Here is a 72,089-nt window from a genome sequence, read left to right on the forward strand (position 1 = left end):
CATAACCACGCCATACTGTTCCCTTCCGGTCTCACAAAACTTGAAAATTCTTGGAGTCACCATTGATCGAAACCTCACTCTCGACACCCACGTGAAAAACAGGACCAAAAAGATGTTCTTCACCATGTGGAAACTTAAAAGAGTAAAACCTTTCTTCCTGAGATACATCTTCCGTACCCTGGTACAGTCAATGGTAATAAGTCATCTGGACTACTGCAATGCACTGTACGCTGGGTGCAAAGAACAGACAATCAAAAAACTCCAAACTGCCCAGAATACAGCTGCCAGACTCATATTTGGAAAAACTAAATATGAAAGTGCAAAACCACTAAGAGAGAAACTTCACTGGCTTCCACTGAAGGAACGCATTGCGTTCAAGATCTGCACAATTGTACACAAAATCATTCATGCAGATGCCCCAATCTGCATGCTAAACGTCGTGGACCTACCGCCCAGAAATGCCACAAGATCATCTCGCAAATTTCTTAACCTGCACTACCCCAGCTGCAAAGGACTGAAGTACAAACTGATGCATGCCACTACCTTCTCGTACATGAGCACACAGTTATGGAATGCATTACCCACAGACTTGAAAGCAATCAACGAAACAACTATCTTTCGAAAATTGCTGAAAACATTCCTCTTCAACAAGGCCTACAATGAGCACCCACAACCTCATTAACTCGCCTCACCAACCCTCTCAACTATGAAAGCTTACCTTATACAGCTATCCGATTCACTCCCTCCCTTCTTCCCTCTTCCCTTTCTTGATTGCTACACACTACTAACTGTATCTGATATCTTGATATGACAATGTCAACAAATCTATGTAAGCCACATTGAGCCTGCAAATAGGTGGGGGAATGTGGGATACAAATGCAATAAATAAATATCCATTGAAGAAGAATCCTGATTCAAGACTGGAACCAGTTTCCCCTATTTTGAAGTACTTGAAACTGGCCCCTTGCCTAAACAGAGCCTGGTCTGGAAAAGGGGCTTCCACAACTGATATCACCCGATTTGTACCCACAACATGCATCATTTCCCTTTGAGAACTGTTGCAACACCCAGCACCCTCGGATAAAAGGAATGTGTAATCTTTAGCCCAATGCAGGAAGTTTGAAAATTGCTCCCAGAGTGAGCAAAATAAAGAAAATTCTGAAACCAACAGAACAGATTCAAAAAGCAGACTCAGAACCAGATCAAGTCCAAGATGAGATCAGAACTGTGGAAGGAACAGGAGCAGGCAGGAGCCAATAATAAAAGAGCATGGTACTGATTTTCTGCTTTGACATGCTAGGTGTAAATCTGGAACCTTTTAAGCTGCAGCAAGTTCTTTCTTTCCTCGTACTGCAGCCAAACTAAAGGTGGAGGCGGCCGTTCACCCTGACCTGGTGCCTTTATTTTTAAAAAATCACCACCAAAGGAGCCTGAACTAATAGGTACTGTCAGTAGCACACACAAAAAAACTATTTTAAACTGAGCTTGATATGGAACGAAGCTTTTCTTAGATCAAAAGGCTTTGCAGAAACCGCTGTTTACACTGGCGACAGCCCAGTTAGACTGTTGGAATGGGATCTTAATAGTTCTGCCAATCACCCTGTTAATGAAATTGCAACTAGTTCAGAATCCTGTTGCATGGATAGTTCTTGGATTGCTATATTGGAAAAGAGTCACACTGATGATAATAGATTTGTAATGGCTATCGGTTGCAGTAAGGGTTACATTTAAGTTGTTGGTATTGGCATTTAAAACCAGTCTACTTGACCACAAGGGGAAGTGAGTACCATCTTACATTATATTACATTGGACACATATCCAACATATACCTTGTAAAGTTCAGTGTGGCTAATAAATAAGAAAAGAGACTGGGCATACTCAGGATCTTACCGTTGTATATAGAAGAAAATTATTCTAACACAATTTTTTTACACAATACACATTTTTGAAATAAGAAAGCTTTTAGTATTTTGCAAAATGATTAGTAGAGCGTTCCTCTTATTGAGATCGCCAATAAGCGCCAATATTTTGCAGCCTGATGGGGAAACAATAATGTGAACACTGATCTGTCAATTATCCTCTTTGGATTAGGAAAATGCAAATTTAAATTACATCTATAGGTTTCTTCACAGTTTCTGTCTGGTAAGTTAATACGATTGGACATGTAACCAAAGGCTTGGCTATATTTATTTATTTATTTATTTGTGACATTTATATCCCACATTATCCCAAACAAGTTTGAGTTCAATGTGGCTTACAATAAACACTATAGGATGCATAACAAAGAATAATGCATAAGAAAGTAATTTGTTGTAAGATTCCAATTTTACAATACAATATCATAAACATACTGGGATAGCTATGGATGTTTAACATCTAGAAAATCTATTATGAATGAGAAATTGTACATGAAGCAAAAGTTAATGGTAAATAGAGTAATAACCAATTCAGGTAATAATTTATTGTTTGAGATATGGTCGTTCTTTGTGAGGGTTTGTTTGAATAGAAACAATTTGAAGATTTTGTGGAATCTAGTATATTCCTTTATATTTCTTATTTTGGGTGGTAAGGAGTTCCACCATTTGGTTCCTAGGTAAGTGAAGTCTGCAGAGTGGACAGTTAATATCCATAAAATATCAGGAATATCAAAGAACATAATTTAAAAATGGCTCGGCTCGGGCTTCCACTGGAAGCCAATGCAACTTGAAAAGCAGTGGTGTTACTCTGATCAGATTTTGAGGCTCTGAATAACATATGGGCCACTGTATTCTGTGAGGTTTGTAGTTCTTTTCTCATTTTTTTTGCAGCCCATGTAAATTATTCCTTGAAGAAAGCTTCACCTTGATGGCTGAAAGGTTGATTCCAGTTACTCGATGCGCGCAAGACGTGGACAATCGCAACAATTATGACACCAGATGTGAAAGCCTAAAAGAACATGGAGCATATTAGTTTGGGGAAATGTGCATCATGAATGTCTTTGCATTTTGTTCAGTACAAGAGGAAATGCATTTTCCCATTTTATGGAACCTGCCTAGTTTGATTTCTATGAATTCACAGTTCAATTGTTGCCTTTATTTTTCTATTTCTAATTTGTGATCTTTGTTCTGTATTCAGTAAGGGTCTGTCTGGTAAGGTATACACATATGAGTTTATCTTGGGCAGACTGGATGGACCGTGTAGGTCTTTTTCTGCCGTCATCTACTATGTTACTATGTATGTTACTATGTCTGTGTTTTCTGTGTGACTGCGGTGTGGTGTTCTGTTTGTATCTCTGCAGCAGTCCCACTTGTTGAGTTTTATTAAGTGTATTGGTGCTTTGGGGCCCCATATAATATTTGTAGCTCTGCCTATCCTTAGGTAGGGTTCATGTTATTTAAATTATAGGAATTGTTTGCTACATGTATGTTGAGTTAAGATTTTTTCAGGTTTTGTGTTATTTCACAATGTGCCTGCTAGTAGAGAGATTTATGATACTATTATTCAGATGACATGAATATCAGAATACATATACAGTAGTACTTGACTATCCAACTTTTGGTAATCCGGCCATCCGGCATATCTGACAGACCCCCCCCCCCCCCCCCCCCGGTGATGTCATCACATTTATTTCTCTTTGTTTTAGAACAATTTTTGAAAATCAGGGACTCTGTGCCTTTTTTTTCATGCATTGTTTGAGGGGCTTATGCAGTCTATATTATCTGACTTTCCAGTTGTTGGACAACAGGTTGGTCCCGTTTGGGTCAGATAATCAAGACTGTACTTTATATACACAGTATCTTTTTTGTATGGTAATTTCCATGGAGAAAATATGCTAAATATGATCTGCACCTGTTGGAGGGAGATAAGGCTTTTGTGGATGCAGTGCATGTTTACACAATACATAAGAACTGACATACTGTATCAAAAGTCTGTGAAGGTCATATATGCAGTGTGTCATGTATGTGAGCATCATCTGTCAACTGCATCCTGGCTGATAAAATGTTGAGAACCACTGACTTAGAGGGAAGGTTTCAACCCTACTCCCTGTAGTTTAAGCAGCTAACTATCAGGGTTAGAGAGACAGGCAGTACCTGGAGTCAAAAGTCTGATTAATCAGGAAGGCTGCAGCTGAGAAGCAGAGAAAAGTTAGCTCCAGCATACATGGTTGTTAGGTTGTTAAAAGGAACTGGGGAAGAAAGGTTTTAAACCTATTTCAAGCAATTACCTGGCTGGGCTGAAGGGACCTGAAGCTGCTGAGCCAGAGTCCTGATTGCAGCTGGGAGGCAGATAGGAGCTAACCCACTGCTTGTACAGAATGAAAGGGGTGGTATAAACTCATTCCCCAGATCATATGTTCTGATAATAAATGTGCCCTCAGGTTTAGAAAGAAGAAAAAGCTACTCTGTTGGGGATGTAAAACAGATTGATAAAAATTGATAAAGTGCTTTAAAAGAAAGATGTGGACTTGCTGTTTGTCTGGAAGACTGGTGTATGGGATATTTGTCAATGGTTCGCCTATCAGAAACAGCCTGTGGGAGGCACTATCTTTATGATTTGAGTGTAGGTGGGGTGCATAATTATGTAGGTAGATTATAGTATGTTGAGGGGCATATTCGATATAACATCCTAATCTGACTTTGGACATTTTGTGGAAATTGTTCAAAAATCCAGTAGCGAAAATGGCTATTTTCAAAACAGAAAAATGTCTGTCTTTTTGTTTTAAACATGGCCATTTGCTAGATATTGTTGTGGTCAGTGCATCTATCTTTTTGGATCACTTTAAAAAAAAAAAAAAAAGGCCAAATGAAAAATGCACAAAATCAACCAATTGGAATGTAGGAGGAGCCAGCATTCTTAATAGAGTGGCCACATAGGCATTCCAGAAGAACAATGGACTTCACATGAAAGGTCCCAGGTACATATCTTACCGTTACCCTCTTATATTGTATGAAAAACCCTTCAAAACCCACCAAAAACCTACTGTACCCAACTGTACACCACTACATCAGCCCTTATGGCTGCAAGTCTCACCTACATGTGGACACAGTGGTTTTTTGGTGGGTTTTGGAGGGCTTCCACTTTCCACCAAAAGTGCGACAGTAACAGTGGGATATGTTCCCGGGTCACCTTCTCTCAGGGCTGCCGAGAGACTGGGCCGGGCCTGGGGCAAGGCCGCCCCCCCCCCCCCCCCCCCACTGGCAGGGCCCCCTGCATTGAAATCACAGCTCCTCTCACCACCGTGTGAAAGCGCTGCAGGCAGCAGAGCAGCAGATCACCTCCCTTCAGCCCTCCTTCCCTCCTTGTGTCCCACCCTTGCGGAAGTTACATCAGACAGGGGCGAGACACAGGAAGGGAAGGAGGCCCGAAGGGAGGTGATCTGCTGCCTGTTGTAGTGCTTTCACACGGAGGTGAGAGGCGCTATGATTTCAATGCAGGGGGCCCGGCCCGGTGGAAGATGGTCGACGATGGAGGGTGGGTGGGAATGCAGTGACAGGCCCCCCTTGGAGGCCTGGGCCCAGGGAATTTTGTCCCCCCTGCCCTCCCTCTCAGAGGCTATGCCTTCTCTACAGTGCAGTGGACTGACCACTAGGCTACCCCTGGGACTTGCTTGCTACTCTAATAGGACTGGCCATTAACATCTGATGTTAATGGCCAGCTCCGAGCTGGCGTAAGGTTAAAGCACTATTCTGCTCCTATGATCAGAGCACTCTTCTCTGATCATAGGGGCAGAATAAAAGCAGAGCTCATTTAAATTTAATTTAAATGAGCTCTGCAGTATTCCATTGCTTGGGCGCTGTTTGCCTGATGATCATAGGGGCGCAGGTAAATGTGGGCGCTAGTCTGGTACTAGTGGCCTCTACAGAGTTGCCAAGGGGTCCCAATTTTTGAGAGGGAGATTTTTAGTACTTTCCCCCCAGCTCCGCCCACTCTACCTCATGGTTCCACCCCCAGTCCCATGGCCATTCTAGAAAATATTTTATTTACACCAGTGACAGCAGGGATGGGTAAGAGAGAGAGAGAGAGAGAGAGAGAGAGAGAGAGAGAGAGTTTCAGTTCACTCTATTACACCCTCTATCCAGTATCTATTCCCCCTAGGAACATAACGCGAGGGAGTCTTGGCCCTCTCACTTTTTTGAGCTTAAGGCCACTCCCAAATTATGGCACTGGTTTATTATTAACCAGATAGAGATAAGAGTTTTCAGTTTTGGTCATCACAAAAAAAATATATAAGAAAACCAATGGACTGCATTAGGGGCTTATAGCCCATTTAGTTATGTTTAAACATAAGTGATCCGCATGAAACTAAATATTTATTTTTATTTTGACTTATAAAACCACTTGTCCCTGAAACATGTTCAAAATAGAATAATCAATTTGTGAATCTAAAATGTAAACTTCTACAAAACAGATGCAGATGTGATTCCGTGTGCCCCAATGAAAGGAGGGTTTAATTTTACTTTCATTTAATTTCAGTATATTCCATCTTTATAACACCAGGCTTCCCAAGGCAGATTACAACAGTTAAAATGAACCCATCAAGAAACAGGATATCCTCACTGAAATTTGGCCATCTGTATTGTATAGAACAGTGTACTTATACAATACAAATGGCAAAATTTCAGTGAGGATATTCTGTTTCTTGATGGGCTCATAGATAAATGAGCACAAAATACAGTTTATAATTGCTGTTTCTCTACCAGCTGCAATAACTTTTTAAGCTGTTTTAGTAATATTTGTTTTTTCTCCCTTCTTCCTTCGAGACTACCTTTGTTTCAAAACTTGGCAGTGGCAGCATTTCACAGGTGCTGCCCTGCAGCCGATCAACATCTTCCCTCTCTGCAGCTCAGCCTGCCCCAGCAGAAACAGGAAGTTACCTCATAGAGGGCGGGCCACTGTAGTACAGGGGCGTAGCCAGACAACAGATTTTGGGTGGGCCTAGGCAAGAAGTGGGTGGGCACCAAGTGTTCTCCCCCCCCCCCCCCACCAAACATGCGTAGGTGCTGGTATCGTGGACAGTAACATTTTCGTTACCATCAGGAGGAAGTCTTCAGCTGGTGGAGCTTGGGATCCCCACCAGCTACTGCTGTAGTAGAGAGAGAATGTCAGGCTGGCGGCAGGGCAGTGCCTGTGAATCGCTGCCACTGCCTGGCAAGTTTTGAAACAAATTAAAAGTAGCACTCAGGGGAAGAGGGTTGAGGGAGGGAAGAAGGAAAAGAGGAGATGCTGGGGGGTGTGTGTGTGTTTGGGGTTGGGGGGGGGGGAGTTACAGCAGTGGCGGCGGGGTAAGGGAAAGATGCCGGAGAAGTGCAACAGACTCAGTGCCTCACAGGACCGCCCCTATCAGCGGGAGACTTTTCTGCTTTGGCGGCAAAGCAGGAGTTTCCCGCTCAATACGGGAGACTTGGCAGGTCTGCCTCTAGCACCCACATTTACCTTTGATCATCAGGCCATAGATGTTTTTTTAAAGCTTAGATTTTAATGTTAATTTTTCTATCTAGATTCAAAGTTATTCTCAAAGTGTCTTCCTTAAAGCTCAAGGAAAAGTCAGTGGAGGAGTTGGGACTATAGTCCAGTGTTTTATCCATCAAATGACAGTCCTCTATAAAAATCAAATTATAGCCCACCGAGGTTGGCAAACCTCCAGGTCTACCATAAATTTGATTCTACATATTGTAGTATCTAAAGTTACTTTTACTCACTCTTTTTATTATGATTGATGTGCAAGCAGTCTTTGCTACCTGAATATCTTTAGACTTGCTCATATTTTAAGTTTTAAAGTATTACAGACTTAGTCTTTACCATTTAAATACTCAAACCAGTTTGATTTATTGCTTGGAATCATTTAATGCTCTTTTTTCCATCCCCCATCTCTTTTAATCTTTCATTAAGATGCTGCCATTTCTGCTGTTATGGAGGCAGACCACAGCACTAGGAAACAGCCCAACAAATCAATTGCCAGTGATTAGTTTAACTGTTCAGTAGACAAAGTTATCAATCACTGAATGGATGGATTCAGCAATTTGCTCACTTGCAGCAGTGTGCTTCCAGTAATCATCCTGAAATGTATTTTTAGAAAAAAATGATGATCGTACCCAGGGCTGTAGCCAGACCGGCGGGAAGGGGGTCCAGAGCCCGAGGTGAGGGGGCACATTTTAGACCCCTCCCCCGCCCGCCCGCCATTCCTGACTTTGCCCCCCCCCCCATGCTGCCAACCCTCTCGACCCCCCCCCTCCCGCCGCCAACCCGCCATCGCCTACCTTTGCTAGCGGGGGACCCCAACCACCTCCAGCCAAGGTCCTCTTATTCTCGCAAAAGGCTTCCTTCTGTTTCTGACATCCTGCACGTGTCAGAAACAGAAGGAAGCCTTTTGCAAGAAGAAGAGGACCTCGGCTGGCGGGGGTTGTGGTCCCCCGCCAGCAAAGGCAAGCAATGGCGGGTTGGTGGCGGGAGGGGGGGACAGGCGGGTCGTCGGCAGGGGGTCCAGGGCCAAATCTACGGGGGCCAGGCCCCCTGGCCCCACATAGCTGCGCCACTGATTGTACCTGCAAGAATCAAATGAATGCACTGGTTACAAGTTCATTTAACTAGCCTACTGTTATTGTTAGGGCTACCAAGTTCTTTACAAAACATCTACACTCAATCCTATGTCATGCTACACCATCAAAATTAGTGGGAAGCTGTGTGCAGAATGAATGAAACATGTATTCAGCAGAGCTATAAAGTATAGTTTGAGTCAGGGGTGGCGGAACGTGGTAAGCAGAGTATGCATGGCAGGGGGGGCGCCAACATTTGAGGGGCGCCAAAAACTATTCTTGCCACTATTTCTTGCCCTCTGCCGCTCTTCCATCTCCACTTTGCTCTTCTGTGCCGTGGGCGGAGCTGCCATATTTTAAAAATGGATGCCGAGGCTTCCGGCGGTTGCCACAAGACTGCTACATGCACGGTACTCTTGCAGCGCGCACCAATGTGGCCACGCTGCCGGTTACCGCTGGGAATTCCCCATGCAGTAAAAAATAGAAAAATATTTTCTACCATGGGAAATAGTGTACACCAACGTTGACGTTACCGCCACCGCCAGGTGGGCATGGTACCTGGGTGGTAACGTTAATTTGGTGTGCGCTACACACCCGGTAACCCTAACGCTGCTTTGTAAAATAGCCCCTGAAGTAGTAGACAGTTTTTGCCTTTTAGGATCAATTGTCAACAACAAAGGCTCTAGCAGGCAAGAGGTATGCCGCAGGATAGCATTTGGTAGAGTTGCAGTGAAGGGACTGGAGAAGATTTTAAAGTCATGCAATGTTTCATTATCAGCAAAGATTTAAATTATATAGACAAAGGAGCCCTTTTACTAAGGCATGTAGGTGCCTATGTAAGTCATGCAATGTTTCATTATCAGCAAAGATTTAAATTATATAGACAAAGGAGCCCTTTTACTAAGGCATGTAGGTGCCTATGTAAGTCCAATATATGCCAAATTGGAACTACTGCCCAGCTACCACATACCCCGGGTGGTAATTCCATTTTTGAGGTGCGCCCAAAACACACGGTAGAAAATATTTTCTGTTTTCTACCTCATAGCACTTACCCAGCAGTAATCGGTAGTTTACGCACGCTGGCTGCTAACCACCCGGTTAGCATGTGAGACCAACAAAAACCTGGTGTAAATTCCCGTGCCTAAATTAGGTGTGGATCGGGCGTATTCCATAACAGTGTGCATAATTTTTAGGAATGTCCACAACCTGCCCATGCCCCCTTGGCCATGCCCCCTTTTGTGATCCGCTCATTAGAATTTGCATGCACCACTTTACAGAACATGCTTAGAAAGCTGCTTGCAAAAAATTCTAATTAATGCCAATTAGTGCCAATAATTGCTTGTTAGTGGCCAAAATATCAGCACTGATTAGCTTCTTAAGCAATTAAGTTATGTGCACAAATTGGCTACGTGCACTGATTTTCACTTGCAACTTTAGTTGCTGTTTATAGAATTCAGAGGCATATGTATATTGGAGGTAAGTGTCTATATTTTTCGTGCTTTCCCTTACCCCAATATTTTCTAGATAAATGTCACATCAGAATATGTTAGGGAGGTAAACTTCTAGATGAAATAAATGACTGCTTCAAGAAGGAACTGGTTCACGAACTGACACACATACCACACACATGTGCACATGGAGCAATCAGTTTCCTTTGTATGCTCCTTGGTGTTCCTCCTAGGTGTTCCTCTATGTTCGTCCTGCCTCTGTTTTTCCAACACATACTGTTGATGTCTATATGGTTTTCTTCCCTTGTCTACTCGATTCTTGTCTACTCAGGTTATAGGTCCCCTTTGTTTAAGCTCGTAAGCACCACTTCCAGCCAAATAGAACCTGACATCTTTTATCCCAGTGCCTCTGGTCTGTGGCTGGTGTAACATACGAGTGCTTAAATGTTAGACGCTCTGATACTGGCCATAGTAGTATTCTATAACAGCACTGGGGCACCCAGGTGTCATTATAGAATATGCTGCAATCACACCTTATCAGGACACATAACTGGAGGTGCCCTGTTATACAATTGCCCCCCAAGTGCAAAGGTACTTTGCTGATAGTGTTCTGCCTGCATTAATCATTAGCATGCGTTAACCGCTGCATTAACAGCTAATGTCACTATAGGCCCTACAAAATGAATTTTATAATAGGGTGCCTTAAGCAGAAAAGGCACAAAGACGTACTTATTGCATTTAAATGATAAAGGCAACATGTGGGAGTTCTATAACTGTGTACCTCCGATCACTGTTGCCTCTGAGCTGAGTGGCAGTCCTCCAGCTAAAGTCCTGCCAGTGGGAGGTGCTGTTTCACTATCACATTTTCAATAGTGAGAGACAGTCAAGCTCTGCAGGACTCCTGCCTGTCCCTAGCAATTGAAAACATAATATTGAAGCATCACTGGCAGCAATGCAGTGGAGGACTCCCGCTATACTTTCAGGGAACAGTGTCTAATTAGGCGTCCAGAAGACGCGCAGTAGGAGCCTCTTCTAGAATACTAGCAAAAATGGACATGAATGTACCTAACATTTCAGTGCTTACACTTATGCCAGCCATACAACCTCACACATGAGCTTATGTACATGTATAAAATTGCTGCTCCAAAATCAACTACACAAAGTTACATCTTCTGGTTAAATAGCGCTGAATATTAGGCAGATTGTTTACATTTCATTTTAAAACAACATACATAAGTGCTGTCCCTTCCTCCATTTCACTTATTGTCCACCCCCATGATTACCTATATGAAAATCACATAAATGTAACTGCTGTGTTATCTGAGCACATCTTATTGTGCAAGCATAACCCCCCCCCCCCCCCCAACTCACACAATTTAATAAGCACCTATCTGAGTCTGTAAAATGCTGTTCAACACACTCCAATCACTTATAAACATATCCCCATTTTTCAACTGGGTCTTGGAGTAAGCATAGCAATTCATTCCCTTTGACCAGCTAGTCAAGCTGTTCCCTCAAAGGATTTTGCAGGACAGCTGATATGAGTTATTTCCAAATTTTTTTATTAACAAAGTTCTGGAGACTTGAAGGTTATGTGAATGAGAAAGATATTCTTTGATGCCATACAAGAGCATTTCTATCAACAACTTAAAATATAAAGATATTTCACAACATCATATTAGTTCGTTTATATAATGTTTGTCAAGGAGAGATCTATATTCACCCAGCTCCCAAATTCCAATCTCTTTTTCTTAGCCTACCATTCTCCCCTTTTCTGCCCAGTTTTCATGCACCCTTCTTACTGTGTTGTAGAATATTGCTTCTTGAGCATCCTGTGAATAGGTCTGGAAGTACAGAAAACTGAGTCCTCCTCCCATTACATTGCTGTTTAAATTGTAGTGCTTTACATTACTTAAGGCATCAAAATGATGAAAATAATAGAATCTACTAAGCCTGAAGGTCTGGATTTGCACTTTGTTAGGGTTTTCTGTAAAGTTTGGATTTGACTTCCATTAATGTTTTGCCCAGTTCGGATGCCCTTGCATTTTTAACATGGCTGTCTCTCCATGTTTATTATTCATTACTAGTGAATGAATATATCTTGCAAGTATTCCATTTCATTGCATACTGTCACCCAGTCTCAAATTTAATCAGACTCTCCAAATAGCATTCCTTAGCAACTGCCCTAACCCAGCCTTCTGTGATTAGCTGGAGTTTCTGATATATACTTCTTTCAAAAATGCTGAATGATCTTTCCAGCTCTGGTATAATTATCTAGGCAGCTGGCCCATGAATGCTGTCAATCCTTAGGTTCATTAAAAGGCTTCCACTTTAAAACATCTGAAATGTGACCAAGTTCATCACCAGAAAGGGGACAGAGTGGCATCCAAGGTTACAGATGGAAAAATGGGTAGAACAGCAGCACATTTGATGCGAAGGCTTACATTATAGCACAGCTGAATATTGTTTTACTCATATAATATGAGCAGACCGTGATCACTTTGTTTACTACAAGAACATCAGTGTTAATGGTTTCTTTCACAATACCTTTACCTGTAATATAATGATTTCATATTTACTGTGGGGTAAATATTCAGCCTGCAGTGGTCAGCATTTTTTGTTTGCCGCTAGCATTATACTTGGATACTGGCATTGAATTATCTGGGTTTGTGCAGTCACCTATCCCTTGTATGATTTAAACTTCCATTGTGTGGTCAGTGGGAATTTGCCTGCAGAGGTTAAAGTTAAGGCATAAAAATTGAATCTAAAGGAGACAAAAATGATGAAAACAGGATCAAAAACAAACTTTAGAATAGATGGTGAAGACACCGAGGTGTCCTTTTACTAAGCCGTGGTAAAAAGTGGCCTGTGGTAGTGTGGGTGTGTGTTTTTGGCACGCGCTGGGCCATTTTTTAAACATGGCTGGGAATAAAGGCTTTTTTCACTGAGGGCAGAAAATAGCCATGCACTAGAATTAAAGGTATGGTGCGGCTAATTACTGCCTGAGCCCTTACCACCACCCATTGACCTAGCGGTAAGGGCTCACATGCTACACATGCGGTATTCATGCAGTACACACCAATGTGGCCATGCTGCTGATTACCGCTGGGAATGCCCCCTGCAGTAGAAAATAGACAAATATTTTCTACTGCAGGAAACAGTGTACACCAACTTTGACATTATCGCCACCGCTACCTGGGTGATAATGTCGATTTGGTGCAGGCTTCACGCCCGGTAGCCCTACCACTGCTTTGTAAAAGGGCCCCTGAAGTAGTAGACAGTTTTTGCTTTTTAGGATCAATTGTCAACAACAAAGGATCTGCCTGAGTGAAACCAGATAAAGACAGGATTGAGTTTTATGCGGTAAGATTTGTTCAGTTAACTTAGGCACGTAAGTGCTGACTCTGCCCTCAGACTGCCCACCAAATAACCAGCTACGGCTTTAGCGGTCAGTGTTGATATATTCAGGAACGCTAACCAGTTAAATGTCGGTGCGTATCAGCAGGCAGCCCCGTACAAGCAATTTAATCAGCCAGGAGGCTCTCCTAACCCGTTAAATCATTTTGAATATCGACTTCTATGTTACTATGTACTAAATGACAGCACAAAAAGGTTCCCATTTACTTAAGGAAAATAACATGGTGATCCACATTAATACATGCTAGCACACATTAATATGATTGAATCCATGTTAAAGAATGCAAGCCCAGTTATTCCCAAATGAGACCTATTTAATAAATAAAGGAGAAGGGATTTGATATACTGCCTTTCTGTGGTTACAATCAAAGTGGGGTACATTTTAAATATATAGGTATTTATTTTGTGCTTGTGGGTTAAGAGACTTGCCCAGTCAAAAGCAGCTATAGTATGAATTGAACCCAGTTCGCCTGCTTCTCAGGCCGATGCACTAACCATTAGGCTACACCTCCATTGGGATTCACTAAAGTGTGGTACTGTATTAACATATGCTAATGCAATTAATATGCATTATTGGTAAAGAGGTCACACCATTAACATGTATTATTAGTAAATTAGGGAAGCTAACAAATTTGCCAATACAGTAATAATGAGTAATTTCTATCATTCCAATACTGACAGGGTAAATGCCACATGAGGGCATGACACAGAGGTAAAGTTCCTAAATGACTTTGTACTACTCATCTTGTCCTGTCTTTCTATCTGACCTGCAATTGCCCCTCTTGGCTACCTATTAAAATGTTTTGGGGTTTTTTGTATTGTACAAACAGTGCTAGCATCATATCTATGCTAGTTGAATATTTCAATGGAAGAGTAGTCTTATGGTTAGTGCAATGCCCTAGGAACTAGGAGAACAGGATTCAATTTCCACTGCAGCTCATTGTGACTTTGGGTAAATCACCTAATCATCCATTTCTCCAAGTACACAAAAAAACAAAAAAACAACAACAAAACCCAAAACCTTAGGTTGTGAGCCTACTAGGGACAGAAAAAGTGCCTGTGTATAATATGTAAACCATTTTGATTGTAACCACAGAAAGCCCGTATATCAAATCCCTTTCCCTTTCTATTACCCGATTGATTGTATTTATACTTATACTAGTAAAAAAGGCCCGTTTCTGACACAAATGAAATGGATGCTAGCAAGGTTTTCCTCAGCTCCCCTGCAGCCACCCATGTCCAGCGACCCTCCTCTCTCCCATGCCCCACCTGCAGCCACCCATGTCCAGCGACCCTCCTCTCTCCCCTGCCCCCCCCCCTCCAGCCACCCATGTCTAGCGACCCTCCCCTGGACATGGATCAGCTGTGAGGCATGTTTTTTTTTTCCCTGGGTTCTGAAGTTGACATCATAATGGCTACGGTGATGTCAGCCTGATCTACGGAGCCTAGCAGACCAACTCGGAATGAGCCACGGTCCCAGGCAGCAAGTTAGAACGTTGGAGGTGAGAATTATTATATAGGATGTGGTCATTGTACAATTGTTATACTGTTAAAAATGGTAAGTTTCATGTCAAGCTGCACCCACTGCCTTGGGTGAACCTCTTCATAAAGGAGGTTATAAACTCCTAATTAATCAGTAAACAAATATTTCAGGAGTAGCTGGTTCAGGGATAATGTAAAGGGATGTTTAAAAAATCAAAGAAATGCTCACCTGGGCATATAGGACTGGCCAAAAGAGTACTGAGACATGGGCAGAGCAAAGGCCCACAGGCGGATTTGAGGTATATGCACAAGGTGTGTATGTGTGTGTGTGTGTACGTACATACAATATACGTCAGAATCTCATGATGTCTCGATGTCTAAGCAGGCTGCCTGAAATTCTAAAACTGTTACAGAAGATGGTTATGTGAATGTGTGCCCATCTGTCTGAGCTTCTGAAGAAAGTATTTTTAAGTAAAAATTAGAATAAGTAAGTGTTAAAAGTATAAGTGACAAGTCTTTACTGTAGATGATAATGTTGTCCAAGTAGGCAGCCATATAATCACCATGCGGCGTGATTAGGTGATCGACAACGCATTGGAAGATGGCAGGAGCTCCATAAAAGCCAAAAGGCAATACAGTGAACTGGAATAGTCCTTGGGGTATAGAAAAGGCTGTCTTCTCCTTGGCAGCTGGAGTAAGGGGTACCTGTCAATATCCTTTGGCCAGTTCTAGGGTTGAGATGAACCGGGCACCTCCTAACCTCTCAATGAGTTCATCTACCTATGGCATTGGGTAAGCCTCAAATTTGGACACAGCGTTCACCTTCCAGAAATCTATATAGAACCAGATGCTTCCATTCAGGTTTGGCACCAGCACAATGGGGGAAGACCAATTACTGGCTGACTCCTCAATAATACCCAGTTCCAGTATCTCAACTATTTTTTTTGCCACAGCCTGCTGGCTGGCTTCCAGGATCTGACAAGGCATTGCTAGACTATCACTCCAGGCTTAGTGATAATATCATGAGTTGCAAGATGGGTCCGGCCTGGCACTCCAGAAAACATATCCTGGTTCTGGTGGAACAACTGTTCTAGGCTGGCCTTCTGTGAGGCAGAAAGCTGATCACCAAATGGGGCTTACAGGGGGTCTCAGCCTGTTTTGGAACCTCAGGTCTACATTTGTCCCTTTGCACCAGTTCTGCAGTCAACGAGATCCACTTCCTTAACAAATTGATGAGGAAGATTTTGCCTTATTAATTTTATTAATTAATTAATTTATTTATTTATTCATGACTGCTTTAACTGACAAACAGAGCAAAGTGGTTTACAAATAAAAATTAAAAGCAAAGAAAAGAACTACAATAATCCAATAGGAAAGGTAAACATACATACAAAATCAACACATAATTAAAATAAAAAGTCCAATAAATCAGCAAACACACATACTCTTCCAGACCCCAATGCCCAAGGGATCCATAAGGATATGTCTGCTCAAACAGCCATGCCTTCAAAATAGCCTTAAATTTCTTCAAGTTGAATTCACTACGGACAAGCTAGTGGCATGGAGTTCCACAGGTATGGTGCTGCAAAGAAAAAATACTATGATGTGTACTTTCTAACCATGTTTAAAGTGGCCCTGGCAAAACCATATGATGGTTATTAATAGACCGTAATACCTGAGGTGAGGAATATGGAATGGTCAGTGAATATAGATATGAATGGTCAATGAAGATAGATATTTTGAAATGAACACAGTAAAAGACCAGCAACCAGTGATGATCTTTCAAAGCAGATGTGACATGATCAGATTTCCGTAAATGACAAAGGAGATCGATGGCTGTGTTTTGCAGTGTCTGTAATCTTTTGAGTAATGAAGTAGAAATACCTAAGTAAATGATATTACAGTAATCCTTACAGTAATCCAAGCATGTCATCTATAGAGAAAAGAATCAAAAAGTGAAAAGTGTCATGAACAAAAAGCAGGCAAACTGATCTCAATTGACACAAAAGAAAGAATCGAGATTTACATAATGCAGCAACTTGTGGTTCAAAGGAAAAAGCAGAATCAAGAAGCACTCCTAGATAATGAAAATTGTGTATTGGTGAGATTAGTGTATCAAATAGAAGAAGTGGGACAGTAGGTATTGACAAGTGGCCAGACAACCAACAGGTCACTGTCTTTTCAAGATTTAGCACAAGATGATGATCAGTGAGCCAATGGGCCACCTTGTAATTGACTGGTCCTGTCTTCTCTATTATTTCATAAGGTCCTTGCCACTTGCACAATAGTTCGCTTTCTGAAGAGGGCAGGAGGACTAAGACTCTGTCCCGCAGCTGTAATGTTCTCTGTACTGTCTTCTGGTAGTAGACTCGGGCTTGGACTGCCTGAGCCTTCTCCAAGTGAAGTTTGGCTGCCTTATCTGCTTTCTTCAGTCTTTCCTGCTTGGTGAGCACGTATTCAGCCAAGTTCTTCCCCAGGCTGCATTCCTCCTCCCAAGCTTCCTGAACTACATCCATGATGCCTTCTAGGTCTCTGGTACTGGACCTGACCAATTTTAGGGGATGAGGATGAGGGACAAAAGAGAGGGAAATAGGTGCTTACTGGGGTGAGGGAATATTGTTGCTGTTGCAGACTGTGCTAGGTCAAGGGTTGGGATGTTCTGGGCAATAAGGCATTGAAAGACTGGGATGTTTTTTGCAATGGCCTTTCTGCCTCAAGGGGCTGCTTGAATGAGATTTTGCTATTGAACAAGATTCAGCAAGCGAACACAGATCAAATTCAGACTGACCAGCTAGCTTTGTCTCTTCTGCTATGGCAATTTTGCAAAGACTGAACACTTGTAAGTGTTCTTTGACAGCAGTGGCATATGATAATTAAGTACATAAGTACGTAAGTATTGCCATACTGGGAAAGACCAAAGGTCCATCGAGCCCAGCATTCTGTTTCCAACAGTGGCTAATCCAGGTCACAAATACCTGGCAAGATCCCAAAAATGTACAAAACATTTTATACTGCTTATCTCAGAAATAGTGGATTTTCCCCAAGTCCATTTAATAACGGTCTATGGACTTTTCCTTTAGGAAGCCGTCCAAACCTTTTTAAAACTCCGCTAAGCTAACCACCTTTACCACATTGTCTGGCAACGAATTCCAGAGTTTAATTACACGTTGAGTGAAGAAACATTTTCTCTGATTCGTTTTAAATTTACTACATTGTAGCTTCATCGCATGCCCCCTAGTCCTAGTATTTTTGGAAAGCGTGAACAGACGCTTCACATCTACCCGTTCAGCTCCACTCATTATTTTGTAGACCTCTATCATATCTCCCCTCAGCCGCCTTTTCTCCAAGCTGAAGAGCCCTAGCCACTTTAGCCATTCCTCATAGGGAAGTTGTCCCATCCCCTTTATCATTTTCGTCACCCTTCTCTGCACCTTTTCTAATTCCACTATATCTTTTTTGAGATGCAGTGACCAGAATTGAACACAATATTCGAGGTGCGATCGCACCATGGAGCGATACAAAGGCATTATTTATAGAATTTATTATCATCCTACCTCCATCAGTCAGAACTCAGCTCTTACTGAATGGCCAAACAATATTCTTGAAGAGCTTATTTGCTTTTCTTCTCTATTTCTCCTAAAATTAAAAATTTCAAGTAGGTATTTTGAATATCATTCTTCTTATATAATTCAGCTTGAAGTAATTTGTTTTATTAGAAATGGATAATATACATGTAGCACAGAAGAAATGAGAGCAAGAGGCAGCCTTACTAGATGAGATAGCCCTTAAGAGATCAAACGGTTGTATAAGTCAATAACCTAAAAGAATTTCTTCTTCAAATACACTGAAGTAAGAGAGAGAGAGAGAAATATGCCAAAGCAGCCTGAGGCATACCCATACATTAGAGGATATAAATTGTATTGTTCAGAAACCTATATAAGTGTCTTCAAGGTTTCTGTTGTGAGATATGCAGGAGATTAAGTGACATCTGTTTTGATTTAAGACTAGAAAAGTCTTATAGCCTGATACGTCAAAAGTTTTTCCCATGGGCACAGATTGTGAGAGAACTTTTCATAAATCATTTCTTGAGTTTATACCTAGATCAAAATAGCTGCAAGTAAACAGATGCAGTCTCTTTATGGAAGAGTGGATTCCTGATGATGAAAATTTAGGAAGCGACTACTGTTCTAGACCTAGGATGCAGTGTACAAGAACACCAATGCATGTAACAGAAAACACTAATACAACCATTCAAATATTGTCCATGCTTCTCCTGTGAATGAGAATGTGTGCTACAGTCTGGAATAGCTGAATGTTCAAATGAAAGAGACCAAAATAGAAGAAGTTAATCTTTAGCATGTTTGGGGCTTAGCAGACATCCTATATAATAATTCTCACCTTCAACGTTCTATTGTTCTTGCTGCCTGTGTTCGTGACTTCTTCAGAGTTGGTCTGCTAGGCTCCATAACACAGACTGACGTCACCACGAAAAAAGGGGCCCATTGGTCTCAGTGACAATGGACGAGCTGACGTCACCACGAAAAAAGGCGCCCATTGGTTACGGTGATGATGGACGAACAAGGAAAGAAGATTAGCGCCGTCACGGTACGATGGACGAGCAAGGGAAGAAGATGAGCACCATCAGCAGCAGGGAGTAGGGCGAAGTAGACGCGGATCACGGCGCCACCGGGGACAGCAATGGGAAAGAGCAGGGCGGGCGGCAGCAGCCAGGCCGTGGCGATCAGGAGCCGCACCCGCCGCCGGATCATCAGGCACCCGTAGCGCAGTGGGAAGAACAATCGGAGGGAGGGAGGGACCCTGAAACTCGGAGGGAGGGAGGGGACGACCCTGAAACTCGGAGGGAGGGAGGGGGGGACCGACCCTGGAACTGAGAGGGAGGGAGGGAGGAGACGACCATGGGACTGGGAGGTGGGGCCCCTGGCATACACTCTCATTCCCACACACACACACTCTCTCTCTCACAGACACACTTGCACCCAGTCTCACTCTCTCTTTGTCACACACACATACTCACACATTCACTCTCTCTCTCTCACAAAGTCACTCTCACACACACTCTCTCAAACATACACACTCCAAGAAAAACCTTGCTAGCGCCCGTTTCATTTGTGTCAGAAACGGGCCTTTTCTACTAGTCTGTAATAACTGTCAACGCCTCTTAAATAATAAATTACATGAGGATCTATTTGCAAGATACCTTTTACTGTCATGATGGCAGGCAATAAAATAATGAAGTAAACTATAAAAAGAGATTTAAATATGCTGCAATTTTGAAAACTAAAGCTAAGTATCAATGTTTTCTTCCACTTTAGACTAAGTGGTTACTAGCCATCAGTCACACCTGAATGCCGGATAGTGTCATGGGTTACTGAAGAAAGGTGGGTTGAAACAGGGTGCTTTGTTGAACCCTGGATAGCGTTTTGTGCATTGTGATAGATAAGTCATGCAATTATTATTATTATGAGTATTCTAGGGGTCCTTTTACAAAGCTGCGAAAAGCACTAATGTGTGTTTAATGCTGGCAAGATTGGCGTGAGGCACCCCATGGTAATTTTGCCATGTGCCCGTGCTACCCAACCACTAAAAAATAACATTTATATTTTGGCACAGGGGGCATGTGTGGGGTAGAGAGTGGACGTATTCTATACTAATTGGTTAGCACAGCTACATTGCTGCATGCTAACTGATTAGCAGGTGCTTAGCATATGGTAAGGGCTCACATGCTAATCTGTTTTAATGGCCACATAGTAATGGAAAAATTAGCATGTGGCAATTTATACAAAAAAATAGGAAATTCAGCCATTTTACCCCAGCAGAAAAATGACCTTAGTGCTTGGGAAAGACCCATGTAAGGGCATGCTAAGGCTACTTTTTTTACTGCTGTTTGGTAAAAGGCTCCCTAAATGTTTGTTTGGGAGGTGACTTTAGATTTTTGGATATATTAAGATACACTTTTCTCACTTGGAACACTGGACATATAAAGTACACTTACAGAAATGACCCAAAATGTAATTAAGAGCCATGTTTGAAAAGCCACCATTGAGTGATATTTTCAATAATGCCAAGGCTCTTGTATAGTGTTGTGCAGAGGCACACCATATAATCGTATATATTGACTTGATTGCATATATTTTTATTTATTTGTTACATTTGTATCCCACATTTTCCCACCTATTTGCAGGCTCAATGTGGCTTACATAGTACCGTAAAGGCGATCGCCAAGTCCGATATGGAAACAAATACAATTTGATGTTAGGTCAGGTAGGTTGGTATATTCAGGTACATATGGATTGAGGGTAGGAAGGAATATATAGTGTCCAGTACAGTCTAAGGTTTTGCTGTGTTGCAGAGTTGATGCATCTAATTTATGTCGGTGGGGAATGCTTTTCTGAATAAGTAGGTCTTTAATGATCTCCTGAAGTTTAGATGGTCGTAGATTGTTTTCACAGACTTTGGCAGTGCATTCCACAATTGTGTGCCTATGTAGGAGAAGTTGGATGCATGAGTTAGTTTGTATCTGAGTCCTTTGCAGCTTGGGTAGTGGAGATTCAAGTAGGTACGTGATGCTTTGGTTCTGTTTCTGGTTTGGAGATCGATCAGGTCAACCATATATTCTGGGACTACACCGTGGATAATCTTGTGGACCAAGGTGCAGATTTTGAAGGTGATACGTTCCTTGATTGGTAGCCAGTGCAGTTTTTCTCGGAGGGGTTTGGCACTATTGAAGCATGTTTTACCGAATATCAGCCTGGCTGCTGTGTTTTGGGCTGTCTGGAGTTTCTTTATGAGTTGTTCTTTACATCCCGCATATATTCCATTGCAGTAATCTGCGTGGCTCATTACCATTGATATATGCAAGACACATGCCTTGAGGTTTGTTTAGAATATATAGAGGGAGATCAAGATGGCATCGGGAGCTGAAATGTGATTGCGCTTCTCCTCCCTACCTCTGAATGCTCCAGACACCACTGCTTCTATTCTCGGTTCGTCGGTATGGAGAAATGGAAAGGTGCATCTAAGAGCTGCCCTCCAGCTCAAGCGGCGCTGAGGCATTTGGTGCAGACTACTTTGGAGGGAGTGGTATTGTGGCTCACCAGAACTACAGAGTCAGCTTCGGGAGGTCCGTCGAGAGATTCCCCCGGACCTTAGTGTTGATTGGGCATTTCTTAGCCTGGAGTAGAGGCCTCTTCCCCTGCAACTCAGAAGCATAGCAGCAGCAGTGTTGGAGAGAGCTCCCTGTTCTGAAGTGGTTGGTGGAGGCAGTCTACAAGGAGGGGCAGCTGACCAGGAAATTCTAGAGTCTGGGATAACCGCAAAAAGATTTGAGCTGCTGGCTGCAGGAGGACAGCAGATAGCTTCTGGAGGTAAATTGCTGGGAGAATTTGAAAAGCCGGCTGTGGTTACATTGGACATCTTATGGCAGGTTCTTAAGGCTATGGATACTAATCTTAAACAAGCTTTGGCTGAGTTTAAAAAAAATTCTGGTCTGATTTCATGCAAAGTTGAAAACCACAGAGAGTAGTTAAAATGACAGGGAGAGCAACTGGAGAAACAGGCTGAGCAATTGGTAGAAATGAGAAACTTGGAAATGTCTTTATTGAAGGAAAGATCTTTGGTTGCTCGGAAATGGAATATATGGAAAATCAATTAAGAAAGAATAATTTGAGATTTCTGAACTTTCCCAGATCTCCGGTTGTTTCCCCTGTGGAGATGGTGCGCAAATACTTTTGGGAGGTTTTGCAGATACCTGCTGAGATTTTTCCACCTCTTGTATTTGACATTAGAGGTGAAGCCTGAAAGTTCTACTCCAGTTCGAGGGAAGAGAGATGAGCCAAAAGACTTGGACTTAACAGCTTTTTTGGAGAGCTCATGGGAAATTATAATAGCTAGGACGACTCTCCTAGTGACTTTGACTTTGGAACACGATAGAAATTTTGTTTTGAAATTGTATTTCTGCCATCCTAATGATCAATTTTTAGGTTCCACTATACGTATATTTCCTAATTTGTCGCAGGTTACCCAGAAGCGTAGGAAAGAATTCTTGACCCTTAGGCTTAGAATTCTGGCTCTAGGTGCCACCTTTATGTTGAAATTTCCTGTTAAATGTTACAGCTAGGGAAGGGATTGGTGTCCTAGTGAGCCCTGACACTCAGTCATTAGAGTAGAGCGAACCGGCTGCAGACTTTGTTTAGATATTCTTCTCTTTTTGTTATATTGAACTTTCCTATTGATTTCTGATTGACCCCCTTAAATATTGTGGACTATAAAAGGATGTAATTTTATTGTTTCTTTTTTGGGAATTTGAATATTTTTTCTGATCTTCAAGTTTATAATATATTTATACTTGATTGGGAGTAACTTTATCCACTCCTATCCTAGCAGAGATAATATTTAACCATCTCTCTAACCTCATGTGCACCTCTCTTTAAATTAGTCACCTTACTTTCTAACTCCTCTTACTCTTTTACCTTTCTATATGTTCCATCTTTGCTTATACCCTACACTGTCAATTAAAATGTTCTGTTACTTATTGTGTTGACATTGTAAGTAGTTTACCACGTCATACTGTCAGGCTCATTTTCAAAAGAGAAGGACGCCCATCTTTCGACACAAATTGGAAGATGGGCGTCCTTCTCACAGGGTCGTCCAAATCGGTATAATCAAAAGCCGATTTTGGACGTCCCCAACTGCTTTCTGTCGCAGGGATGGCCAAAGTTCAAGGGGGCGTATCGGAGGCGTAGTGAAGGCGGGACATGGGCATGCCTAACACATGGACGTCCTTCATCCATAATGGGCAAAAAAAAGGGCATCCCTGATGAGCACTTGGACGACTTTACCTGGTCCTGTTTTTCTTACGACCAAGGCACAAAAATGACCAGATGACCACCGTAGAGAATCGGGGATGACCTCCCCTTACTCCCCCAGTGGTCACTAGCCCCCTCCCACCCTCAAAAAACATCTTTTAAAATATTTTTTGCCAGCCTCCATGCCATCCTCAGATGTCATACTCAGCTCCATCACAGCAGTATGCAGGTCCATGGAGCAGTTTTAGTGCGTACAGTGCACTTCAGGCAGGTGGACCCAGGCCAATCCCCCCTACCTGTTACGTTTGTGGAGGAAACAGCGAGCCCTCCAAAACCTACCACAAACCCACTGTACCCACAGGTAGGTGCCCCCCTTCACCCCTAAGGGCTATGGTAGTGGTATACAGTTGTGGGTAGTAGGTTTTAGGGGGGGTTTGGGAGGCTCAATAGACAAGGTAAGGGAGCTATGTTCCTGGGAGCATTTTATGAAGTCCACTGCAGTGCCCCCTAGGGTGCCCGGTTGGTGTCCTGGCATGTCAGGGGGACCAGTGCACTACAAATGCTGGTTCCTCCCATGACCAAAGGGCTTGCATTTGGTTGTTTTTGAGATGGGCATCCTTGGTTTCCATTATAGCCGAAAATCAGAAACGACCAAGTCTAGGGACGACCATCTCTAAGGACGACCTAAATTTCAAGATTTGGGCACCCCACGTGTATTATCGCAACGAAAGACGGACGTCCATCTTGTTTCAATAATACGGGTTTCCCTGCCCTTCTATCAGGATGTTTTGCGAGGATGTCCTCAACAAAACTTGGGCATCGTTTTCGATTATGCCCCTCCACATGTTTCATTTTGCTGTAACCTGCTTAGAATCTTCTTTGATAAAAGCGGGATATAAATTTGTGAAATGGAATGGAATGGAATTCCCGCATACTAAAGCCATTTTTACTGGAGGGGTAAAATGTCAAATTTTTCTATTTTCCATATTAATGGCCATGCACATGAGCCCCTAATACCACCTATTTTGTAGGCAGTAAGTGCTCAGATGCTAACTATGCACTAATCAGTTAGTGTGTGGCAATGTAGCTGTGCTAACCGATTAGTGCAGAGCACACCCACTGCCCAAACCTAAAAAATAAATTGTATATTTTAGAATGTGGATAGCGCAGCAATCATGAAATTACCATGGGACGTCCTGAACCACCCGAATCCATACCCACACTCCACCCTGACCCACCCATGATCCTATCATTGCTGCTCCCGCTTTTTCGGGACACACATAAAATTTAGGTGCAGATCACACACCTAAATTTACATGTCTACATCTTAATTGAGCCAATTATTGATGCTAATTGGCTCATTATTCAATTAAGATGTGTGTGCAATTTGGGCATGCATCTTGAAGCGTGTTGTATAGAATTAGGGGGATAATTTATAGTATTCTATAAGTTACATAAGCAAATGTGAGTCCTGCCAAAGGTTCCAGCCAGCTTTTGCCCATTATTTTTTTAAATAAATTTTATTGAAGTTTTCAATAACAAAATACAATAAAAGAAAGAGAAAAAATTCATAGTTTATAACAACAACATGAGAATTAGAAGTGCATTCAATCCAGTGTCATTGAATATCTACTATAATAAAACGCACCCTCAACGTTCTGAAGCTGACTCCGTGGCTTCAGTGAAGGGTTCGTAATGGTGAAGCCATTCGACTCACCATGTCTCTCTGCCCCGCCCTCGCGTCACAACGTCATGACATTGAGGGAGGAACACTGACAGACACACGACACACCCTCCCAGCTCACCAACAACGCTAACACCCCCCCCCCACGCGCTCAACAGCCGCCCTCCCATGCCTCCCGAATTAGCCGCCCTCCCGACCCGAACAGGTAAGTGAAGGAGTGAAGATGACTTAAAAACTTCGTAGGGAGGTGGCCTATCTGTACACACAATTCCACTTCTTCAAACACAGCCCTTCGGGAACGGCAGTGGAGATTTCACAGATGTGTGGGGATGGTGGCTGAGGGCGACCCTGCGGACATAGACACAACAAGCGTCTCCGTAGAACCGGGCCAGCCCAGCCTCCGCAAAATAACACGCGCCGCCTGTGTGTCAGGAACCTACCCAGCGGAGCCTGCCCTCATGCTAGCCTCCTATTACCCGCCAATAACCCCATGCTTGGCCAATCCACTAAAAAACAAAGAATTGACTAAACCTCCTCCCTCCCGCCACCAACGTACCACCGGGACACCGCCTCCAGCCCATTCAACCCCAAGGCTCGCATCGTAATGTACTGGATTTTGCCATCATAAGGAGAGGATGACCCTGAAACTCGGAGGGAGGGGAGAGGGGAGGGCAGGGGGGAGAGAGGAGAGAGGGGGAGGGGAGAGAGGGGAGGGGGAGGGGAGGGAGAGGGGGAGGGGGGAGAGAGGGGAGGGGGAGGAGGGAGGGCCCCTGGCAAACACACTCTCATTCTCACACAGACACACTCGCACCCAGTCTCACTCTCTCTCTGTCACACACACACTCGCACATTCACTCTCTCTCAGACGTACACACTCTGAGGAAAACCTTGCTAGCGTCCGTTTCATTTGCGTCAGAAACGAGCCTTTTTTACTAGTATAATAATAATGGTAATTAAGTTATCAATAGTAAAAGTGGTTTGTCTGCAATATTAATTAGAGATATATTTGTTTTATTACATTTGTACCCTGTGCTTTCCCACTCATGGCAGGCTCAATGTGGCTTACATATTATTTACAGGTACTTATTTGTACTTGGGGCAATGGAGGGTTAAGTGACTTGCTCAGAGTCACAAGGAGCTGCTTGGGCCTGAAGTGGGAATTGAGCTCAGTTCCCCAGGACCAGAGTCCACCACCATAACCACTAGGCCACTCCTCCACTTCAGTTTGTTGATTTTTATTGTGTGAATGTAATTCACTAGCATTGAGCTAGTTTTTACTCATTGTAATCCACTTAGAACTTTTTCTGGTTTTAGCGGAATATAAATGTTAATGTTATGTTATGTTAACTGTTAACAGCTGTTTTATAGAATTACCCCCAAATATGAACTTATAGCTGCATGTAGAGATTTGGAAGAGGTGTTCCTATGGGCTTATTAGGTTGGAGGAAGAAGATATTGCTTATGGATTAAATTGCATTTTCATCTTTATAGCATGGTCTTATTCATGGAAAGTGTAGCCACACAAAAAAATAGATGTAAACATCCATGGGTATTTTATACCTACAGCAGATTACAAACTGAAAATATGTTCATGCTTTCTCTTTGAAAATTAGTGCACAGTTCCCAGGTACAGGGCTGCCAAGAGACACAGCCAGGCCACCAAGAGGCACAGCCGGGCCTTGGGCAGGACTGGATTGCAGCGCACGAGTGACTCCCCCCCCCCACCAGGCCACCACTTGCCCCCACACCTTTCTGTCTGTGAGTCACTGTTGCGCTGCTCCCTCGCTCTGTCCTCTCCTGCTCCAGTGCTCCTGTGCACTGGGACCCGGATGATTGCATTAATGCGATATTGCGTTAATGTAATCATCCGGGTCCTGAGCGGCACACAGGAGCAGGAGAGGACAGACCCAGAAGCAGGCAGCAAGAAGCTTGCCAACACTGGGCCCGGGGAGTTTTGCACCCCTCCTGCCCCCCCCCCCCTCTCGGCGGCACTGCCCAGGTAGTAAGTATGTATGGGTGGGCTTGGTTCTGATGTGAATGATTTGAAAAGTGCCCCATAATGTCATGCTTGAATTGAAGATACTGATCTCCTAGGGTTCAGTTTCATATCATGTTTTTGGCCTTTCTTTTGAGGAAGGAACAAGGGAGATGACCTGATTTCTCAAAGCACTTAACAGAAATTACCCTTTCTAGATCAGTTCCAATTGCGTGAAGTAAAAGATACACCTGTCAGTTCCAGTTCTAGGAAAACATCAGTGCTAGCGTCTTCACATAAGTCACCATGGGGTCCTTTTATAAAACTGTGGCAGAAAGTGGTCTTAGCATGCCCTTTCACAGGGTTTTCCCTCCTGCTAAAACCGTTTGTACCGCAGCCGGAAAATGGCCAATTTTCCATTTTCTGGTTTAATGGTCATGTGCTAATCTTGCCATTAGCACGCAGCAGCCATTAAAAAATGAGCACGTGAGCTCTTACCGCCACCTATTTTGTAGGCAGTAAGGGCTCATGTGCTAATCCTGCGCTAATCAGTTAGCACGCAGCAATGTAAATGTGCTGTCTCCTCCCCCAGACATGCCCCCTCAGCCAAAAAATAAAAAAATATTTGTTTTAGCTCATGGGTATCATTCACTCATTTGGAACCTACTGCAGGATGCCTGACCTCCCCTGCGGTAAGCCCTTTTAAGCCGCAGTAAGCATGCGCAAATCCTTACCACAGCTTAATAAAAGGACCCCTATGTTTGCTACAAAGCCAGAGAAGGGGGCTCCATATTTATCCTCCTTTCTCCTAGCCACTTACTCTGTAAATCCAAACAGTGTCAACCGACTCTGACAATGCTCTTGCTACTACTTTGGTTTGTTAGCTGACCATTTTTGGATATTTGCCTTGATTTATTAGGTACTTTCAATACCCCCTTCAATGAACCACATCAAAGCAGTTTACAATTCTAAAAATTACGGTCTTGAAATAGTGAAAAGGAGCTGCATGATAAGATAGGACAGAGAGAGAGAAAGCAGAACCGAATTTAATTAACATACCACAGAAAGAGTCACTGAAGTGGGATTTTAAAAAGGTTTGGATATAGCTTCCTAAAAGAAAAGTCCATAAGCCATTATTGAAATGGGCTTGGGAAACTCCACTGCTTATTTCTTGGATAACAAAACTAATTCACTTGGACTCCCTGACCACACGAGAAATACATCATCGATGTAACGTCGCCAAGCCACGATTTTAGAAAACAAAGCACTCTGCCATAGCCAACGATCTTCAAAGGCTGCCATATACACATTCGCTAAAGTGGGAGTAAATGTTGCTCCCATGGCAACTCCCGATTTTTGCAAAAATAATTACTCTTTGAACATAAAGAAGTTGTTACACAATGCTAACTTGGCCAATTTCAAGATGAACTCCGTGGGGATATCATGCGGTCTCATACGTTCTTCTTTGGAAGAAATTAAGCACGTGTTGGACAAACGTATGAGACCGCATGATGTCCCCACTTAGTTCATCTTGAAATTGGCCAAGTTAGCATTGTGTAACAACTTCTTTATGTTCAAAGAGAAATTATTTTTGCAAAAATTGGGAGTTGCCATGGGAGCAACATTTGCTCCCACTTTAGCGAATGTGTATATGGCAGCCTTTGAAGATCGTTGGCTTTGGCAGAGTGCTTTGTTTTCTAAAATCGTGGCTTGGTGACGTTACATCGATGATGTATTTCTAGTGTGGTCAGGGAGTCCAAGTGAATTAACACAGTTTTACACTTGGTTAAATAGTTGTCATGTTAAGATCCAATTCTCCCTGATATGGTCATATACTGAAATACATTTCTTGGATGTATATGTGCAACGCAAGCAATGTGGATTTACAACCAACATATTTTCTAAACCAACAGACAAAAATACCTTTTTGGATTTTAAGAGCTGTCATCCTAAAGCATTGAGAGAAAGTCTACCGTTTTCCCAGTTCTTAAGGATTAGGAGAGTGTGTACATCATCTGAGGACTTCAAAATGCAGGCACAACAATACGGTGGTAAATTAATATGAAGGAATTATCCAACCAGAATTTTGAAAAATGCCTACCGTAGAGCTTGATTTAACAATAGAGAGTTGTTGTTGCAACCTAGAGCCAAGATTCAAAACGATGATGCTATTATGACTTTTGTTATGAGATTCATTCCGGGAGGTGAGGCAGTGGCCCACATTATTTGTCAGCACTGGGACGTAATGAAGTCACACCCACTTTTTGAGAATTATTCTTTAAGAACAGCATTTTCCAGATCAAGAAATTTGGAAGAGATTTTAAGTTGTGTGAGAAGAACATGAACGCAACAACATTGGCGGGAGGACACCATAAATGTTTGAAAATTAATTGTAAAACATGCCCAGTAACCATCGAGGCAACAAATTTGACACACAATGGGAGGTCCTATGCATTAAGGCAACATACCACTTGTAGGTCTGTAGGGGTGATCTACTACATATGCTGTCCTTGCAACAAGGCATATGTAGGCAAGACAACAAGGACATTACATGCAAGAATGACTGAACATCGGTCAAGGATATTATCCCAAAATTTAGGAGCTCCCCTAGTGCAACATTGTATTAGACATAACCATCAGGTTGACAACCTACGTTGTATGGTGATAGAGCAAGTTATGCCAAGTCCTAGAGGGGGAGACCATAATAGGAGACTCCTACAGAGAGAGGCATACTGGATTTACCATCTTAATACACTCGAGCCAGATGGTTTAAACACGCACATGCCCTGGGGCTGCTATTTTTGAGATCTGATTCTTGATACACTATTTTAGAGACCTTACCATTGAGTGTTTTGGGAAATCCACTGTAGACGCAGAATAATTTAGAGTGCAGTGGAGATGTTATTTTTTATCATCCAATTAGTAGGTTAGAGTCCAAAAGACAGAGCCTTTTGTCTCCCTGAAGGATCCGTAGTTGTAGGGCAGTCAGCGTGCAACGAGCATCATTTCCTGTTGCACGTAGTTAAAGAGGGCCAATGCCATGTTGAGAAAGTACAGATGGCATTTCGGAGGCAGTAGTGAGACGTACTGGTGAGTTTTGGAATGGGATTAATGTTTAGAGTGCATACTGGTTATATTTTATGATGAACTGCGAGTTTGCTTTCTGTTGCAGGTCGGGCGTGAAGATATCCCCTTGACAAAGCGGTCTCGCGAAGCAGGAACCTGTCGGGGAAAGGACATGCCGGCTGCCGCAGTTAAGTTTCTCACAGCCATCTTGTATATTGTACAGCAATAGTGGGTGGTTTTAGAATAGAAACAAACAATAAAATAAACAATAAGGGAAGGAGGTGGGTGAGCCAGTGATTATAAACACACACACGCATCTGTATACACAGGTGACGATCCATCGGAGGGTGAGATGAAATTCTCAGTGTGATTTATGAGGCTCCCCCGTTATTAGTAATGACTTCCCGATCACCCACACAGTGGTAGTACTCTTGTGTATGTTCTACATCTAAGTTAGTTTTGTTATTTTTGAAGGCATAAGTAGAAAATTGACAGTTAGTTTTGACAGTATTTCTTGGATAAGCAGCATAAAATGTATTGTACTGTTTTGGGATCTTGCCAGCAGGGGCGTAGCCAGACACCCAATTTTGGGTGGGCCTTGGCCCAAGATGGGTGGGCAGAAGAACTCCGCCTTGTCCCACAAGTGATTTGGTCTCTCCCTCTCTCACCTACATGCCATATGGTTCTCAAACATACCCCCTCCCCTGCATACTTTTTAAATAGCAGATTTTCACAAAAATCTGGCTGTGAATACACACTGCTCATGTTGGCCCCACAGCCTTCCCTCTGATGCAACTTCCTGTTTCCGAATAGGAGGGAATACATCAAAGGGAAGGCTGTGAGGCTAGTGCGAGCACTATGTATCAGTTGCTGCTCGCTGCAGGTGAAGTATGCAGGAGGGACAGTTGTTGGGAGTTTTTGGCTGGTGGGGCTTGGGGATCCCTGCCAGCCACATCATAGGTGTACTGCTACTGGGTGGGCCTGAGCCCAAAGTGAGTGGGCCCAGGCCCACCTGGGCCCACCCTTGGCTATGCCACTGCTTGCCAGGTACTTTTGACCTGAATTTGCCACTGTTGGAAACAGGATACTGGGTCTGTCCTAGTATGGCAACACTTACGCACTTATGTACTTATTATGTACTTATGAAGAGTAAGCTGCAAATCCATGTGTTGCTAAGTCTTACTAGGCCCATTTCTGAAGTAGAGAAAGCAAGGCTGAGCAGGTTTAAACAATTTGAGATGGTTCAGCTCATAAAATTTGAGGCAAATAGTTCCATAATGTGGGAGCCAAAAAAGAAAACACCTGAATGGTGAGTGGAGTCAGCTGAGCTTGAGACAAAGCCAGAGGAGCAAGGAGAGATTCAGTAGAAGAGTGAAGGTTATGGGCTGGCTTATATGGGAGCAGTAAGAATGACAGATATAACAGAACGCCTTTAAAAATTACATTATATGTGAGTATAAGGATCTTAGATTGAGAGTGAAAGCACAGAGGAAGCCAGTGGTACTGATAGAGGAGAAGAAAACATAATCTGATTACAGGCTCAACACAGGACTTTAATTACTACATTTTGAACATATTGTAGATGTTTAAGACAATATTGTGGGAGACCAGCTGGGACTATATTACAGTAGTCCAAACAAGATGTACTAAGGGCATGAATTACTGCCTGCTGATCATGTACAGTCAAAATAACTGAACTGCTGGAAGTACCATGAGGCTGCCTCTGGAGCAGTGGTTCCGAAACATGGTCGTACAGGCAGTCAGCCAGTCAGGTTTTCAGGATATCCACAATGAACATACATGAGATAGAATTGCGTGCAGTGGAGGCAGTGCATGCAAATCTTATGAATATTCATTGTGGGTATCCTGGAAACCTGACTGGCTAGGGTGCCTCCAGAACCAGGTTTGGGAACCACTGCTCTAGAGTTTGCAGTAGCCATTTTGAACAGGCTACTATGCTGGGCAGGAATAAATGGGCATAGCTACTGCCTGTTTGCCTTGCTAGACCATCAGGGACCATAAAGGTAGACCAAAGGTGATTGGGGATGCTTGGGCCTACCCTCTTCTTTCTTTGGGGATGGGTAGGAGGAGGGATCAGAAGGAGATGATGTTGTAGTTTGGGAGGTGGGATGAGGATCAGGGGAGTGTTGCCGTTCGGGGGGGGGGGGGGGTGGGAAGGAGGATTGGAAGAGGAGGGTTTTGCAGTTCAAGGGATAGAAGGGGGATCAGAGAGGAGGGCATTGTTGGGGGGGGTGGGAGGGAGGATCAGAAGAGGGGAGCACTGGACCTAGGCAGAAACCCTTATGCAGGTCCTGATCAATATTCAGCTGGGAACTGCGTAATCTCTGGTGGCTAGAACCTAAAGAATTAGCCCTGGATATTCAATGCCAATGTTTGGATATGGCCTGGCATTCAATATCTGGGATTAATTCTGCGGGTGGTCAGAAACATTGACCACTGTGGGCTGAGTATTGACTAGATAGCAGCATTTTTGAAAGCCAGTTCTGTCTTTCAGGGGTCCTTTTACTAAGCAGCGGTAGGCTCTATGTGCGTGCAGCATGCGCCAAAATGAGACTACTGCCAGGCCAGCGCACCCTCCTGGCAGTAATTTCAGATTTGGCATGCACCCCATAATGTGTGGAAGAATTATTTATTTATTTCCTCCTACGCACACCACTTGGCGCGCACCAACCAGTCACCACGCGTGTAGTGCATGAGCCTTTATTGCTAGATCAGTAGGTGGCGTTAAGGGCTCAGACCGGTTTTGGGCGTATACTGGTTTCATTTTTACCGCAGGCCTGTTTCACATCCCATTAAAAAAAGCCATTTTTTTGTAGATGCGGTAAAAACTGACCTGGCGTGCACCCAATACACGCACCTACACTAGCGCAAGCCACTTTTTACAGTGGCTTAGTAAAAGGACCTTTCAGTATTTCATGTCTAATGAATACAAGGAAATGTGATTGTTCTTTCCATGTTTAAAATGAGGTATAAAAATCAAGGTGCAGAAAATGGAAGTTATGATAATGACAACAATTATTATTGTTTACAGATGTTTATTATCTGTTAAACTCATTGCTTTGAGAGGACTAAAAGTGATCATAGAAAAGAGGAGAACCACCCAGCGAAGTCTGAATCAATATATATAATATCAATCTACTGTGATGTAATTGCTTTAAATATGGTACAGTTTTTTTGTTTGTGTTTTACATTTAAAAGGCTTTTTCCATGTTGCTGTTCACCAGTCTACTCTTCTTTCTATCCATTTTTCCTTTCAATCTAACAAAGCTTAGCACTTTCTACAGATAAAAAATTGGACTGCCAGAAGAAATGAATGTGAACATAAACAGCTCAATACAAGTTTCCCTAGAGCATGAATTTTATGAACAACAGGCATGTTTAAAGCCACCCGCACTAAAAATATTGGTCTGATTGTATTGTGAACCAATGTGGAATTATTCATTTCTTTGGTCTAATGTACTTTGGGGATGTTACAATCATGCATTTGCTTTGCTAGTGCACGTTAAAAATTTAGGAGTCAATATTCAAACCACAGATATTTGTTCTCAGCTGTGATAAATGTATAAGTGCTTTGTTTTCAATATCTGGGGGACTTAAACATGCACCTTTACATAAGCTCCTATTCTATAAAGGAAATAAGAAACCTACTTTATAACAGTAGTTTAGGTTATTAGTTTATTCAGGTTTGCTATACTGCCTTTGTTAACTAGCAGATCACAGCAGTGTACAACAAAAACATAAAGACAGTTTCAAGGAAAGGAGCTACAAATTTTCAATAGGAAAGTAAGAATTTCACTCATACAAAGCAAGGTTAGAGCAGGAGTAAGAAAGTAGAGAGCTAGAGAGAAGAGATGTAGTAACATGAAGGGAAAAAAAAGCTAAAGAGGTAGAGATAGAGTAAGTGAGAAGGAGAAAAATGACAAATGGGGACCCATCAGTAAAGGGCCACATCACCTACAGAGGCAAGAAAGCTTGGTGAAAGAGCCAAGTTTTTAAGACAGTTTTAAAATTGTTAAGGGAAGATTCTGTTTGAACGTAAAGTGGAAGAGACTTCCATAGAAACGGAGCTGCATAGAAAAAAAAAGCCCTCTAATTGGTAGAGTCCAAGTCAGCCATCTTGGGCCCTGAAGGTACAAGGTGATGGTCGTTTAAAGAACAAAGCAAGCGAGCTGGAGAATAGGGAATTGTGAGTGCACAAGCTGTCCTTCACTGTAAAACAGCTCAGTATTTGTCCATAGTCTAGGGGCTTACTGCCACTCTGAAAAAAGGGACCCTTTATGTGCAGAACCCCCCTTATTCTATAATTGCACACGTAACCCAAAACCATGCCCACGATCCACCCCAAACTGCCCATGACCCTCCTATTTCCATACCCCCTTTTTGGGAAGCACGTAAAATTTAGGTGCGGATCATACAAATAAATTTACTCATGTACACCTTATAGAATCCAATTAGAGCCAAAAAGTGCTTGCTAAATAGCCAATTATTGGCACTAATTGGCTCATTATTCAATTAAATTGTGTGTGCAAATTGAGCGCACACCCAAATTTGCACACCATTAAATAGTGGGAAGCCCATGCCTCTCCCATGTGAACACCCCCTTTACAGTTACATGCTAGAACACGTGGAGGAGCATTTTCAATATGATGTTCAAGTCCAAAAGTAAATGTCTACCTCAAAATGACAAGAAAAGCTTTGGCAGTTGAGGACGTCCAAAATGTTTGAAAGAAGGACGGCCACGCCTTCATTATGCCTCCGCTGACACATACATACCCCACCAGGGACCTGCATACTGACCCCCCCCCCCCCCCCCCACAGGGGCAACTAAATTTCAAGGGAGTGAACTGGCTTGGAGGAGTGGTGGAGTGGCCTAGTGGTTAGAACACTGGTCTTGCAATCCAGAGATGGCTGGTTCAAATCACACTGCTACTACTTGTGATCCAAAATCCAGATAAACAAAGGGGGTGTCAGAGGCATAGCAAAGGCATGGACATCCTTCTCACAGAAACATCCACATTTTGGACGTCCGAACGGAGGCATAGCCAAAGACATCCTTCACCCATACTCTTAAAAAAAAAAAGACGTCCCTGACGAGCACTTGGACATTTTCACCTGGACTTGTGTTTTTCTAAGGTTGTAGATGGCTATTATACACGCAGCTTGTCTGCATGTATGAAGCCATCTTTGGCATGCACAGAGCAGCCACGCATAATGCTTGGCTGCTCTGCACTGGCTTCCCCTCCTTAGGAAGGAAATCGTGTGCAAATGAGCTAACTGCGAGCAGCTCATTTGCATGCAATTTCCTTCATGCATGCCCGTTCCTTTCCGAATTGCTATGGGATCGGTAAGGGAAGGGCTTTTTCCATTCAGTTAGTGGGACCAGTGCACTACGAATGCTGGCTCCTCCCACGACCAAATGGCTTGGATTTGGTCATTTCTGAGATGGGCGTCCTCGGTTTCCATTATCGCCGAAAATCGGGGACGGCCATCTCAAAGGATGACCATCTCTAAGATCGACCTAAATTTGCTGATTTGGGTGTCCCTGACCGTATTATCGAAAGGAAAGATGGACGACCATCTTGTTTCGATAATATGGGTTTCCCCGCCCCTTCGCAGAGCCATCCTGCGAGGATGACCACAGGATAACTTGGGCGCCCCATTCAATTATGCCCCTCCAAGTCACCCATTTCTAGGTTGCAATCAATATGGGAGTTCTTGGTAAACTGTAATCAGGGTTACTGGATACTCAGGCTCTGAGGTGCTCCCTAATGCCCTGGATCACTGAGTCCTCCCTCCTGATCTACTGGTACTGGTGCCTCCAAATCACAGTGGATGCCACAGCCCCTGCAAAACACAAGTTTGTAGAAACAGGGTTAAGGTGGTGGCCCTTTGTTGCTTCAAATGTTTGTTATGCCCATCAAACAGCCTGTGACAGTTGAGGGGGAGCCAGATTGGGAGCTTGGTAGGGTACTAGGTACTGCAGATCTCTGCACCACCTAGTAAGACACTGACCCACCACCAGCAACAGGACACGGCAGTCATTCACCCAGCACCATCACACAACACTCACTCATACAGCAACAGTACAGAGCACACTGACATAGTGGGGCTGGACAAATACAGAGGCACTAGGAGAGAAAGAGAAGAAGCAGGAAGGGGGTGGAAAGGGAGGTATGGGTGTTTGGGCAAGGGACAGAGCAAAGGGGGAAAGGGGCCTGAAAGACAACAAGAGATGGGTATGGGTGGGGTCTAGCAGGTGTGATGAAGAGGTTTAGAAAGCGAGATAGAGGTGTGTGTGGGGTGGGGATAAAGACAGCAAACAAATCACTCTCCAACTTTGCAGTCTCCTTCACACTGTGACCAACTTCACCTCTCCACTTTCCAACTCAGCAAGAGCATAAATGGGTCCAAAGACAGGTTGTGGCTTTACTTGTTCACATTTGTAGCAGGTCTAAATTGAGATGTTTTCATTTCCACTCCAGGATGTCATCCTACTATCCGTTATCGCTAGAAAACGACCATCCCATAACACCACCCATGACACATTACATTAAATGACAACATGACTTAATAATCCACATGTACCACAAGTTCAATGAGGTGTACATAAGAGATGCTGGGAGCATATTCCAGAAATTACAGTGACTCAAAATAAAATCATATCATCAGATGAAGCTGTGACAAATTTTTGGAATAAAAATGTTTTCAAAAACCTCCTTAATAGAAAATAATCTTAAATTGATCTTAAAGAAACTGGAAGTGAATTCCATATCGAAGCTGCCTGATAAATCAAAGAAAACTGAAATACTTTCATTGGGGAAACTAAAAGGCTTTTTTACCAAGGCATGCTGAAGTTTTTGCGCGCAAAACATTAGAGAGGCCCATAGGAATGCATTGGCGTCTCTAACGTTTAGCGCACCCACAATTTTAGCACGTGCTAAAAACGTGAGCGCGCCTTAGTAAAAGACACCCTAAGTAACATCGGCTTTCTCGTATGATAAAGTATAGTACTAAAGGTTGAAAAAAACCTTCCACTATCGCTGGTAATTCCTCATGAAAAAAAAATAAAAATTATAGTGCATAATTTAAATTGCGCTGATGCCTCAATCAGACGCCAATGAATACCTTTTTCTGTGCGGCTCACCCGCCAGGATGTTTGCTAAGTGTGTGTTTGATTATGGTGATAAGGACAGATTTGGCAGAAAAATGCCCATGTGCTTTGAAAATGAGCACCTTAGGTGTCAAGTTGCAGAATAGTGCCTAAGTGCACTCTGGCACTGTTTTGCTGCTTAACTTCCATTTGTGTGCCAAAAAGTAATTCTCTTTACATTGGTTTACAAAAATATTCAGAAACTTTGTTGCTGTACAGCTAATTTGCAGAGTAAAATTCCATGTTCTAAAAGATTTGCCTTAGTACACGACTAGCTATCCTGTTTATTTACAAGGCTTTAAAAAGAGTTCTAGTCCAATTTATCTGAAGAATTGTTTAGTGTCATGCATTTCTGCCTGCTCGATACTTTTGGCTAGCGATGCTTTATTAGCTGTGCTATCATTGTCTGAGAAGTGTGCAAAGAAACGGCCTTGTCTTGTACAGCTACCCGTCTTTGCAATGATATGCCTAAGGAAGCTCATCTAGCTGATAATTGCTGTTCTTTTAGAAAATTGATTAAAGCGTGTTTTTTTAAAGGTATTTTAGTTTCTATTTGTTAGAGGCTTTAAATGTTTCAAGTTTCAAGTTTATTTCTGACTCAAAATACCGCCTATCGACAATGCCACCTGAGTGGTTTACAATCAAGCTTAAAATGAGAAAAAGAATTACATCATTATAAAGAAAAAAGAATAGTTATAAAATAGTTTTACCTGTCCATTTGCTTTTATTCTGCTGCATAGATCTGATTTTTAAAATATTTTAATTAATTTTATCTGTGCTATTTTTGTTTTGTTCTGTTTAGGTTTATGGTTGTTTTTATTCTTTTTTTTTTTTGCTTATGTTATTACATAGTAACAGAAGGCAGATAAAGGTCATAATGGTTCATCCAATCTGCCCAGGTGGCAAGCTGCTGCTGTTGCTCCATCAGGACCATCAGAACATAATCTCCTTTGCATTGGTCGCACATGAAAGCAGGAGTCCACTTATTGAATGCTCTAAATACCAATGATGTAGGAATATGGACCTATTACTACTACTACTTATCATTTCTATAGCGCTACTAGATGTACACAGTGCTGTACACTTCAACATGAAGAGACAGTCCCTGCTCGACAGATCTTACAATCTAATTAGGACAGACGAACAGTACAAATAAGAGAAAAATTGAATTACTAAGGTGGGGATGATAAAATAAGGGTACTGAACAAGTGAGTAAGGGTTAGGAGTTAAAAGCAGCATCAAAAAGGTGAGCTTTTAGCCTAGATTTGATGATGGCCAGAGATGGAGCTTGACGGACCAGCTCAGGAAGTATATTCCAGGCATATGGTGGAGCAAGATAAAAGGAACAGAGTCTGGAGTTAGCGGTGGAGGAGAAGGGTGCAGATAAGAGAGATTTACCCAGTGAATGGAGTTCCCGGGCAGGAGTGTAGGGAGAGATGAGAGTGGAGAGGTACTGAGGAGCTGCAGAGTGAATGCACTTATAAGTCAATAAGAGGAGTTTGAACTGTATGCGGAAACGGATAAGGAGCCAGTGAAGCCACCTGATATTCAGACTGCGGGAGTTAGACAGGCTAACTCCCGTGGTCAGTGCTGAACCTGGATATTCAATGTTGGGCCATTTTCGGTGACCAGCATCGGATATCCGGTTTGTTTATGGCCAGTTTAAAGCTAACCGGCTAAGTTGATATTCATACTTAGCCGGTTATTTATTGATTTATTTATTTATTGCATTTGTATCCCACATTTTCCCACCTCTTTGCAGGCTCAATGTGGCTTACAATGTATCGTTATTAGTAGATAGTAGATTAGGAGATAACAGTTAGTGTTACATAAAGAGTAGCATAATCGAAATTTGAACAAGTAAAAATAAGTAGAAAACATTACTGATAATAGGTAAGGTGGAGATGTCATATAAAATAGCGTGATCGAAATTCAACAAGTAGATATAAGCAAGAACATTGTTGATAATAGGTAAGGTTGCGATGTATTACATTTATAGTTACAGTTCTTATTGGTATGCCTTGTTGAATAGGTGGGTCTTCAGGGCTTTGCAAAAGTCAGTTAGTTCATAAGTAGTTTTTAGGCTGCGCGGCAATGCGTTCCTTAACTGTGTACTCAGGTAAGAAAAGTTAGACGCATGCGTTAGTTTGTATTTTAGGCCTTTACAACTGGGGAAGTGCAGATTTAGGAATGTGCGGGATGACCTTTTAGCGTTCCTGGGTGGCAGGTCTACCAGATCAGACATGTATGCTGGGGCATTTCCGTGGATGATTTTATAAACTAGAGAACATATCTTGAACGTGATGCGTTCTTTAAGTGGAAGCCAGTGTAGTTTCTCCCTCAGGGGCTTAGCACTTTCATATTTTGTTTTTTCCGTATATGAGTCTAGCTGCGGTATTCTGCTTTAAACCATCCAAAGATATCTAATATTTTCATGCAGCCAAATATGGCCACTAAATTGGGTTTAAAAATCAGTGGGTAGCCAGCTATTTTGGCCTCTATAACTGGCTATCTGCTAGCTGCTAGTTACCCCCTCTGAATATTGGTGGCTAGCCAGTTAAGCACTATTTAACTGGTCAGCAGCCTTTCTGGCTGGTTAAATAGTGCTGAATATCGTGGGGTATGTAATTATAAATTAGATGATATATGTAGTACATGGAGAAATTAGCATGTGGCCATTGATGGGGGAAATAGGAAATGTGGCCATTTAACAGCCATGCTAAAAGTGGCCTCAGCACCTGGGGAAACCCACATTCTAGTCATGGCACAGCTTAGTTAAAAGGCCTCATAGACTCTGCTGGATCTTTTCCTGCTAGTTTTAAGAAGTTTTCTCATTTTAACTTCAACAATCTTAACATTCCAGGATTACTTTACATTTCCATTTAACAGTCTTGACATCATTGCATTAATGACCTTGCTCTGGTCTCAAATAATTCTCACCTTGGAGATGTAATTTTACTCTTCTCTGTGATTTGATATTCTTATGTCTGTTTCCCCATCAGGCCATCATTAGAATACTTTTTATGATTCCCTTCTATTTTCTGGCAAAAAAGTGATCTATTGTTCATTCTGTTCTGATTTGAGAAATGGAGTACTAGCTATTCAACACTTTATATATTTATGCATATTTGTTAACTCTAATTCCCTGCATTCAATTGGACTAACATGGCATCATCAAGTCAGACGCTAAGACAGATGAAGACTAGTAAACACACTCATTCTCACAAAGGCAGCAAATGTCAAAGACAATAGGAGGGGAAACAATACAGGAAACATAATTCACAGGACACACACAGCCACACAACACTCTTCCCAAAACTTCTTTTCAACTGATTCTATTCAGGTACTGTTGCCATTTTTTCTGTTCACACATCAGTGATGGCCATAACATGTTCCAGTTCCTTGTTATATATTTTTGGACAAAAAAGGAAAAGATGAGAGAAAAAGGGCACTATGCATAGCATCAAGGCACTAAAAAAGACAGCTCACAAGGGGGCCCTTTTTAGGGTTACCATATTTCCGGATTTACTCGGACATGTCCTCTTTTTGAGGACATGTCTGGGCATCCGGACGGTTTTTGCCAGTCCACCCGTTTGTCTGGATTTCTGGACAAATGGGCGGGCAGGCGGCGGGCCTATCCTAGCCTCTCCTTCCCTTACTTACTATCTACTGCCCTGTTGGTCTAGTGACCTCTTCGGGGCAGGAAAGAGCCCCCTCTTTCCTGCCCGGAGCTCTGTCCTTGCCCTGCATCCTGTTGCTGTGACGGTCTCAGGATTCAAAATGGCCACCGAGAGTTGAAGCGGCCTCGCGAGACTTCAACTCTCGGCGGCCATTTTGAATCCCAAGACCATCACAGCAACAGGATGCAGGGCAAGGACAGAGCTCTGGGAAGGAAAGAGGGGGCTCTTTCCTGCCCCAAAGAGGTCACTAGACCACCAAGGCAGTAGATAGTAAGTAAGGGGAGGGGAGGTGACCCGGTGGAGGGGAGGTGACGGAGGGGCAGGGGATGGGAATATGTGACCCGGGGGGGAGGGGAATATGTGACAGGGGGCGGGGTGAGGATGTGAAAGGGGCATGGGCGGGGCAGGGGGGCAGGACGTGTCCTTTTTTTGAGAGGACAAAATATGGTAACCCTAGCCCTTTTACAAAGCTGCTGTAGGCTCTACGCATATGCAGTGTGCGCCAAACTGAAACTACTGTCAGGCTAGTGTGCCCCCCCCCCCCCCTGACAGTAATTTCAGATCTGGCATGCACCCATGCTGGCAGGACAAATTATTTTTTTGTGTCCTACCGTGCACGGTGTTTCTGGCATTATTCGGCAGTTGGTGCATGCCAACTGGTCACTGCATGTGTAGCGCATAAGCCCTTACTGCTAGATCATTGAGTGGTGTTAAGGGCTCATGCCATAAATAAGCGAGTGCTGATCTCAATTTTACTGCAGACCCTTTTCCAGTCCCATTGAAAAAAAGCCCTTTTTTCCCAGACGCGGTAAAAAGTGACTGGGCATGAGCCAAAAGCACACGCCCACACTTCTGGAGGCCACATTTTGCTGCGGTTTAGTAAAAGGACCCCTGATTTATTACCATGCAGTCACTTTTCCCTGCTAGTATGCATGATTAAATTTTACTGGGCACATATAAAAATATGGCACATATTTTAGTGAGTATGTATTCTATATAACATGATTTTAGTGAATCATACAGTAAGGAATAATTTCAGTAAATGGCACTGACAATATGGCGCCAATGAAAAGCCATGTGGAGTGCAAATCTATAAATGGTGCTCGGAGTTGGGTGCTGTTTATAGACTAGCGCTTAGAGCCGATTTCTGCACCAAACGTTGGGCGTGAAACCTGGTATAAAGCCTGGAGTGTAAATTAGGGGTGAATCCCCGGTATTCAATAATACTGCATGCATCTTTAGTGAACACCCATGATCTGCCCATGGCCATGCCCCCTTTTGAGTCATGCGCTATAAGATTTACACATGGATTTTTATAGAATAGTGCTTAGCAAGATGCGTGTGCAAATCCAAATTGTTGCCAATTAATGCCAATAATTGATTGTTAGTACCCAATTATTGACACAAATTGGCTCATTAGCCAATTTAGTTGTCCATGTATCTCAGGCTGGCAAGCGGAAATTTGCGTGTTATTTATAGAATCCAGAGGGTAATACTTTAATACATGTGCTGACTGATTACCCACTCACTCAGCACCTGAACTAGCTTGCTGCACACCTTGCAACTTAGACTATCTTCTCATATCTTATTCAGCTATACATATAAGTTGCCTACATTTTAGCCATCCATCTATTTATCACAATGACTTTGTACTACCCATCTTGTGCTGTCTATATATCTCAACTGTACTTGCCTCAAATTGTTTGCAAAGTATTAAGATGGTTGCTTGTATTGTATGAATAGCATTAGTATTATATCTATGTTATTGGAATGTTCTAATACATGTCTGTTAAGGTGTTTCATTTGCATTGTGTTGACATCATATCATATCTGTGTTATATGAATGATATTCCATGCTGCCTATTATGGTATTATTCATATTCTGCCAACATTTATATTTCTGTTATATGATTGATTTACAGTGCTGTTAAACATTTATGTAATTAGTTCTATTACTAGGATTTAGTTTACCATCTCCAAGTTTACCTCATTGATTGTATTTATGCTTTGATTGGTCATTTTACTATTGTTTTGCAGGTAACAAACTGTACATTTTGTGTCAAGCTATACCTGCTGTACACTGCTTTGGGTGAATCTCTTCATAAAGGCAGTTAATAAATCACAATAAATATATAGCAACATGAATTAATGCAGTGCAGGGAGCACCTGGTCTGTAATGGCATCTAGGCATGTTGATTTCTTTATAGAAACCAAGATTATGTCACATCTCTTTTGAGGGAGCAACATTGGCTACCAATTTTATTTAGATTAAAATTTAAGATCCTAATGTTGACTCATTGAGATTTTTACACAGGTGTTCCAGCCTTTTTACATGCCCTTCTTCTGCTCTGTCAACCTTCTAGGTCCTTACATTCTTCTCATCAAAACTTATTGGTGGTTCCCCATCATACCAAGATATGGTTAGATTCTTCGCACCAAACAGTGTTTAGCTATACAGCCTCCAATTGTGGAATTCTCTCCCACTAGGATCTTCACTGGATCTCTCTCACAAAGATTTTAAGATAGGGCTTAAATGTGGCTTTTTAAGCAAGCCTTCTAACCAAGCTAAGTACATAAGTATTGCCATACTGGGACAGACCAAAGGTCCATCAAGCCCAGCATCCTGTTTCCAACAGTGGCCAATCCAGGTCACAAGTACCTGGAAAGATCCCAAAAAAGTACAATACATTATATGCTGCTTATCCTAGAAATAAGCAGTGGATTTTCCAAAAGTCCATTTTAATAATGGTCTATGGACTTTTTCTTTAGGAAGCCATCCAAACCTTTTAAAACCCTGCTAAGCTAACTGCTTTTACCACATTCTCTGGCAACAAATTTCAGAGTTTAATTACACGTTGAGTAAAGAAATATTTTCTCCAATTTGTTTTAAATGTACTACTTTGTAGCTTCATTGCATGTCTACCCATTGTACTCCACTCATTATTTTATGGACCTCTATCATATCTCCCCTTATCCATTTATTTCTCCAAGCTGAAGAGCCCTAGCCTCTTTAGCCTTTCCTCATAGGGAAGTCATTCCAACCCCTTTATCATTTTCATTGCCCTTCTCTGTACCTTTTCTAATTCCACTATATCTTTTTTGACTTGTGGTGACCAGAATTGAACACAATATTCAAGGTGCAGTCGCACCATGGAGCAATACAAAGGCATTATAATGTCCTCATTTTTGTTTTCCATTCCTTTCCTAATACTACCTAACATTCTATTTGTTTTCTTAGCCACCACCGCACATTGAGCAGAGGGTTTCAACGTATCATCAACGATGATGCCTAGATCCCTTTCCCAGTGACTCCTAATGTGGAACCTTGCATTAAGTAGCTATAATTTGGGTTTCTCTTTCCCACATGCATCAATTTGCACTTGCTCGCATTAAACGTCGTCTGCCATTTGGCTGCCCAGTATCCCAGTCTCGTAAGGTCCTCTTGTAATTTTTCACAATCCTCTTGCGATTTGACAACTTTGAATAACTTTGTATAACTTTGTGTTGTCATAAAATGTATTTACCTCATTAGTTACTCCAATTGACCTTGTAGCTTCTATATTAGGATTGCAGGTTTGTTTGCTCACTTTTTCCAAACCTGAGCTCAAGCTGAGCTACAAGCAGGTGCACAAGGTATAAGCACCAGTACAGACTTTAGAGTGAAGTCATATCCTGTCTTTCCCTGACTCTCAGATCATACATTATGCGCATGGCATTGCAATTAGTCTGAAATACCAAAGATTCAAGGTTAGTGTAGTGCTTTTTCAAATGCTTCCTGCAGCACAACATACGCCTGGAGCATTGGGAAATGATTTCTATTAATTCCAAATGTTAGTGTTTCTAGGAGAAATTTTAACTTGTAAGATATTTATGATTAATAAAAAGTAATAGCCAGGCACATAGAAACTATGCTGTTTGGAATTTTTTTCTTTATTGAAGTCAGGACCATGAATAAAGATTTTAAAAATACATTAAACAATATATATATGGTATGCCACTTGATGTATACTGATTGATTTGACAGCTTTAAATAAGTAGGAAAAATATGTTTCAGCCAAGGGAATCTTTTAAGCACCGATTTTTATTCAAGTGGAGTAGATGAATCAATAAACTACTCCCCTGTGTTCACAAAGTCAGTGAGTGCAAGCAGTCTGGTATGAAAGTACTTGCTAGTTATCACAGAATCCAAAAGAGCTATAATCATTTTACACACTTTCACAAAGTAACTTAGACAATGACAGAAAAAAAGTTCAACCAGCTCATCTACACTGTCCAGCTAGTAAGAATGTAACTGCAAGCCATGGAAAATGATCACAAGGAAGAGCTCTCCTTATCCAAGACAACTGTTCTTCCCTATTTCCTTATTTGGCCTCTACAACAACACAGAGAGGGTCCAAAGTACAGAACAAAGTTCAAGATACAACAAAAACCACCAAGAGCCTTCAGAAACGGGACACAGTTCTTTTTAATGTAAAAATTGACTTTCCCAAGTGGACCCGGCACGGGCCATGTTTCAGCAAACAGCGCCTGCATCAAGGGTCAAATATGATCTAATATGAAATGAATAGCGTGTACAGCAACCAAATTTCTTCCTTGTGAAATAAAAATGAATTATCTCCACAAAAGTGGTAACTTAGCGTATTGAAAACAGAAAGGTCCCTTCGTTTGCTCTTTTCAAATACCTTAATAATTGTGGTCAATATTAACAAAAATCTTAGATATTAGATTTGTATTTTCTTATTTTATTTCCAAAATTGTGTATTTTCATTCATAAGATGTATATGATGATTGTTAAAAAATTAATAAATAAAAGGTTAAAAAGAGAAAACATTACAATAATGATAGCTAACATATCCAAACAAATAATACAAATAGACTCATCACTGTGCTGTGTCCTTGCAATATTGAAGTCATATTTCAGCATACATCAAAAAATGCTGCTCCAACAGTTTTTTTAAATAGTCCAAAGTTTTTCTGGCTCCTGAGGGTACCAGGGAGTTTGTTCCATTCTGTAGGGTCTGCTACAGAAAAAATCCTCTTCCTCATGCACTCCAGATGAAAAAGTAAAACTTCAGGCACCTCTAAAGTACAAAAATGGTCAGAACAAAGTGCCCACTTTGGATGATACCAACAAAGACATTCCAACAATGCTGAGATGATTCATGATATACACACTGATGGACCATCATCATAAGCTTAAACGTAATCCTGTCCTGCACAGATTGCCGGCACAACTGCTGAAAAACCATATAACAAACGAACAGCAGAATTTATCACAAATTGGCAACATAATAAATACTACAGTAGTCTAACCCTGACAAAATTAGACTCTACAAAACCTGTTGAAAGTCAATTTGAAGAAAGGGTCTATGACTTTGAGTAGTGGGTTGTAGTTAAAAATGCTTAGGAAAGTACAGATAATCGCAGAACTTAGTAATGCTTTGCCAGAGGCAGAAATTCACCCAGCCTAGCAATTCTGTGGACTGATGTGTCTAGGGAATGGTACTACAGAATACCAAGCAGGGTTTCTTTCCCATTGGCATTGGCATTGGCAAACACACAAAATAAATACTGCTAAGCTTACACTAATGATCTCAATAAGAATTACACAACAATAGATATCTTCATATATATTCTGTTATAGTATTTGACTAATAAACCATGCTCACGAACTAACACAGCTTTTGGCAGACTAGAAATAGTAAGTATCTATACCCAAGACTATAGGGATTTACTTCTCTGTAATGTTGTTATACAGAGAGGCTCAGAAGGGCTCTGCCAAGTACTTGTGACCTGAATTGGCCACTGTTGGAAATAGGATTCTGGGCTAGATGAACCATTGGTCTGACCAGTATGGCTACTCTTATGTTCTTTTGGGGCACATAGAGATATTATCTCTCCAGAGCTATCAGCTGTGCGTTTGCTCTGGTTCCACACCAAAACTCTTCTCCCTTTGTTGTTCTTCAGGTCCAGTACCAGACTTCTGTCCACTGTCCTCAGATGACTGTTTTGACCCAATCAGATCATGCATTCCTCCTGTCCAGCAGATGAAATGTAGGCATAGAGAACAATGATGTCCATTGTTGATTCAGACACACTTCCTGCAAGTGCTGGCACTGACCAAGGAGACCCACAAGCCTTATCTCATACTTGTGTTGGTATAGATCTATTTAAATACCAACTTCAAACCCAAAGATGAAGTACAGATGCTCTTGGAATGACGTGTCCTTGCTGTCAGGCAGTGTAGAAAAGCAGGAACCATTCAGGCAAAAATGACAGTATTGTCCTAAAAAGATGGTTCCTGGCCTAATCAAGGTTTGGTTCATAGGCCTCAGAACACGAAAGGTGATATACCAGGGAACAACATATAGGATCTCTCTTTCTCTTCTGATCCAGGATCCCTCCTTCTCTATCTCTACTCTCCTCCCCTCATTCTCTTCTCTCTGTCTCCTCTGATTCAGGATCCCCTCCTTCTCCTCTATTTCTTTCTACTCTCCTCCCTTCATTCTCTTTCCCTCTCTATCTTCTACCCTATGCTTTCTTCATCCTCCATTCCTTCTTTGCCTTCATCCCTACTTCAATCTCACCCCTCTGTTCCTCATGCCTGATATCTGTTATTTATTTCCTTCCTCTGAGATTCCCTCTTTCTGCCTATTCCATATTCTCTTTCCCCTTCCTCTTTTCCCAGCACCAGTCACTAAAATCCCCTTGACCCCTAAAAAGGTCCAAGTAAATTTAATTAGACAGACAAGAAATATCAGAAAATATTTGTATAAAGTAAAATAAAAACTTACAAGGAAAGTGTATATTGATATAAATATAGAAAAATGATTTATAAGGTGATTGTTGGGCAGACTGGATGGACCGTTCAGGTCTTTTTCTGCCGTAATTTACTATGTTATATTACTATATAGGATTTCTTTGTGAAAAGATTGGTAAAACAGTGACTAAGCTTATAATACTAAATTCTATAAATGGACCTCAAATTTGGGCAAACAAAAAAAAAATGAGCGCTAATCACTATTCTATAAACAGCGCTCAAAGTTGAGTGCCATTTATAAAATAGAGCTTAGCGCCGGGATCCACACCCAATTTTAGGCATGGGGATTTACACAAGCTGAAACCTGCTGTAAATCCTCACACATAAATTGGGCACAGATAGTGCACGCATCTTTAGTGAACACCTGTGGCCATGCTCCCTTTTCAGCTGCGCACTAAGGGGCCCTTTTACTAAACTGTGGCACAAAGTGTCTTGGGGCAGTGCGAGTGCGTCTTTTGGACATGTGCCGAGCCAGTTTTTGCTGCATCCTGGAAAAAAGGCCTTTTTTAAGGGGCCAGAAAATGGATGTCTGGCAAAAACCAGTGTGTGTCCATTTTTGGCCTGAGACCTTACCACCACCCATTGACTTATTTAGATTTTGCTCACACCTTTTTCAGTAGTAGCTCAAGGTGAGTTACATTCAGGTAGACTGGATATTTCTCTATCCCAGGATGACTCACAATCTAAGCTTGTAGCTGAGGCAATGGAGGGTTAAGTGACTTGCCCAAGATCACAAGGAGCAGCAGTGGGATTTGAACTGGGCACCTCTGGATTTCAAGACTGGTGCTCTAACCACTAGGTCACTCCTCCACTCCACTGCACTTAGTGGTAAGGTCTTATGCATTACCTGGGTGGTAGGCATGTAGCACGCATCCACTGTCATTTACCACCAGGTAAGTGCCACACAGTAGAAGATAGAAAATATTTTCTACTGCATGTTTTCGGTGCGCACCAAATTCAGAATTACCACCAGAGGCATGCAGTAGCTAGGCGGTAATGCTGATATGGCACATGCTGGACATGCTTAGGCCCTTATGTGCTTTTCTAAAATGGCACCTAATCCCCCTGCTTACTAAGCAATGTTGCCGTCTGCTCTGCGCTAATGCCAACACAGTACATTCACTTTGAGTGGCCTGGGTCGGCATTGCTACGCGGCTTAGTAAATAGGGGGGGGAGGTAAAAGATTTAAATGCACATCTTTATAGAATAGTGCTTAGCAAGATGTGCACATAAATCCAAATTGCTGCCAATTAGCACCATTAATTGATAGTTAGCAGGTTGATTGGAATGGGTAGACATGAATCGCTTGTTTATTCTTTCCAAAAGAACTAGGACTAGGGTGTATACAATGAAACTACTAAGTAGCAAATTTAAAACAAACCAGAGAAAATATTTCTTCACTCAATGTGTAATTAAACTCTGGAATTCATTGCCAGAGAATATGGTAAAAGCAGTTAGCTTAGCAGGGTTTAAAAAATGTTTAGATAATTTCCTGGAAGAAAAGTCCATAAGCCATTATTAAGATGGACTTGGAAAAATCCACTGCTTATTTCTAGGATAAGCAACATAAAATCTGTTTTACTCTTTTGGGATCTTGCCAAGTACTTGTAACCTGGATTGACCACTGTTGAAAACAGGACACTGGGCTGTCCTGGTCTGTCCCAATATGGCAATGCTTATGTTCTTAATTATTGCCAATTAACTGTTCATTTGTCTATTAAGTTGTGCATGCAATTACGGAATATGACTGATGTGTGCCAAATTTTGGCTCACAATCTTAGACACCATAGATAGAATCCAGGTGGATAATGTAGAATTGAATTAGGTGCAAACACAGCACAGCCTCATTGTAGCTTTAACATGGATAGTGAATTAGACCCAGATAAAGTATTGTGGATTATTAATACATAAGATTGAGAAGATAAGGAATTGATTTAGCGATGGGGGAAATAGTGAGGGGAAGTTGTGGTGACTATAAAAAATTGGCAGTGACGGGTGTGGAAGCCAAAAAGTTCATTTTGTTTAGTATCCCATGTTGTTTCTGGGATATTCAGCTTTATTTACATTTTTTTTACACTAGTGCTCAAATAGTTTCCACTATCCTTCAACAGTGCACACAATTGACAACAGAGGAAAAAACATGTTTTTTTTTGTTCTTTTAGGTTAAAAATTATATTTCATATGCTATTTCAAATGAACATATATCCATAGTGGTTCTCTGGAACATGGTGACTGAGGAGCAGTGACTGAAGCAGTGAGAAGGATTAAATTCTTCTACAGAGATCTTAATGCAGGACCATTATCTCTAGTTTAGTATTATTTAGAAATGTTATTGATCCACTTATTGAGATTGTAAATGTTTGTTGTTTGTTTTGTTTTTGTTACATTTGTACCCCGTTGCTTTTCCACTCATGGCAGGTTCAAATGCATCATTGGATGAAGGAATTGTTCTGCAAGTAATTAAAAGGTGTTTCTTAAGCTTCTTCTGAAGCCAGGGATACAGGGTAAAAAGACAGCCATATAGTATCTGACCAGTTTTAAGCTTATTGTTTTAGGTAAGGTTTTGGAACAGGTAGTGTTAAATCACTTGAAAGATTTTGTAGATGAGCTGGAAATACTACATTGCTTTCAGTCATGGTTTCTGCGAAGGACTTTGAATATCAGGCCACTAGGGGTAGATTCAACAAAGGGTGCCAAAAGTTAGATGCAAAACAATTGAGCACTAAGCAAGTATTCTATAACAGCAGAGTTGAGTGCTGAAGCCATTATAGAATACTAGTGTAAGTCAGTATTTGGATACCAAACTTTAGATGTGAACTTAAACAATTAAGTTAGACACTAATCTAAGGAATATAATGCAAACCATGACCATCATTAGGGGTCAATTTTCAAAAAGACTTATACCAGATAGTTATAAACGTATACATCTACTACCCATACATATCCAGATCTTAGATAGTGTCGTTATATACAGCTAACTGCCCAATATCCATATGGTGAAGAGGCAGATGGAGGGCAGAGCAAGGACAGCATCAGGAATTAAACATATAGGGCTAGATTCTATATATGGCACCAAAAAAAGTGGAGGAGTGGCCTTGTGGTTAGAGCACCAGTCTTGCAATCCAGAAGTGGTTGGTTCAAATCCCATTGCTGCCCCTTGTGATCTCGGGCAAGTCACGCAACCCTCCATTTCCTCAAGTACAAACTTGTGAGCTCTCCTGTGACAGAGAAATATCCAGTGTACCTGAATGTAACTCACCTTGAGCTACTACTGAAAAGGTGTGAGCAAAATCTAAATAAATATTCTATAAGCTGGGGGCTTTATTGGCAGTCATTAGAAGTTAACTTATAGTATATGTAAACCATTTTGGTGGTACTGATAGAAAGGTGGTACATATCAAATCCATGACCCTTTACATGTGGATCTGGCCTACACTCTATTCTATAACATGGGTGCCTAATTTTCATAGCGCGCAACTCCTAAGGGGGCATCATCATGGGAGGGGCATATGTTGTCAGGGGCATTCCCAGAATTTTGGTGCAGCCCTATAGAATGCCTACATTTGCCCACCTAACTGCCATTAGTTGGGTGCAACCATTTCTACCAGCCTTTGCAGGTGTAAATGCTCGTGTCCAAAGTTAGGCATACAATGCTCGCTAAGCTAGTATTCTCTAAAGGTCGTTCTGTGCGGAATTCCTCTGATAAAGGGCAATTCTATAAGATGCACTTAAATTCAGACACCATTTACATGCACAAATTTATAAAATAAATGAACTTATGCACATAAATGATGTCATTAACATTGACATATGTAAGTGCCAGAAGAAATTCTGAGACCCTTTTACGAGGGCACGTAGGCGCCTACGCACATCCAACATGCATCAAATTGGCACTACTGTCTGGCTACTGCATGCCCCGGGTGGATTTCATTTTTGGCACTCACCCAAAATACGCAGTAGAAAATATTTTCTACTGTGGGGTCCTTACCCGGCGGTAATCAGCAGTTGGTGTTTGTGCATTCTTACTGCTCGGTTAGCACGGTTACCGCTAAGCCAATGGGTGGCGTTAAGGTTCCAGGCTGAAAATGGACGCACGCTGGTTTTCATTTTGCCGCATGCCCATTTTCCAGTACATTAAAAAAAATCTCCTTTTTTTTCCAGGTGTGCTCAGGAAATGGACCAGCGTGCATCCAAAACATGCACCTACATCAACACAGGCCACTTTTGCATGCGGCTTAGTAAAAGGGCCGCTCTATAAAATATTCGCCAAAATTACTTAGCACATAAGTGCAAGGGGGTATATATATGGGTGGAGTATAGGCATAACTATAAGTTAAGCATACTTCAGGGCACACTTAGGCGCCAACGGTTACAACTGCCATTTCTTGGCAGAACTGTTGGCATCCACTTTTAGGTGTGCCAATGTCAATGCATTCTAGTATTCTATAATGGCACCTTGGTGCTAAAATGCTATTGAACAATTGGTGCTCAGTGCATGGCAATGGGGTACATAAATCTTGGCACCAATTTATAGAATTGCCACCACAGTGATGCTGAACATACGTATTAATTTAAATGCTACAGCTGGCATTTAAATGAAAACACTAACCACCGCTGCTGAATATTACCTGTTACATTATTGTAATAACTGTGTGAAAGCTTGTCAGAGAATGAGATTTGTTTATTGCTAAGGGTCTAAAATGTAACTGCTACAATATTGGCAAGCTATACCCGTTATAAGCATGTGATGTCATATTTGAGAAATTTTCATTGTCTCCTAATTGAATTCCACGGTAGATTAAGATTTTTGTCTATTATTCATAGGGTGCTCTTGGATGTGCATCCAAATTAATTGATCAGAGTACTAAAGATGTAGCAGCAAGGGTGAATGTTGGATAAAGATGTAAAATTAGCAAGGACTCAAGTAAGAGCTTTTTCAGTTAGGGGGTCCTTAGCAGTACATAAGTACATAAGCACTGCCACGCTGGGAAAAGACCAAAGGTCCATCAAGCCCAGCACTCCGTCTCCGACAGCGGCCAATCCTGGCCCCAGGAACCTGGCAAAATCCCCAAAATTAATAACGATCAATGGACTTTTCCTTCAGGAATCTGTCCAGACCCCCTTTAAACTCAGCAAGGCCAGCTGCTGTCACTACCTTCTCCGGCAATGAGTTCCAGAGTCTAACCACGTGCTGAGTAAAGAAAAACTTTCTCCAATTTGTTTTAAACCTACCACATTCTAATTTCATCTTGTGTCCCCTTGTTCTATTATTGCTAGAAAGCGTAAACAAACGCTTCACATCTGTCCGCTCTACCCCACTCATTATTTTGTACACCTCTATCATATCACCCCTCAGCTGCCTTTTCTCTAGGCTAAAGAGTCCTAGCCTTCTTAACCTCTCCTTATAAGGTAGTCGTCCCATCCCTTTTATCATTTTCGTTGCCCTTCTCTGCACCTTCTCCAATTCCTTAATATCTTTTTTGAGATGAGGTGACCAGAACTGAACACAATACTCCAGGTGCGATCGCACCATGGAGCGATATAACAGCATTATAACATCCTAATGTTTGTTTTCCATCCCTTTTCTAATAATACTCAACATTCTGTTCGCCTCCTTAGCTGCCGCAGCACATTGAGCAGAAGATTTCAACGTCCTATCCACGATGACTCCCAGATCCCTTTCTCGGTCCGTAACTCCTAAAGCGGAACCTTGCATGACATAGACGTAATTCAGGTTCCTCCTTCCCACGTGCATCACTTTGCACTTGTCAATGTTGAACTTCATCTGCCATTTGGACGCCCAATCCCCTTGCCTCTTGTAATCTTTCACACTCCTCCCGCGACGAGACGACCCTGGATAACTTTGTGTCATCTGCGAATTTAATTACCTCACTAGTTACTCCCATCTCAAGGTCATTTATAAATATGTTAAAAAGCAGCGGTCCCAGCACAGACCCCTGAGGGACCCCACTAACTACCCTTCTCCATCGAGAATAATGGCCATTAAAACCTACTCTCTGCTTCCTATCTTTTAACCAGCTCTTAATCCATAATAATACACTGCCTCCGATCTCATGACTCTCCAGTTTCTTTTGGAGTCTTTCATGAGGCACTTTGTCAAACGCCTTCTGAAAATCTAGATATACAGTATCGACCGGCTCCCCTTTGTCCACATGTTTGTTCACCCCCTCGAAAAAATGCAGTAGATTTGTGAGGCAAGACTTCCCTTCACTAAATCCATGCTGACTTGTCTCAGTAGCCCATGCTTTTGTATGTGCTCTGTAATTTTATTCTTAATAATAGCCTCCACCATTTTTCCCGGCACCGACGTCAGACTCACCGGTCTATAATTTCCCGGATCTCCTCTGGAACCCTTTTTAAAAATCGGCGTTACATTGGCTACCCTCCAATCTTCCGGTACCACACCTGATTTTAGAGATAAATTGCATATTACTAACAGTAGCTCCATAAGTTCATTTTTCAGCTCTATTAATACTCTGGGATGAATACCATCCAGTCCTGGTGATTTACTACTTTTTAGTTTGCAGAACTGCCCCGTTACATCCTCCAAGTTTACAGAGAAATCATTTAGTCTTCCTGACTCGTCTGATTCAAATACCTTTTCCAGCACCGGTATCCCTCCCAAATCCTCCTCGGTGAAGACCGAAGCAAAGAATTCATTTAATTTCTCCGCTACAGCTTTGTCTTCCCTGATAACCCCTTTAACACCACCGTCGTCCAGCGACCCTACCGATTCTTTAGCCGGCTTTCTCCTTTTAATATACCTAAAAAACCAGAAAGGAATTACATAAAATTTAGAAAGCAGTTAAAACGTACCCCCCCCCCCCCCAGTTTACTAAGCCACACTAGCAGTTGCCATGTGATAAAGCCAACACAGCCCATTCAAAGTGAGTGGGCTGTGTTGGAATTATCAGAAGGCTGCCACTAGTGTGGCTTAGTAACCTGGGGGTGTTATTTTTTACAGTGCTTTTTTGAGTGAGGATTTTATATTCCTGTATGTAAAGTGTGAGGCCAATATTCAAAAGGAGTTATACATTCATTAGTGGCCAGTGAACGTACAACTCTTCTGTGAATTTTAAACCACTATGAAGATAATTTTCTAACAGGTTACCTGGGTGGAAGGCTAAGCAGGCATCTGTTCTGGGCCTATTTTGTAAAGAAACGTGGATCCTCATTTTAAAAAGGATGTCCAAATCAGAATTTGTTGGAACATCATATCTTTGAACAGGATCTGCCAACATAGAGTCTGTTCTAAAATAGATGGGGCCCTGTTTACTAATATGCTCTAGTGTTTTTAGCGCGCACTAATGCTAGAGACACCCCTATGGGTGTCTCTAGCATTAGCACGCACTAAAAATGTTAGCCTGCCTATAACGCACCTTAGTAAACAGGGCCCATGGTGAAATGGACATTCATGTGACAGTTAAATGAAGCATGACCATCCATTTTGGAAAAATGGACGTCTAAAATACAGTGTTGTGCAAAGTACTAGGTCAAAGTACTTAAGAACATTTTTTAATATGTTCTTCCACTGTACGTTTGAGTATTAAAATATACATTTATTTGTACTTTTACTTAAGTAAAAGTAAAAAAAGTTATTGCCTATTATAATATATAATACTTATCTAATATAATGCTTATCTTCTCTTACCAACATTCAAACTATAAGAACTGTACCTCTTATCAAGATATGATTTTGTCATAACCACACTCTGTAAGCCACTTTGAGCCTACAAATAGGTGGGAAAAGGTGGGATACAAATGCAATAAATATAATATAAATATATACTTTATGAGTAAAAAGTAATGCAACTACAATGAATGCAACTATTATTAACATTTTTATCCCAACAACTTTATTGCTCTAAAATTCAATCCACTTTGCTTTTAGTAAAACTACATTTTGAAAATAACTATTACTCATGTGAGTGCACTTGTGAGTCATTAATCCAGCACAGCTAAAAAGGTTCAACAACTACATTAGCAGGAAGTGGATTGTTCAGTCTGATAAAAAGTTCCTTCAAATCAGGCCAGTTTGCAATATTACTGATGTCTTCTGACTGGGTCTGCAGGTATTGATCAAGGGACTCTCTTTCTAAAACACTTGACTTCCGTATAACAAAAAATGTCATTATCAACTGCATTAGTAGCAGTGCTAATTCATCACTTGCATCTTCATCTTTTTTGTCATTGTCATACTGTTCAGTTACTTACAGAGAAGGCTTTCACTAAGTTGGAATCATTGTGTTATTGTTCCAACAATGTTTTGCCTGATGGCAAAACTCTGTTTGAATATCTTTGAGAACTGATGCAAGAATGTCAAATGTGTGGGAACCCTTCAATTTTAAGGCTAGATCAGCAGACTTCCTCTCTAAAGTGGACATTCAGCCCAATGTAAATTTCCCATGGGATAACCAGCAGTCTGTTGTAGTAGAGACAAGGTAAACTGAGAAGGGAGGGGAGAAGAAGGGAGAGCCACCGGTGGTCCGGGGTTGAAACAAGAGAGGTCGGACTTGGCATGCAGGGGAGGGAGAGAGAGAGGTGGTTAATCATTAATCATGATTCATTTTTTTAAAATCAAGATTACCGATTGACACATTAATCACATCGTTAATTGCAATTAATGTGCAGCCCTAGTTTCAATATTTCCTTCTGACCCATCCTGCTCCCTTCTGATGCAACTTCCTATTTTCAGAAAAGGGCTCTGGGTCAGAAGGAAAGGCCCAGTACAGGCCAAGGCATCATTTCAATATGCTGCCGGCTACTGCAGGGTTAAGATTTAATGCAAGACAACTGACGAGGTAAATGGGGGGTGGAAGGGAGAGCCACTGCCGCCACCGTCTAGATGAGATGGCGGGCAGGTGAATGAAGGAGAATGCAGGAGGTCGGGGGAATTGAAGGAGAACATGGGAGGGTGGGGGAATTGAGGGAAAACATGGGAGGAACACATATTTGAGAGAGAGAGAGAGAGAGAGAGAGAATGGGTGAAGGCATAGTGGGGCACGGAGGGAGAGAATGAGTGAAAGCACAGAGAGAGAAAGAATGGGTGAAGGCACAGGGGTCACATGGAGAGAGAGAGAGAGAATGGGTGAAGGCCGGAGGGGGTGGGGGGAGAGAGAGAGAGAAAGAATGGGTGAAGGCATGGGGGAGGACACATATGAGAGAGAAAGAATAGGTGAATGCTCCCCCAAATCTACAGTACCTGGTTAATGGCTGGTGGGGTAGCTGAAGCCTCACCAGCTGACAAAATCCACTTCCTGAGTCACCCCCTTCCTCCTTGTACTGCCTCAGGAGTGAGGAAGTCAGTGGGGTGCATGTAGCCACCAATGCTTGTACTCCCAAGCATGCTCAGTTTGTGCATGAACTAAGCATGCTCATGGAGTGCCGGCATCAGTGGCTGGAGGCACCCTGCTGACTTCCTCGCTGCTGAGGCAGCACAAGGAGGAAGGGGGACTCATTGACAATGGATTTCTTCAACTGGCTTCGGCATCCCCACCAGCAAAGGTATGATATCTAATGTGAGGGGGGAGGGAGAGGAAGAGGAAATGGCATCCCTCCACAGCCCATCCCTGTGCCCCCCCCCCCCCCCATGAACAGCTGGCTATGGCCCAACTTTAATCGTGTGATTAATCACAAGCTTAAAAAGTTTAATCTTGCGATTAATCACAATTAAAAAATTTAAGCAAAAGGCAGCCCTAATTGAAACAAGGTAAAATAATTTTTAAAGTCCAGTATCTAATTTGTAACAGGCACTTCTGTTTGCTAGAGACATAAATCAAATGGCTATATTTTACTCCAGTGAAATTATTTGGAAGTTTTAATGTAGAGGGAGATTCAGCAGGATATCAGACATTTAGAGATAATGTAAGTTAAAGATATGAACTTCAACTCAAAAATTTTAGTGATAGTTTCATTTTGCAGTTTCTGATCCTGATGTCCTTTGATGATCCAATTGTTGAAGATCACTGGAGGCTTTTTTTGTTGTAGATCCAACCTGGATCACAAGCAAAGAGAAAGGGTGCTTGGTTGGAAAGTGCAGGGAGGCAAAAAGTTGTCTTTATCCAAACAAAACGAATGAAATTAAGTAAGGCCCAGATGCACAAAGCTTACTGTGCTATTAATGTTTGCTTAATTTTATGGCTGATCTGGAGCTGTCAGAGAGGAGGGAAGTACAAACATCCCAGAATGCACTAGGCAGGGCCTGGGTGCTGCAATTTTGTTCTGGGCAAGCCCGAGACAGGAGGGAGGAGCTGTTGCTGCTGCCCCCTGCCTCCACCATGTAAAGGTACAGGGAGGGGTGGAGGGGTGATCAGGAGGGGGTGTATGCGAAAAAGGGAAGGGTCGCATGAGGTGTCAAGAAGTAGGTGTGTCATGGGTGGGTTGGAAGGTGAGTCAGGGGGAGGGGGGCCGGCAAGAAAGCTGTCAGAATGTGCGGGGATATTGGGGTCTGATGTATCAGAGCTGTTATGCATTTGACAGCTGAGACTCGAAAACAGCGAGCGATGCAGAAAGGGGGATCTTTTTTGTGCATCCTTCGCTGTTTGCGAGTCGCTAAGTTTTACTGAGGCAGCCATAACTTACGACTGCTTTAGTGCATCAGGGCCTTAATGAAGGAAAATGCCAATTTTTCTGAAAATGAAGCAAATCTCTTGCAGTTTATGAAAGTTAGCCTCGTTTGAGGACCAGAGTGGCCTCTTTTTCCTCTTAATTTTATTTACTTTTCTTTGATTTCAAATATCCTTATTCAATTTTAAAATTGTGAACAATGCAACAATTTCGGTTAGCAATGCAGAGTAAAATTTTACAATCCCACATTTGAGCAATTTTCCACATAGCAATCTGAAAGTTCCCATCTCCACTGCCAGGTATCTTTCTTTCTTTCTTTCTTTCTTTCTTTCTTTCTTTCTTTCTTTCTTATACAAGCAAACCAAGTTCCATCAGATAATCACATCTATTTGTTGCAAATTCTTCCAGTTGTTCACAATTTTTATTAACGCCAATAGCAGCATAAAATCTAGTAGACTCCAGTTATGTTAATATCTAGCCTTGGGACTTCCAAACACTATTTTGTAAGTTAAAGTTATACTAATTTTCAGTATCTGTGAGACTTCATACCATATGTCCAACGTTCTATTAGATTTGGGCAGTGATATATCATGTGTGCGAGTGTGCCAGTATCCACCCCACATGACCAGTATCTATGGTCACTTTCTTTAGTTAACTTTTACAGTTTTACTGGTCTCCAAAAGGAGCAGTGCATTAGAAAGAACTTAAATGGCATTACTGAGGAGAAAGTGACCCTTACAGTATTTGTTTCAACCAGAACACTTCCTATTGCTTAGAAGATAAGATACTGTGCAGGTCATAGTCCCGAATTTTTTGAAATATCTTTCGTGTGCTTTTATGATTTGTCCCAAGGCACCTATAAAAGTGTGATCATGCTTCAGAGAAAGTGACTGTTATTTGTGCTATCTTTTTTAACATATGGAATGCTGTAGTTGATAATAAAAAAAATACTGAGTAAGGGGTAAGCCAAACTCCTGGTGTAATTCCATTACAGGCTAATTATGAGTTGCTCAATCAACCAGATGCTTGTCCTTTACCACTGTTTCCAGGTCACTAGTTTATTGTCATTTAAGAGCAATGGGGTGCCTGAGAGATACTGCTGTTTGTTAACTGCTTTGTGGGCAGGGGCACAGCCAGACCTCAAGGTGGGAGGGGGCCAGAGCCCAAGGAGGGAGGAGGCCAGAGCCCAAGGTGGTGGGGGGGGGGCACATTTTGGTCACTGCCCCTCCGCCACCGCCTCCCTCCGCCATCCCCCACTCCGCCACCTTGCTGACCCCCTCCGCCACCCACTGCCACCGCTGGCGGGGGTCCCCAACCTCCGCCAGCTGAGATACTGCTGCTGCAAATACCTTGGCTGGCAGGGGTCCCAACCCCTGCCAGCTGAAGACTTCATCCAGTAATGATCTCCGGCGCCGCCACATTGCCTGCCCTGCTCTCTCTTCCCCTCATGTCCGGCACGCTCCTTTTAGTGAAACTGAGAATTTCAATAAAAGAAGCGTGCCCGACGTGAGGGAAAGAGAGAGCAGGGCAGGCAATGCGGCAGCATCGCCGCAGACTAGCGCTGGACGAAGTCTTCAGCTGGTAGGAGTTGGGACCCCCGACAGCCAACCAGGGGCCCAGAGCAAATTTGGGGGGCCCAGGTCCCCGTGCTGCCACCTAGGTACGCCACTGTTTGTGGGGTGTTGCTTTTCCCTTTGTTGTATGGGGTTTTTGTGCTTTTCTATCATATGTTGTAGTCCTTTTTTGTTTCATGTGTTTTTTGAGCACTGTACTCTGCCTTGACCTGTATTGATTTGGTGGTATATCAAGCCTAAATAAATGATAAATGATATGGTTTATTTGCACTTCAGAGTTGTTCCAAAGGATAAAAAAACAGATCTTAATTGCAAACATACTTCTAGAGTGGCTGTTATGACCTGTCAAGAGGCTCGTTTATTTAGTAATGTCATTTGGGGAAGAAGTTTGAGGGAGGAAATATGGACTATTTCATTGTTGAAGAGTAGCCAAAGTGGTTTCTAAGGGGCCCTTTTACAAAGCGGCGGTAAGCCAAATGTGGGCTTACCGTTTACTAAAAAGGAAGTACCACCGGGCTACCACAGCAGCCTGGTGGTAGTTCCTACCCCCAGCACGCCGTCATATCCGACACTACAAAAATATTTTAATTTTTGTAGCACCGGTGTGTACCCAGCAGTAACTGGGCAGTGCCGCACGCTGTATGGTTACCACCAGGTTAGCGCGGAGGCCCTTTCCACCACCTCAATGGGTGGAGGTAAGGTCTCCCCCCAAAATGGCTGCATAGCAAGTGAAACACTTGCCACACGGCCATTTCCTGAAGAATAGAAAGACCTACCTTTTACCCGCTGTGGTAACAAGGGGTCTTGGCGCATGTCAAAAACACACGCCGATGCCAGCGCAGGTAGGGTTACCATATGTCCGGATTTACCCGGACATGTCATCTTTTTGAGGACATGTCCGGGCAACCGGGCGGGTTTTGCCAATCTGCCTGTTTGTCCGGATTTCTGGACAAACGGGCAGGCAGGTGGGCCATCCTATAGGACGGCCCGCCCACTTGTCCAGAAATTCAGACAAACGGGCAGATTGCTAGCCCCCCTCCCCTTACTTAGTACTGCCCTGGTGGTCTAGTGACCTCTTCCGCCTTCGGGGCAGGAAAGAGCCCCCTCTTTCCTGCCCGGAGCGCTGCCCTGCAAGCATCCTTCCTGTTCCTGATCTCGGCGCCGATTTAAAATGGCCGCTGAGAGTTGACGTGACCTCGCGAGACTTCAACTCTTGGTGGCCATTTTGAATCAGCGACGAGATCAGGAACAGGAAGGATGCATGCAGGGCAGCGCTCCGGGCAGGAAAGAGGAAGCTCTTTCCTGCCCCAAAGAGGTCACTAGACCACCAGGGCAGTAGTAAGGTAAGGGGAGGGAGGTGACGGGGAGGGGGAGTGACGGGGTGTGTGACAGTGGGGAGGGGAAAATGTAACAGGGGACAGAGCGAGGCTGTGAAAGGGGGCGTGGCAGGGTGTGTGGTGGGGGCGAGGCATGTGTCCTCTTTTTAGGTTGACAAAATATGGTAACCCTAAGCGCAGGCCCCCTTTTGGTGCAGCTTGGTAAAAGGGGCTCTATGTTTCTTAGTCATATTTCAGTTGTATGGTACCAGAGGAATGATACAAGAAAAAGACCTTACCTTTTCCTCAGCTGTCCAGTATGTCAAATGAAGCAGTTAGCCTCTTTTATGTGATATCTAACACCTCTCTTCTGCTTCCCTGTGTATAATCCTGCTTGCTTGCTTACCTGTTATTGGAATATACCAGTGGCGTAGGAAGGGGGGCGCGGGAGGGGCGGTCCGCCCCGGGTGCACACGCTCGGGGGTGCCGGCCCTGCTGGTTCCCTGCTCTTTCTGCCCCGGAACAGGTTACTTCCTGTTCCGGGGCAGAGAGAGCAGGGAACCAGCGGGGCCGACGCAGCTCTGAGTGACGTGCACTCAGGGCGGATTGGCCCTCCCGCAGGTAAGAATGCGGTCCGGGGGGGGGGGGTGCGCTCTGGGGGGGGGGGGGTCACGCCATGCTGCACCCGGGGAGGGGGGGTGCGCAGCGGCAACCCGCCCCGGGTGCCATTAGCCCTCGCTACGGCACTGGAATATACAGTAGTTTATCTTATCCTTTCAAATTATAAAAATGTGTTTATATATCCGAGATGTGTAGTGTACTGTGTTCCCTTTGTAGAATTACTTCAGAGATTTAATAAGATGATATTAATCAAAGACACATGAAATATTATTGTTCTCTTTTCACTGATAAACAGAATGATAAAACAAAACCAAAGTGAAACAAAACTTGTTTTTGCCTCCACACCACTAACCTAGATTTCAAAGAGCTTGCTTCCATATCCTACAATGCTTTAAAGGCCATAGTGAAGACTTTAAAATTAATTTTTGCCACAATAGGAAACCAATGCAGTTCTCACAAAGACAGGGACACATGGCTTCAAAGATTCCACCCGTTTAACAGTTTACCTACCAATTTCTGAATAAGTTGAAGATTGTTTATCCTAGTATTTGGAAGTCCTAAGTGTCATGTGAGCAGTACTGTAAACAGGGCTGGCTCAATAGGTTGTGGCACCCTAAGCCAGCTTTGGCTTTTGCAACTCCTTCCCCCATCTTTGGGTAAACCAGTGACATCAGAGGCAAAGGAATTTGGTGCCTTTTACCTTGGGCTCCCTGAGGCATTGCTTCACTTAGCTCATGGCTTAAGCCTGCCCTGATTGTAAACATACTGTGAGAATTGCATAAATGAATTGCAAAATCACCTGCTAAAACAAAGGACAGATTTGACCCAGCTGCCTTAAATACCAATAACATTTCCTGCTCAGTTCCAAGATGTGAGCTTTAAACATTAAGCTAAAATCCATCAATATTGCTACCCTATGAATCTGATCTTTCACAGGAATCAAATATTTCTTAATGTGAACATCTGATTCCCAAATTTCTGCATTCAGTTTCCTTATCCATAGGACTTTGGCTTTGGATGAGGTCAGCTTTAGTTTATTTAATTTGCAGCCTTCATCTAATATTTATAAGTAGCTCTATCAAAGCTTTATGTTTCATATTGTCTTTGATAACTTTAACCTTAAGTTTGCCAGAAGAAAGGTAACACTCATAGGCGCCCCGTATAAGAGGCTTGGGGAGGCTAAGCCTCCCCAGCCCAGTTGTGACTTTCCCCGCCTGCCTCCCACCCCCCCCCCCCTCCAAAATTTAAAACTTCATACCTGCTCGGGGTTAAGGGAAGGTTGCGTCGGCAGCGACACAGCACGTCAGCACCAGTGAAAAGCATGCTGGCTCGGCGCGCCTTCAGCTTCCCTTCGTTCTGTCTCTCAAGCGCTGGTCCCGCCCTTGCGGAAACAGGAAAAGAGGACGGGACCAGCGCTTGAGAGACAGAACGAAGGGAAGCTGAAGGCGCGCCGAGCCAGCACGCTTTTCATTGGTGCTGACGTGCTGTGTCGCTGCCGACACTGCCTTCCCTTAACCCCGAGCAGGTATGAAGTTTTAAATTTCGGAGGGGGGGGCGGGAACTGGACGGCGCGCGTGCGATCTGGTGCTCGGTGGGAGGGAGGGAAGGAGGAAGGCCTGATGCTGGCTGGCTGGCTGTGTGGGTGGAAAGGAGGAAGGCCTGATGCTGCTGGGTGGGAGGGAGGAAGGAAGGCCTGATGCTGGGTGGGTGGGAGGGAGGGGTGCCTGGTGCTTGATGCTGGGTGGGTGGGGTGCCTGGCACTTGATGCTGGGAGGGAGGGGTGCCTGCCTGCCTGCCTGATGCTAGGTGGGAGGGGTGCCTGGTGCTAGGTGGGTGCCTGGTGCTTGATGATGGGTGGGAGGGAGGGGTGCCTGGTGCTGGGTGGGAGGGGTGCCTGGTGCTTGATGTTGGGTGGGAGGGAGGGATGCTTGGTGCTGAGTGGGATGCCTGGTGCTGGGTGGGAGGGAGGGAGGCCTGCCTGCTTGCCTGGTGCTGGGTGGGAGGGAGGGAGGGACACCTGGTGCTGGGTGGGAGGGAGAGACGGGTGCCTGGTGCTTGATGCTGGGTGGGAGGGAGGGGTGCCTAGTGCTTGATGCTGGATGGGAGGGAGGGATGCCTGGTGCTGGGTGGGAGGGAGGGAGGGAGGCCTGATGCTGGGAGGGAGGGAGGGAGGGAGGGAGTCCAGCCTGATGCCTGGTTCTGGGTGGGATGCCTGGTGCTGGACGGAGAAAATAGGCAAAAACTGGATCCACATTATACCTCTTCCAGTCAATTCCACAGAGGAGGACCCAGCTTTTACTTATGGATGGAGGGCAAGAAATGAAGAAGAAAGGAGGAAAGTAAAGAAATAAATGGAAAGGAAGCCCTGGAAATGGAGTTAAGAGGACAGATAGCAGCAGAATCGGATACTGGGCCAGCATGATCAGAAAAACAAAGTCACCAGACAACAAAGGTAGAAAAGATCATTTTATTTTCATTATAGTGTTTGGAATATGTCCACTTTGAGAATTAGGTGCTCAACATTAAAAGTTTATATTTATTTACTTATTTATGGCATTTTATCCCATATTAAACATGAATTAGGGTGTTTTGTGGCTCTACACGTATCATGATATTATGATCCCTTGTTTCATATGGTACAATAAGGTTCTGAGTGTGTTTTTGCACAAAGTTGTGCATAGTGTTTTGCAGTTGAGCGATTGTGGTTAGTATATGCTTTGAGCAACCACTTTATTCTTTGACATATGATACATATCTAATATCTAAATTTAATAAAAGGTATTAATTGTAACTTATTTTAATTTATTTTTTCTGTGTGTTATTACGGGTTTAAGCTCTGCCCCCAACCCCACCCCCTTTAGCCTCCCCAAACAGTTGGGCCACCGACCGCCTATGGTAACACTGTATGAGCAGCTGGAGCTCAACTTTTCATCTGTTCCTTTACTCTACTCTCGATAAGCTGCCTCCACTTACTCTGCCCAAACCACATCCTGAACACACCTTTTTAAAATCTGTGCATGCGATGGCCGCATATTGACCAGCAGAGAAGTGCTCGATATTCTCGGGGGAATTATACCTTGAATTATGCCACATACCAAGCGGAAAGGCGTGGTGAAACGGCTTCCCTCGCCTCCTACGACCTCGACGCCAACACAGCCGAGAATTGAACGCTTCTTCTCTGGCTTCTCTCAAAATAACCAGGAGAGGGATCCCCTAGTGGAGTCAACCGGAGAAGCGGAAGCTTCACGGGGAGAGGAAGTCTCCTTGTCGCCACCATTGTTGGTACTCCCTCCGTGCCCGGCATCGAAGATAGCCCTGGAGACGACGTACTCGGCCACCGGAAGTGTGGAAGAGAAAACGCTGTCTGAGGGAGCAGTGCTGTCGGAGGAGACGCCGGGAATTGAGACATGTTCTCAAAGAAAATCTCCGGAGGTAAACCTAGGAATGATTTAGACTCTGTTGAAGAAAATAGAGGGGGCTTTGCAGAAGACATCGGGTGAGGTACAAACTTTAAATGGAAAATTTGATGAGATGAAAAATGCAGTGGATATGGTGAAACAAGAATTTGCATCAAAAACTACTAAATTAGAGAAAGAAATAGAACATCTACAAGACTTTAAAATAACAACAATTAAAGATAATACAGACAAGGCGAAAAATAGAACAAATAGAAAATTATAATAGACGCCTGAATCTTCGTGTCCTGAACTTCCCTAAGCTCTTAGGAAATTCCCCATTGGACTTGTTTAAAAGATACCTTAAAGAAAATTTAAAACTTCCTACAGATGCTATGCCTCCAATAAATAAAATTTATTATATTGAAAATTCCAGAGGGGAAGCGGGAAAGATGGGAACCGAGGGTGAAGGCCATATTGATTTAAATAATGTTTCGCTTTTATTAGAACAATCTTTGGAAAATGTAACACAAAGAGCTACTCTTTTAGTATCCTTTGTGTTTGAGCAGGACTTCAATTCTATTATGAGATTGTACTTCAGAAATGCAAAATCTCTTTTTGGAGGAGAACAAGTGTGGATTTACCCCGATGTCACCAAACAAACTCAACAAAAGAGAAAGGTATTTCTTGCTCTGAAAAAAGAAACTTTGGAAGTTGGGGGTTCCTTTTTCTTAGCATACCCATGTAAATGTATTGTAAAGCTGGGATCAACAAAATATGTATTTTATTCACCAGAACAGCTCAAGTCATTTGTAGAGATGAGACAACTGAAATGATAGTAGAATGAGAGATATGCAACCTTGTTTAATTACAATAATATATGATAAGTAATCTTCTCTTTTCATTAGCCCCATTGTATTATAATTTTTGGTCTAAGGAAGCATGACAGTTTATTTTGTTGATTTTACTTATGCTTTTTGTAAAATGTTATTGCTGTATTTCAATGACCTTTGTCGCTGTTTAAGAGGTTGAAATAAAGAAATATATTAATCATAAAATCTGTGCATGCTGCCCGGATTCAGTAATGGTGCCCAAATTTGGGCACGGATCTCATATCTTCGTGCAAAAAAAGTGGCCTGTGTGGCATGTGTTTTGGACGCACGCTGGTCAATTTTTCAATGCGCCTGGAAAAAAGGCATTTTTTTGTGGCCGAAAATGAACGTGCAGCAAAATTAAAACCTGTGCGTGTCCATTTTTGGCAAGACACCTTACCGCCACCCACTGACTTAGTGGTAAGGTCTCACTCCCAAACCAGGAGGTAACCCAACGCATAGAAAATGACAGCATTTAAGAAACATTGGGGCTATCTCATGGTAGAATGTCATAGAAACTGGTTGATCTTTGACATTCACCTTAGCTAGGGATCCTCTGTTCTTATCCAGGGAGTTACATTACTGTATTGTCTCCACCATTTCTGTTCACATTGGGGTATGTCTACTAAAGGGTGATAAGTCCTAATATGTGCTTAGTGCGAATGAAAATACTGCAAAGTGCATTAAAGCATTTTGTAACTTTTTTTGTTCATGCTAAGCATGCTCTATCTTGGTATTTATTTTTTAGAGGGGTCATGTCAGGAGTGGAGAATGGGTGGTGATGTGATATTCAGCTACCATGATGATATTACCCACATTTACAGGTGTGAGGTTTAAAAGTCAATACGATGCAATGTTCTTGCTTCGGGCTATTTCAATCTGGAATGCTCTTCCTTTTCTATGATAAATTATATGCACTTATGCAAGACTTTAAAAGCATTTATGTTTGATAATTTTCAGAATGTTTTTTTAGACGGTTTTCTTGTACTATGAGATTCTTTTTGTAAACCTCAAGCTGGAGTTAGCGCGGTATACAAGCCTTAGATTAGATATTTGCATATGCTAAATAATGCAGGAGCCATTACCGCCTCCTAAAAATGAGGTGGTAAGTATTCCTGTATCAATTGTTTCCAGGTTATGTGCGCTCATGTGAACTTTAGCGCACAGCCTGAAAAAGAAATACCTGAAAATGCCCTATTTCCTAAGTCCTTTTCCTAGTGCCCTTTAGTAGACATACCTCATTGTCTTTCAGGATGGCAGTATGAGTCAAGTGTAATACACAGATATGATATTATAATGGCGTTTCACACAGTAGCTTGGTTTCTAGACTGAATAAAAATATTTTTCAGTCATGTTCAGCCTCATTTTATATACCCCAATGACCTTTCAATGAGCTTTAGTCTTTATAGATCCCTTGATCCGTGGGCATTATTAACAGTTAAGAATGTTTAATTTATTTTTACATGCCTCTGTGGAAGGTACTATAATTAGAAAAATGGTAGATCATGCAAGAATATTACTCATGCTCATATAAGTCATGCAGGTTTTTACTCTAGATCCTCTGCTCATGCAGGCTTGAACAGTTAACATATTTTGTTTTCAGCATTAGAGGTATGATGGAACTGAGCCATCTTATTTAAAAATGTACCTCTTTGCCAGCTGGCCAGTTTTATCATCCATAAACCATTATCCAAGAGGATTACAAATTTTGTTAGATTTTATTAATTCTTGCGAAAGCTAGGAAAGTTGCAAATAAAACTTTTAAGCAAAGAAATCACACTGTTCAAGATTCTCCTTTATTTCCACAGTGCTATCATATTGCTATTCAAAAGTAATTACAACCTATATATCTAAAACATAAAAAGCAATGTTTCTCATTCTTATCAAGTGGTAGAACTGATAAGATAGCAAGTGGGTAAGTCATTCAGCAACACTGGAACAGAACTGCTTTCCCAGAGCTCAGAACTTTATGTCAGGTTCTGAGCATGTACGGCTCTTCCCACACAGAGCAGTCTTTTCATCTCCTCAGTTAGTTTCAAAGCTGAAAACAGTGAGACAACTCTTAGGGAGCTAGCGGAGATTGTGTACTTTTTCAATCATGCTGTCTACAGAAAATGCCTGTTACAAGTGAACATTACTTTTCCGCACAGTCATATGCATGAGTTATTAGCTGAGAAGGACAGATTGCCCAGCATGGTTTGATGAAAGACACTTTTCTGTGCTGAACTTTAGTCCCAACAATAATGCAATAAAGCTCAGATTCTGTAATGGTGTCTAAAATGTAGGCATATCTGTAGGAGTGTCCCCAGTGTGTCACCTTGTGTGCAACTGAGGCTAGTGTCCACATACAGGCCTGAACCTGAATCATCTATGTGAGCAAGAGTATTATGGCTGTTCAGATATTTCCTGTTTCTTTATCAGCTTATGGACAGCGCTTCCTGACCTAGCACAGTGAACATCTGCACTTCATCTCAGTGGGTAAAGCTGGTTACTGGACAGATTTGTAACCCCCAAGTATGTGATAACACCAGTGTACCCTTTTTGGAGGGGCCAACAGGCTCAGGGAGAGTGTCCGGATCAACACTGAACTTCTTTGTCTTAGAAGGCCTAGATTTCATCTACAGGACAGCAGGAATGCGTGTTCTGATTGGGCCATAAGAGTCACCTGAGGGAAGTGGGCTGAGGTCTACTCAGAACTTTTGGAAGACAAAGAAAAGAGAATTCTGCTTGGCACTGACCAGAGTGGATGCTCTGTAGATAACTCTGGTAAGACACTGTCTCATAGTGCCGATGCCCTGTACAATCTTGAAGCTGTGCCGGCAGCGAGCAGGTCAGCGGCAACACCAGTCAGGAAAGAGTGGGGTTCTTTCCTGCCCTGAAGAGGCCACTAGACCACCAGGATGCATTAAGGTACGTGAGGGGAGGGCCCCTGAGGCTCGTCAGCCAGCCAGTCTGCCTGTTCACCAGCCAGAGGAAGAGTCAAGCTAAGAATCACAGCTGCCTATCTGTGCTAAGAACTAATTGCCTAGGCTACCTGAAGATAAACTGTCACCTTCTTCCTGCTAAGCTCACTTTCAGCTGAAGCTGGAAGCAGGACCCTGTGTCTACCAGAGGTCAGCCACAAATAAGCCGGGGTTCATTCATAACAATATTGTTCACAACAGGTTAGCCAGTTTGATAGAGTTCTTTTTGCAACTGGCATATCAGTTCTATTGGGACTGATGGTGATGAAAAGTTGTGTAGATTTTCCAATTGAATTGGTTCTTTTCAAGTAGTAAGGAGAAGCTTGTTTACAATCTAGGATATGAAAGGCTTTTTCTCAGACAGTTGAATGAGGCATTAGATGGGAGGCGGGAGGCACTACTTCTTCATGAAGATGAAAGGCTGTGACATCCTTAGGTTTCAACTTTAATAAAAGGGCCCCTAAATTGATTTTGTAAGCATTACATTTTTTAAGGTACACTAATGAATCAATTGCAGGCAAATGCATATCCCTAATAATTAGGCCCCTTAATTGTATAGATACATACTGTATAAAAAAATTGCCCCAGAGATGCATGTGCTCAGATCCTGTAGGCAATCAACTGAAGAATTTCAAAATATTCTGGGCTACTCTGAATCAATAAATTTGCATATGTTCCAGCTCATTATGCCTAATGTGCAGAAAGGAATAAGGCAGGGTGTGATAAATTTGTCAGCTCATTGCTCTTTTTGTAATCATTCATTTTTATTTAGCATGCCTTTCACACCACTTATTGCAAAGCAAAATATAACCAGGTTAACTGAATATATGGGAAAAGGTTAATTAAGTAGTAAGTACAGTACATGAATGCAAAATAATTTATTTAGATCATGATTGTAGATGGAGAAGTATGAATGAAAAGAAAAAAAAACCCACTGCAATACCCCCGGCATGCATTTTATTATTCGTATTGCAGTAGTTATGGGACTCAGTGACCTGAAAAGAACAGTTTAAAGTCTTTATTCTGCTACTCTGTATGTGGTATAGTTTACTAATACTGCAGCAGGTTAATTCCGCGACCGTATCATTTTTTACATGCTGTTCCTCTGAAGCAATGCTCCCTTAGTTACTTTTTTAGTTAATACTTTTGCTACAAAATTTTTGCTACCTTGGAGGATTCAATATATTAAGGAAATGATTAGTTCACCAGATTTGTGCCTAAGGCATGAGGAATCCCTAATAATAGTGAAAGGCCAAGAGCAACTTACAGCTACAGACCCAGTAGGAGCCCTTAACAACTGTATACAAGGATTCATTCAGAACCATATGTGTTTTAGTTGTACCTGGTGCCTATATACCTGTGACCTCTGTGAGTTAGGTGGAATTGCAAGGAGAGAACTGCTCCTGCAGTCTGTAAACAAGGAGTGGCAGCTGGAGTGGCAAGGCTAAGTCTTAAGTAGGACCCTCCTACATCCTAGCCATTGTAAGACCTGCAAGGTTTGATTGCCAGCCTGCATCAGGTCTTCAGTTCCATGGTCAGTATGATCAACTGCAGACCTTTGGCTTTAGGAAAGGGTTACCATATATTTGGAATTCCCCGGAAATGTCCTCCTTTTCAGGGGACTGTCGGGGATCCAGGTGGTTTTTTCCAGTCTGCCCATCTGGGCAGGCTGGCTGGCGAACGGGTAGACTGGCTGGCTGGCAGGCCTCCCCTCATGTAACTTGTGGGCCAATGGTCAGAAGCAAACATAGTAACATAGTGACATAGTAGATGACGGCAGAAAAAGACCTGCACGGTCCATCCAGTCTGCCCAACAAGATAAACTCATATGTGCTAGTTTTTTGTGTATACCTTACCTTGATTTGTACCTGTCTTTTTCAGGGCACAGACCGTATAAGTCCGCCCAGTACTATCCCCGCCTCCCACCACCGGCTCTGGCACAGACCATATAAGTCTACCCAGCACTATCCCCGCCTCCCACCACCAGCCCTGGCACAGACCGTATAAGTCTGCCCAGCACTAGCCCCGCCTCCCAACCGTCTCTGCCACCCATTCAAGGCTAAGCTCCTGAGGATCCCTTCCTTCTGAACAGGATTCCTTTATGTTTATCCCACGCATGTTTGAATTCCGTTACCGTTTTCCTCTCCACCACCTCCCGCGGGAGGGCATTCCAAGCATCCACCACCCTCTCTGTGAAAAAATACTTCCTGACATTTTTCTTAAGTCTGCCCCCCTTCAATCTCATTTCATGCCCTCTCGTTCTACTGCCTTCCCATCTCCGGAAAAGGTTCGTTTGCGGATTAATACCTTTCAAATATTTGAACGTCTGTATCATATCACCCCTGTTTCTCCTTTCCTCCAGGGTATACATGTCAAGGTCAGCAAGTCTCTCCTCTTACGTCTTGTAACGTAAATCCCATACCATCCTCTAGAGGCTGTTAGCACCATACTAGCGCCTGCGTTTGCTACCGCCTCAGGATCAGAGCCCGCGAGCGCGTGAAACAATGCACTTGCTGCCTCTGAAACCAACTAGCATGCAAATGCATGCAAAACAGGGCTCTTAGTGCAAGTAGCATGCAAATGCATGCTAAACCTATTCATCCCCAATGATCGGCGACCAGTGCATCAAAGATTGGCTCGCTGGCCGCGGCAAACCCTATGCCTCAGAGCTAGCGTTAGG

At 42.6% G+C, this 72,089-nt stretch overlaps 1 long non-coding RNA gene across 1 annotated transcript; it reads left to right on the forward strand.

Annotated features, from left to right (window-relative positions):
- The first annotated feature begins 18,800 nt into the window (after positions 1 to 18,800).
- Positions 18,801 to 41,818, forward strand: LOC115477414. The gene is made up of 3 exons (XR_003943326.1): positions 18,801 to 18,811; positions 36,581 to 36,590; positions 41,719 to 41,818. It is a non-coding gene; the product is annotated as an uncharacterized LOC115477414 (long non-coding RNA).
- The last annotated feature ends 30,271 nt before the right edge of the window (positions 41,819 to 72,089 follow it).

The sequence above is a fragment of the Microcaecilia unicolor genome, chromosome 9 (genome assembly GCF_901765095.1).
Source record: "Microcaecilia unicolor chromosome 9, aMicUni1.1, whole genome shotgun sequence".
Taxonomy (NCBI): Eukaryota; Metazoa; Chordata; class Amphibia; order Gymnophiona; family Siphonopidae; genus Microcaecilia; species Microcaecilia unicolor.